This window comes from Hoplias malabaricus, chromosome 2, assembly GCF_029633855.1.
Source record: "Hoplias malabaricus isolate fHopMal1 chromosome 2, fHopMal1.hap1, whole genome shotgun sequence".
NCBI classification, from domain to species: domain Eukaryota; kingdom Metazoa; phylum Chordata; class Actinopteri; order Characiformes; family Erythrinidae; genus Hoplias; species Hoplias malabaricus.
Window position 1 is genome coordinate 74,557,099 of NC_089801.1, and position 60,948 is coordinate 74,618,046.

Consider the following 60,948-nt stretch of genomic DNA (forward strand, 5'->3'; position numbering starts at 1 on the left):
TACCAAGCTGAATATTTAAAACGTTTTAACGTGACAGCGGAGCGTGAGTGGACTACTTCGTCTGAAGGCGGAGTGTCTGAGTGGAATTCTTCGCGTGACGGCGGAATCGTTTGTCAGTTTTTCAGGATGTTTTCACTGAACATTTAAAGCTAAAGTCATAACAGTCCTCCAGAGAGAGTGGGTGGTGGTGGGTCAATACCAAAAAATGTAAAGCTAAAGTTATAACAGTCCTCCAGAGAGAGTGGGTGGTGGCGGGTCAATGCCAAACAGAATGTTTAAAACGTTTTAACGTGACGGCACAGCGTGAGTGGAATACTTCGCGTTATGTAAGTGGAATACTTCGCGTGACGGTGGAATCGTTTGTCAGTTCTTCAGGATGTTTTCACTGAACAGTTAAAGCTAAAGTTATAACAGTCCTCCAGAGGGAGCGGTTGGTGGTGGGTCAATACCGAACAGAATTTTTAAAACGTCTTAACGTGACGGCATAGCGTGAGTGGAATTCTTCGCGTGATGTAGGTGGAATACTTCGTGTGATGGTGGAATCGTTTGTCAGTTTTTCAGGATGTTTTCACTGAACACTTAAAGCTAAATTTGTAACAGTCCTCCAGAGAGAGTGGGTGGTGGTGGGTCAGTGCCAAACAGAATGTTTAAAACGTTTTAACGTGACGGCAGAGCGTGAGTGGAATACTTCTCGTGACGGCGGAGCGTCTGAGTGGAATTCTTAGCGTGACGGCGGAATCGTTTGTCATTTTTTCAGGATGTTTTCACTGAACATTTAAAGCTAAAGTTATAACAGTCCTCCAGAGAGAGTGGGTGGTGGTGGGTCAATACCAAACAATGTTTAAAACGTTTTAACATGACGGCGACGCGTGAGTGGAATACTTCGCATGACGGCAGAGCGTCTGAGTGGAATTGTTCGCGTGACGGCGGAATCGTTTGTCATTTTTTCAGGATGTTTTCACTGAACACTTAAAGCTAAATTTATAACAGTCCTCCAGAGAGAGTGGGTGGTGGTGGGTCAATACCAAAAAAATGTAAAGCTAAAGTTATAACAGTCCTCCAGAGAGTGGTTGGTGGTGGGTCAATACCGAACAGAATTTTTAAAACGTCTTAACGTGACGGCATAGCGTGAGTGGAATTCTTCGCGTGATGTAAGTGGAATACTTCGTGTGACGGTGGAATCGTTTGTCAGTTTTTCAGGATGTTTTCACTGAACACTTAAAGCTAAATTTGTAACAGTCCTCCAGAGAAAGTGGGTGGTGGTGGGTCAATGCCAAACAGAATGTTTAAAACGTTTTAACGTGACGGCACAGCGTGAGTGGAATACTTCGCGTGATGTAAGTGGAATACTTCGCGTGACGGTGGAATCGTTTGTCAGTTTTTCAGGATGTTTTCACTGAACACTTAAGGCTAAAATTATAACAGTCCTCCAGAGAGAGTGGGTGGTGGTGGGTCAATACCAAAAAATGTAAAGCTAAAGTTATAACAGTCCTCCAGAGAGAGTGGATTGTGTTGGGTCAATACCAAGCTGAATATTTAAAACGTTTTAACGTGACAGCGGAGCGTGAGTGGACTACTTCGTCTGAAGGCGGAGTGTCTGAGTGGAATTCTTCGCGTGACGGCGGAATCGTTTGTCAGTTTTTCAGGATGTTTTCACTGAACATTTAAAGCTAAAGTCATAACAGTCCTCCAGAGAGAGTGGGTGGTGGTGGGTCAATACCAAAAAAATGTAAAGCTAAAGTCATAACAGTCCTCCAGAGAGAGTGGGTGGTGGTGGGTCAATACCAAAAAAATGTAAAGCTAAAGTTATAACAGTCCTCCAGAGAGAGTGGCTGGTGGTGGGTCATTACCAAAAAAATGTAAAGCTAAAGTTATAACAGTCCTCCAGAGAGAGTGGCTGGTGGTGGGTCAATACCAAAAAAATGTAAAGCTAAAGATATAACAGTCCTCCAGAGAGAGTGGGTGGTGGTGGTGGGTCAATACCAAAAAATTTATAGCTAAAGTTATAACAGTTTTTCAGGATGTTTTCACTGAACACTTAAAGCTAAATTTGTAACAGTCCTCCAGAGAGAGTGGGTGGTGGTGGGTCAATACCAAAAAAATGTAAAGCTAAAGTTTTAACAGTCCTCCAGAGAGAGTGGGTGGTGGTGGGTCAATACCAAAAAAATGTAAAGCTAAAGATATAACAGTCCTCCAGAGAGAGTGGGTGGTGGTGGGTCAATACCAAAAAAATGTAAAGCTATAGCTATAACAGTCCTCCAGAGAGAGTGGGTGGTGTTGGGTCAATACCGAACAGAATTTTTAAAACGTCTTAATGTGACGGCATAGCGTGAGTGGAATTCTTCGCGTGTTGTAAGTGGAATACTTCGCGTAACGGTGGAATCGTTTGTCAGTTTTTCAGGATGTTGTCACTGAACACTTAAAGCTAAATTTATAACATTCCTCCAGAGAGAGTGGGTGGTGGTGGGTCAATACCAAAAAAATGTAAAGCTAAAGATATAACAGTCCTCCAGAGAGAGTGGGTGGTGGTGGGTCAATACCAAAAAAATGTAAAGCTAAAGATATAACAGTCCTCCAGAGAGAGTGGGTGGTGGTGGTGGGTCAATACCAAAAAATGTATAGCTAAAGTTATAACAGTTTTTCAGGATGTTTTCACTGAACACTTAAAGCTAAATTTGTAACAGTCCTCCAGAGAGAGTGGGTGGTGGTGGGTCAATACCAAAAAAATGTAAAGCTAAAGTTATAACAGTCCTCCAGAGAGAGTGGGTGGTGGTGGGTCCATACCAAAAAAATGTAAAGCTAAACCTATAACAGTCCTCCAGAGAGAGTGGGTGGTGGTGGGTCAATACCAAAAAAATGTAAAGCTAAAGATATAACAGTCCTCCAGAGAGAGTGGGTGGTGGTGGGTCCATACCAAAAAAATGTAAAGCTAAAGCTATAACAGTCCTCCAGAGAGAGTGGGTGGTGGTGGGTCAATACCAAAAAAATGTAAAGCTAAATATATAAAAGTCCTCCAGAGAGAGTGGGTGGTGGTGGGTCAATACCAAAAAAATGTAAAGGTAAAGTTAAAACAGTCCTCCAGAGAGAGTGGGTGGTGGTGGGTCAATGCCAAACAGAATGTTTAAAACGGTTTAACGTGACGGAGGAGCGTGAGTGGACTACTTCGTCTGAAGGCGGAGTGTCTGAGTGGAATTCTTCGTGTGACGGCGGAATCGTTTGTCAGTTTTTCAGGATGTTTTCACTGAACATTTAAAGCTAAAGTCATAACAGTCCTCCAGAGAGAGTGGGTGGTGGTGGGTCAATACCAAAAAAATGTAAAGCTAAATTTGTAACAGTCCTCCAGAGAGAGTGGGTGGTGGTGGGTCAATACCAAAAAAATGTAAAGCTAAAGATATAACAGTCCTCCAGAGAGAGTGGGTGGTGGTGGGTCAATACCAAAAAAATGTAAAGCTAAAGTTATAACAGTCCTCCAGAGAGAGCGGTTGGTGGTGGGTCAATACCGAACAGAATTTTTAAAACGTCTTAACGTGACGGCATAGCGTGAGTGGAATTCTTCGCGTGATGTAAGTGGAATACTTCGTGTGACGGTGGAATCGTTTGTCAGTTTTTCAGGATGTTTTCACTGAACACTTAAAGCTAAAATTATAACAGTCCTCCAGAGAGAGTGGGTGGTGGTGGGTCAATACCAAAAAATGTAAAGCTAAAGTTATAACAGTCCTCCAGAGAGAGTGGATGGTGTTGGGTCAATACCAAGCTGAATATTTAAAACGTTTTAACGTGACGGCGGAGCGTGAGTGGACTACTTCGTCTGAAGTCGGAGTGTCTGAGTGGAATTCTTCGCGTGACGGCGGAATCGTTTGTCAGTTTTTCAGGATGTTTTCACTGAACATTTAAAGCTAAAGTCATAACAGTCCTCCAGAGAGAGTGGGTGGTGGTGGGTCAATACCAAAAAAATGTAAAGCTAAAGTCATAACAGTCCTCCAGAGAGAGTGGGTGGTGGTGGGTCAATACCAAAAAAATGTAAAGCTAAAGTTATAACAGTCCTCCAGAGAGAGTGGCTGGTGGTGGGTCAATACCAAAAAAATGTAAAGCTATAGCTATAACAGTCCTCCAGAGAGAGTGGGTGGTGTTGGGTCAATACCGAACAGAATTTTTAAAACGTCTTAATGTGACGACATAGCGTGAGTGGAATTCTTCGCGTGTTGTAAGTGGAATACTTCGCGTAACGGTGGAATCGTTTGTCAGTTTTTCAGGATGTTGTCACTGAACACTTAAAGCTAAATTTATAACATTCCTCCAGAGAGAGTGGGTGGTGGTGGGTCAATACCAAAAAAATGTAAAGCTAAAGATATAACAGTCCTCCAGAGAGAGTGGGTGGTGGTGGGTCAATAATAAAAAAATGTAAAGCTAAAGATATAACAGTCCTCCAGAGAGAGTGGGTGGTGGTGGTGGGTCAATACCAAAAAATGTATAGCTAAAGTTATAACAGTTTTTCAGGATGTTTTCACTGAACACTTAAAGCTAAATTTGTAACAGTCCTCCAGAGAGAGTGGGTGGTGGTGGGTCAATACCAAAAAAATGTAAAGCTAAAGTTATAACAGTCCTCCAGAGAGAGTGGGTGGTGGTGGGTCCATACCAAAAAAATGTAAAGCTAAACCTATAACAGTCCTCCAGAGAGAGTGGGTGGTGGTGGGTCAATACCAAAAAAATGTAAAGCTAAATATATAAAAGTCCTCCAGAGAGAGTGGGTGGTGGTGGGTCAATACCAAAAAAATGTAAAGCTAAAGTTAAAACAGTCCTCCAGAGAGAGTGGGTGGTGGTGGGTCAATGCCAAACAGAATGTTTAAAACGGTTTAACGTGACGGCGGAGCGTGAGTGGACTACTTCGTCTGAAGGCGGAGTGTCTGAGTGGAATTCTTCGTGTGACGGCGGAATCGTTTGTCAGTTTTTCAGGATGTTTTCACTGAACATTTAAAGCTAAAGTCATAACAGTCCTCCAGAGAGAGTGGGTGGTGGTGGGTCAATACCAAAAAAATGTAAAGCTAAATTTGTAACAGTCCTCCAGAGAGAGTGGGTGGTGGTGGGTCAATACCAAAAAAATGTAAAGCTAAAGATATAACAGTCCTCCAGAGAGAGTGGGTGGTGGTGGGTCAATACCAAAAAAATGTAAAGCTAAAGTTATAACAGTCCTCCAGAGAGAGCGGTTGGTGGTGGGTCAATACCGAACAGAATTTTTAAAACGTCTTAACGTGACGGCATAGCGTGAGTGGAATTCTTCGCGTGATGTAAGTGGAATACTTCGTGTGACGGTGGAATCGTTTGTCAGTTTTTCAGGATGTTTTCACTGAACACTTAAAGCTAAAATTATAACAGTCCTCCAGAGAGAGTGGGTGGTGGTGGGTCAATACCAAAAAATGTAAAGCTAAAGTTATAACAGTCCTCCAGAGAGAGTGGATGGTGTTGGGTCAATACCAAGCTGAATATTTAAAACGTTTTAACGTGACGGCGGAGCGTGAGTGGACTACTTCGTCTGAAGGCGGAGTGTCTGAGTGGAATTCTTCGCGTGACGGCGGAATCGTTTGTCAGTTTTTCAGGATGTTTACACTGAACATTTAAAGCTAAAGTCATAACAGTCCTCCAGAGAGAGTGGGTGGTGGTGGGTCAATACCAAAAAAATGTAAAGCTAAATTTGTAACAGTCCTCCAGAGAGAGTGGATGGTGTTGGGTCAATACCAAGCTGAATATTTAAAATGTTTTAACGTGACGGCGGAGCGTGAGTGGAATTCTTCGCGTGACGGCGGAATTGTTTGTCAGTTTTTCAGGATGTTTTCACTGAACATTTAAAGCTAAAGTTTTTACTGTCCTCCAGAGAGAGTGTGTGGTGGTGGGTCAATACCAAACAGAATGTTTAAAACGTTTTAACATGACGGCGACACGTGAGTGGAATACTCCGCGTGACGGCGAAGCGTCTGAGTGGAATTCTTCGCGTGACGGCGGAATCGTTTGTCATTTTTTCAGGATGTTTTCACTGAACATTTAAAGCTAAAGACATAACAGTCCTCCAGAGAGAATGGATGGTGGTGGGTCAATACCAAAAAAATGTAAAGCTAAAGATATAACAGTCCTCCAGAGAGAGTGGGTGGTGGTGGGTCAATACCGAACAGAATTTTTAAAACGTCTTAACGTGACGGCGTAGCATGAGTGGAATACTTCGCGTGACGGTGGAATCGTTTGTCAGTTTTTCAGGATGTTTTCACTGAACACTTAAAGCTACATTTATAACAGTCCTCCAGAGAGAGTGGGTGGTGGTGGGTCAATGCCAAAAAAATGTAAAGCTAAAGATATAACAGTCCTCCAGAGAGAGTGGGTGGTGGTGGGTCAATACCAAACAGAATGTTTAAAACGTCTTAACATGACGGTGTAGCGTGAGTGGAATTCTTCGAGTGATAGCAGAGCGTGTAAGTGGAATACTTCGCGTGAAAGCGGAATCGTTTGTCAGTTTTTCAGGATGTTTTCACTGAACATTTAAAGCTAAATTTATAACAGTCCTCCAGAGAGAGTGGGTGGTGGTGGGTCAATACCAAAGTTATTAAACCTATGATCAAGAAACCAAACCTTGATGCTAGCACATTGTCTATTTACAGGCCTATTTCTATCCTAGATCTTAGAAAAAGCTGTGGTCCTACTTCTTAGGTCATATCTACATAAGAATCGTATATATGAAAAATTCCAATCTGAATTCAGGCCACATCATAGCACTGAGACAGCTCTACTCAAGATACTTCTTGCCTCTGATCAAGGCAAGCTTTCCCTGTTGGTGATTCTTGACCTCAGCACAGCTTTCGATACAATAGACCACAATATTCTCCTAGAAAGGTTTGTTACATCTAAACAGTAACAAAACAGAGGTCCTGCTCTTGGGTCCAAAGTTGGCAAGAAATAAATTATCAGATTTAATTTTAATCTCGCTGACTTTTTAGTTATACCTGGTTTAGCAGCAAAAAACCTTGGCATCATAAATGACCCGGATTTATTATTTGATTAACACATAGGCAGTATCACTAAGACAACTTTTTATGTCTTCGTAGTATTGCCAAGACTAGAAATGCCTTATACCTGCAGGATGTAGAAACATTAGAACATGCCTTTATTACTTCAAGGCTTAAGTTATTGTAATGCACTGCTGTCAAGATGCACCAGCCAAAATTTAAGTAAACTTCAACTAGTTCAAAATGCTGCAGCCAGGGTTCTCACTAAAACAAGAAAATTTGAACATTTCAGTCCAGTTCTATCATCACTTCATTGGCTGCCTGTTAAATTCTGTATGGATTACAAAATTCTGTTTTTAACATATAAAGCCCTACATGGGCTTACTCCCATTTTATTTCCTACAATGAGCTTCCATGATTACTTCGATCACAGAGTACTGGACTTTTAATAGTTCCCAGAATTCAGAAGGCCTCAGCTGGGGGAACAGCTTTTTTTTTATAAAGCCCCCCACCTCTGGAATGATCTTTCCAGAAGATGTTTGGGACTCAGACACAGTTGCAATCTTCAAATCAAGGCTAAAAATTATTTGTTTAGTTTAGCATGTTCTCTGAGAGTGCAGCATGGTGAGGGACCCGTGGACCCTGCAATTCCTGTGCCTGCCAGCACGAGCCCCTTCTCCACATGAACATGTTCCTGTTGGTTGGGTTTTTTTTTAATGTTGAACCAGAAGTGGAGAGGGGGTGTAACCTGACTCAAGTACTGCGGGTGGCAGGGCTGGTAGACGCCTTCAGGTTGGTCAAGCCGAGAGCCCCTGGTCACACCTGGGCCAATTCCCAGTGGGACTCTTTGCGGCTTGACCTCCTGTTGGTGGGTGAGATCTCCTGGGTCTTGAGTTATGCTTCTAAACTGTTCTGGGGGTCGGATCATTGCTTGGTGTCAGCCGACATCCTAGTTGAGGGAGGGCAGAAGGGGAGAGGTCTGTGTAGAATGAAGAGTTTTTCTCCAGGACCCTCCTTCCTTCAAATGTTTAGAAGGTTATGTGTGGAATAGCGACATTTGAAGGTGTTCTACACCTCGATGGCAGAGTGGTGGGAGGACCTTAACAGGGAATTCACAGCATTTTTGCTCCTGACCCGTTCATATTCAATAATTAATTTCACGTGTGTGTGTTCTGAGCTACTTGGTTTAAATAAAATCATTGTTTGATTTATCATAATGTCCATCTCAGCATTCACTACTGTACTTCTAATTGAATTCACCTTTCTTTCATACAGTATTGGATTACTGAGGTGTTGCTTAAAATGTAGAGATTTTAGAACATTATAGCCCAAGTTGTTTGTAGAAATGTATGAAACGTTCCTTTATATAGATAAAATTATGTAACCAAGAACTCTGGAGAGAATATGATGCTCTTTTGTTGAAATAATACTGCAGTGAGTATTTACTTGTAAGTCTACTTGTAAATACTTGTCCACCCTTGAATCTAAGTCATCCCATAAAATTCATAAAATGCTCTAAAGCTTTTCATAATTTTATATCAAACAAGCATCAATATTCTCTCACAATATGTGTGTGACACATACTGAGGCGTAATTCATTCACATTGATAAATTATATACAACCTCTGCTGGTTACAACATGATGTTATAAGAACAACATTCAGGGGGCATTCAGCAATGTACATATACAACTCACTTACTCGTGATATAGTCACATATATAGGAGACTGCAATTCGTGACATAGTCGCATATTTTCGACATTTTATGCGACAATATCACAATTATAAGTGTATGGGTAATTACCATGCAAACACTGGTCCTCTGCATGATGTTATAAGAACGACATTCTGGGTACATTGAGCAACGTACATATATGGTCCTCTGCTGGTTATAACATGACGTTATAAAATGACACAAATAGATTTACCTAAATAAGTATTGGGGCCTAACCAGGTTTGATGTGCTGAGAGGTGATATCTTTTCACAAAGAGCTACCAGGTAGTGACAGTGCTTGTGACTACCAGGGGACCAAAAGGGGAGGATAACATATGTAAAGGAGAAGGAGAGAAGATAGACTCTTTTTTTTTTTAAAGAGTAAAAGAGGGGACAGTGGGATATAGAGTCCCAACCGGGCAGGGTTCTTCAGACAACTGGAGAACAGAGAAAAGAAGTATTGTGGGAGAATAAAACCCAATAGATGTTTTTAATATGAACACATTAATCCTGCTTTAGCATAATTGAATCATTCCATTTACTATTGTTTTTAAGATTCTTTTTTTTTTTTTTTGTTTATTTACCACGGGAATTCAATGCTGTGTTTCTAGCCGCTGTTTACATCCCCCCGCGGGCTAACTCTATGGCAGTGCTCAGCAAACTCCACGACGTCATCAGCAGGTTAGAGACCGGTCATCCTGATTCCGTCATTATCACAGCGGGTGACTTCAACCAGTGCAGCTTACGGACCATATTCCCCAAATATTGGTAACATGTGGACATTCCTACCCATGACAAGAATACCCTGGATCATGTATACAGCATCTTGCGCGATGCATACAGGGCTGCACCCCGCCCCCACATTGGACACTCAGACCACATCTCCTTATTCCTGTACCCGGCCTACAGACAAAGAATTAAACAAACCCTGTAACCAAAGCAGTTAAACTATGGACGCCAGAGATTGAGGACATCCTGCAGGACTGTTTTGCTACAACAGATTGTTTAAAGCTGCAGCCACTATGGAGGACTATACTGTCAATATACAGGTCTATGCCGAGCACGTGTCTGGTTACATCAGCACTTGTGTGGACAACATTGTGCCCAAGAGGTTCCCCAACCAGAAGCCCTGGATCAACGGTCAGGTACGACACATGCTGCGGGCTCACTCTCTGGCATTTAAATCAGTCAATGAGACTGAGTACAGACTGAGGAAAGCCATCACAGCAGCCAAGAGGCAGTACAGGGAGAAACTGGACAGCTTCTACTCCACTGCTGACTCCAGGCAGATATGGCAAGGCTTGCAGTATATCACAGACTACAGGACCACCAGCCACAGTATCACAGATACTCCACAGACAGCCTACCGGATGACCTCAACATCTTCTACACTTGCTTCGAGACCACCAGCACCGAGAGGCATAGACACACCCAGTCATTACAAGCCCTGTCATCCCCACCTTCAGTATCTTCAGGCCAGGTATGCAGAGCTCTGAGAAGGATTAACATTTGCAAAGTGGCAGGACCAGACAACACTCCGGGGCGAACCCTCAGAGCATGTGCCAACAAGTTAGCTGATGTTCTCACCTCCATTTTCAACCTGTCCCTCAGCCAGAGCATCATTCCAACCTGCTACAAAACCACAACCATCATCCCCCTCCCCAAGAGCCATTTATGAACCTACCTCAGAAATAACTCTGCACTTTACTGTTAACATGTTTACATGCCTCTGTCATTTACTGTCACACAAATGATTGCTTTTACTTATTGCATATTTTTATTGTAGCACTCGTTCACTTTATCGTTCACCTACCGTGTTTCCCCGATAGTAAGACACCCCCGATTGTAAGACGCAGTGTGGGTTTTAGGGGGGTCGGCTAATGTAAGACGTACCCCGAAAGTAAGACATAGTAAACTGTACGTTGGAAAAATATAAGCCATAGTACCGGTACCTTTTGCTGCATTAACTGCGGGATGCGGACGGATCTGGAGCGGAATGAGCGGAGGGATGTGGAGGCCGCGGGAGCAGCAGTAATGTTTTCCGTGGTCCAACACGCAGCCTCAGTGCCCTCATGTGCAGCCGCTGGTGGCCGCTCTGATTGGCATGGCCATGGTTGTCATGGAATAAATCTGTTTTATCTTCCAGTATAACATATTCAAACTGTTCGTTCTTACCGTTTTTCATTGTTTTACATGTTATACATGGAAATACCGTCATGATACGGTTGTAACAAGACATTCTTGGCACTTGCTTTTATAAAACTGTTTTATGGTGAATACCATACTGTTCAGGTTGTTAATAAATGTTAATTTTATGGTTAAAACAAAAATCGACATTTTTTACCAATATAAGACATACCCCGAAAGTAAGACATAGTGGGACTTTCGGGGGTAAAAAGAATGTAAGACACTGTCTTACTTTCGGGGAAACACGGTATGTATATATCTCAGTGAACTTAGCACTTTATTAGTTATCTAGTTATTCATTGTATTTTCTCTTCCAGTTGGCATTCTTGGTGAGGAGCAAAGAAAGAATTTCTTTGTGGACGGAACCTGTTCCTTACTGGGCAAATGACAAACTCTTTGAACTAGAACTTGTTTGTTTTTTTTTAGCAATATTATTGACCCATTTACAGTACTATGCAAAATTTTTAGGCACCAGAGATTGAGACTTAAAAAGTAGTAAGTGTTTATTTGCTAAAAATAAATAAATAAATAACATTATTCCAGTAAGTGTGATACTGTGAGTGTGAATGTGTTGGTTTAACTTTTTCCAAATTTTTACTAGTGACATTGTTTGAGGTTATCATTCAATATCTGGTTTTACTTGTTAAAAAATAATGGTTTTAAATAACGTGTGCTGTTGATTTAACAAGATCATGCGATCAAGGAGAATCTGAACAAAACATTATTTTTCAAACACTCACATCTACTACTTCATAGAAAAAAAAAAGATCTTATATTTCATTTGTTTTATATTATTATTTTTTGTATTTAATGCAATTATACATAACTTATACAAGCTTTAGCTTTATACTGAGAATGCATTAATTTAAATATATATATATCTTAGATGCCTAAAACTTTTTTCAGAGTACTGTATAAATTTACTGCATTAGGCAGATGTTTTGGCTGGCAGAATTAGTTACATGGGCGGCACGGTGGCGCAGCAGGTAGTGTCGCAGTCACACAGCTCCAGGGGCCTGGAGGTTTTGGGTTCGATTCCAGCTCCGGGTGACTGTCTGTGAGGAGTTGGTGTGTTCTCCCCGTGTCCGCGTGGGTTTCCTCCGGGTGCTCCGGTTTCCTCCCACAGTCCAAAAAAAACACACTTTTGGATTGGCGACTCGAAAGTGTCCGTAGATGTGAGTGTGTGAGTGAATGTGTGTGTGTGTGTTGCCCTGTGAAGGACTGGCGTCCCCTCCAGGGTGTATTCCCGCCTTGCGCCCGATGATTCCAGGTAGGCTCTGGACCCCCCGCGACCCTAAATTGGATAAGCGGTTACAGATAATGGATGGAATTAGTTACATAATCATCTCAGGATCTAGCTCCTAATGCTGGTCATTATTAGTTTTGTGTTGGATTGTTTGTTTTGATTATTTTGTTGTATTGATTATTAGTATTTAACACACACAAACGTCCTACAAAGCATTAAAATGTGAAAATAAACTTAAAACATGACATGAATAAATGTTAAACTGTCAGGACCAGGCGGACGAACACATTATAACACAGTATACATTGTATTTAAACAAAAGATAAACTCAAACAGAAGACCTGGACAGAGAGGGAACTGGACAGAGAAACCTAGACAAAGAGAGCTAAACAGACTTAGCCATGGAGAGCTAAACAGAGAAAACTAAAGACAGATACAGAGCTAGACTGAAAGACAGATACATACAGACCTAGACTGGGATAGGGAATTACTAACTGACGAGAGACCGAGGGAAAATACTGACAGACCAGATACAGGGAAATGCTAACAGGCTAGACACAACAAAGGTACAAATAAACAAACCAAATGAGCACACGAAGGAACAGACAGACCAGGCCCACATACAAAGGGACGCAAAGCAAAGTGTGAGGACCAGACTAGTGACAGACAAGCAAAAGTGAAATGTCCAACAAAGGAAGGCTGAGACAAAGGAACTTACACACAAGGACACCTGAGACAGATAACGAGGAGGCAGGATTACAAAGGAGACACAGATGGGGACACTGACGAGGAGGTGGAACTAAGGCGGGACTGGGGCTGAGACAGGAACAATAACAAACAGAACCATGTGCAAGAGGACAGGACCAGGGTGTGACATAAATACAAATATTATTTTTTTTAATGTGTGTTTGTTTTCAATATTAACATTACTGAAGAGATGACTGAACTTTGAGTCTGTATATTTATTAAAATATTCTTTTAAAGAACATGCAAGAAACATTAACATGCAAGTAGACTTACTGTACATTATTTTGTGTGGCTATGTAAATGATATTGTGTTATAAAGTTACCCAACAGACAGCATACACGTCTAAAAATAATTGAGGCTCCAGTGTTGTTAAACGCATTACTTATTTTTTGTAAATTGTACAAATTCCAAAATAGGCCCACATACAACACATCTGTGTCAGAGTAAGTCACTTTGAATGTTAATGTTTCTTTCATGTTCTTTAAAAGGATATTTTAACAAATATACAGACTCAAAGTTCAGTCATCTCTTCAGTAAGGTTAATATTGAAAACAAACACACATTTTTAAAGAGTTAATTGTATTTAACATGTATTCATGTCATGTTTTAAGTGGGAGATTGTACTGAGTATTTTCAGATTTTTTTAATTGAGTTATTATTCCCCTATCATTCCAAACCATTCCTTCATAGTCTGTAACAACTTATCGTGGTTGTGATGGGTTCGGAGCCTACCTGGAATCACAAGGCAGGAACACACCCTGCATCCTGAACACATCCTTCACAGAGCAACACACTCTCAAACATTTATTCCCTCACCCACACCTATGGACACTTAAGTCGTGGAGGAAACCCACCCAGGCATGCGGAGAACACACCAAATTCCTCACGGACAGTCACCCAGAGCGGGACTTGAACTCACAACCCTACGATCCTGGAGCTGTGTGACTGCGACACTACCTGCTGCGCCACTCCAAACCATTCTGTGTTAATTCAAATGAACGCCTATTTTATAGCTTTAGAAACATAAATGTAATGAAGTGATGCTACCTTTAAAAATATCAACCTTAAATCAAATGTCAAATAAAAAATTCCAGAGGTGTGAGTTCAGAATAAGTTTCTGTCATATGTTTTAAGAATTTTACTCTACGGGCTTTGTCCTGTTACTGAAGGCTAATGAAGGTGCATTTAATGGAGAAAAATGGCCACAAATAACTACTTAAATTGTTTACTACAAAATGTTGGTTTGAACTTTCATATTTATATTTTATCTGCTGACCCAGATATGCCCACTCATTATTTTTCACTGGCTGCATATGTTTAAAGCTGTAAGGCAAATGCACAGCATTTTAGATGAGAAAATCTTTGAACTTACAGGCTGTAGGGGGTCACATGCTATTCTAACTTTCAAATAAAATTCATAAAAATTTGGAACTGTTAGATTCTACATTGATTAATAATATAATTTTAAGACATGTACAGTTTAAATCTGGGTGTGAATTATACAATGCAAACTGGGAGGAGGGTCAACATTTTCTTCAGGTCATAATGGGAAACCCATTAACCCATAACTTCATTAAACTTACAATCATTACAGAGTCTTGCTTGTTTACTGTAATGTCTGCAGTATATTAATGATAAATCAATTACACCAGCTAATGTGTCACCTTTGTAGTCCGGTATCACCAACAATATATTATAGCGCAAAATGCATAAAAACAAACCTGGTTTCTTATTTGAATGACCTGTTCTACCTTAAAATCCAACATAATTGTTCAAAGCGCCTAAAAACACATCTTCAGACTGAAACCTGTGTCGCCACTCCAGATTCTCACTCTGGGTGATTGTCTGTGAGTAGTGTGTTCACCCTGTGTCCGTGTGGGTCTCCTCCAGGTGCTCCGGTTTCCTCCCACAGTCCAAAATCTCATGTTGGTAGGTGGATTGGCGACTCAAAAGTGTCCGTAGGTGTGAGTGAATGTGTGTGTCTGTGTTGCCCTGTGAAGGACTGGCGCCCCCTCCAGTGTGTATTCCCGCCAAAGATTCCAGGTAGGCTCTGGACCCACTGTGACCCTGAACTGGATAAGCGGTTAAAGATAATGAATGAATGAATGAAGCCAATAATGTGTTTTTAAAAAACACACGACCAATAATATGCATGAGGCAGGCAGAGAAGAGTGGTATGGTCCGGTGTAGGGGTGTTTTGAAATCTTGTTTCACAATATTTCCAGGCATGAATGTTGTAAATTTATTGTAATATTTTACATTATAGGTAAGGAGGATATACATTTTTCAACCCCCAAACTATTGCTTTTACTCTCTTTTAGGGGACGTTCAAATCTTTATTAAGGGGGTCAGACCCATCCAATCCCCCCTGTAATTTGAACCCTGGTTTAAATGCTGTTAATTTGTATGGAAATTATTGTCTAGAGCACAGGATCTGACTATAAAATAATACTCATTTATGAATATGTAATATTATATAATAATTAGGAATATTTTGCTAGTACGGACCACGCCCGTAGAGGCTGAAATGGGGAGGTGAACTCGGAAGTCTTTGGAGAGGAGTTCAGGGCAGCTTATGAATGTGTATGAAGCAGCACCCCAAACATTCACATGAATGCTGGTCATTAGGTGCTACAGAATGGAAAGGTTCAGGTACTCTGGTCAAGGGTTTGATTGGTGTCCTGGATTGTGTGTAGGTAAATGAAAGGGGTTAGTGAGTCTATGAATGAACTACCTTTAATAAACTGGTGCATGACTGAATGTCATGTGAGACGGTAGAGAAATAGCATTAGGCTGAGTAAGTTGAATGTCCTTTATTGATTATGATGATGACAGAAATTCTAGCATGATTGGCAATTTGAGTATTCAAATGCCGCAGCAGTAAAGGGGTAATAATTGCAAAATGTGATAGAGTAGGAGTTGGTCTTAAGATGGCCAAGATCATTGCGTTGGCAGAAATCAAATTGATCAACTACTAATAGAATATTAAAGTATTACCAGCTAAATGTCATTAAGCTACAGTGTAACAACAATAGTGACATTAATCTGGGACCAGCATGATAGTGCATCAGACTGCATTGGACAGAGTGTTGCTACTTCAGTGTAATTGATGGTGGTTGGGTAATGGTGAAGTCAAGTACTACAGAGGGGCAGCATTAATAAAGTGAGATGTCCTTCGTTGGCAGGTGAGAATGGAAGGGTGATCTAGAGGGATGACAGATTAGGCCAAATAAGAGGCCCAAAAAGGGATCAGCACCGCAGGAATCGTGGGAGAAAACTCTGAAAGAGACAAAATCCAAAGGTGCTGAGGAGCTCAAGCAAGGGGCAAGGTAGAAAGTTGACTCAAATATAGCAAAAATGCCTAGATGGTGTTGAAAAACAGGTGCCAGAGAAGAGGCAGCATGCAAGAAAGTGAATTGAATCTGAGGTGGCGTCAAGTGCCTGAGTGCTGGTCCAAGGTAACACCTAAGTAGAGAGCATAACTGGAACTTAGGGGCTAGGAGCAGCATGGTTGTGAAGATAAGAGGACAGGTTGAAGACCCACAGTGCCTGGAGGAATCAATGCGAACGGCACCATAGGAGGCAGGGTGAGGTGCAGTTGCCAGCAGAGAGATGAAAGATGAAGGTCCTCGGTGGCATGAGCTGGAAAGTTAAAAGTTGACGGCGACAAGGCTGCATGTGAGAGGGTGAATTGAATTTGAGGTGGCGTCAAGGGCCTTAGCGCTGGGTAGAGGGGCTGGGCCAAGGTGACGCCTGAGAAGAGAGCATAAACTGGAACTTAGGGGCTCTGAACAGCATGCTTGCGAAGTTGAGAGGTCAGGTTGAAAGCCGCAGCTGCTGGAGGAATCTGTGCAAACAGTACCATAAGAGGCAGGGTGAGGTGCAGTTGCTAGGAGAAGGTTAGCTACAAACAGAGAGGCAGAATGTAAGATCCAGCAGGAGAGAGTGCCAGCCATACAGTGGACGCAGGGCGCTGTTTGTCTGTGAGGGGAAGGCATAGGGATGAGCATCCACAGCAGTCTCTGAGGAGAGAGTGCAAGCTGTGAAGTTGGAGGCGGGCGGTGCGGCCGCAAAGCTATGGGGTTTGGGATGAAGGTCCGTGTCATAAGAGAGGAGGGCTGTAAAGGAAGAGGCAGGATGCATCGAAACCGCAAGGGGAGGGGGATTAGGATGAAGGTCCACATTAGGCTAGAGGGTGAGCTGTGAAGGAAGAGGCAGGGTGTGGGACAGCTGAAAAGAGAGAGAATTAGGACATGGCCTGTAACAGCACCTGAGAAGACGATGAGCTGGAAAGTCAGAGACCGGGAGTAGTGCAGCAGCAATAAGTAGGGGGTGAAGGTCCACCGAAGCACCTGAAAACAGAGCAGAAGCTAGAAGCTGTAGAGTGTGAGCAGCAAGCATTCGAGCCCTCACATCCAGACTCCATAACAGCTTCTTCCCACATGCTATCAGACTCCTGAACATCTAGAGACTGAGACTGGACTGAAGAAGCACGCACACACACACACTTCACAAAACACTTGTTTGATGGCCTGAGAATGATATACTGAAAATAAGTGTACTGTTTACACTTATACTGTTTACATCATGGTTACATCCAGTTACCGTTTACAGCACAAATACACCTTAAATTGCAGTGTCTGCACATCACTTTAATGCGTGTGCACTGTTTTATGTTTGCAGTAGCTTTGCACTAGTTGCACTTTAATGTTGTGTATAGTTTTATATAGCACCTTGGTCCTGGAGGAACGCTATTTCGTTTCACTGTGTACTGTATAACACTGTATACTGCTGAAATGACAATAAACTTCTTGAACTTGAACTTGAACTTGAAAGGCCTGCTGTAGCATCTATAGAGGGGTGCGGGCTAGAAGGTCTGAGGCATGCAGCTGCGGCTGCAACGGAGGAAGAGGTGGGATGATGAAGAGAGGGGTGGGATGATAAAAGGAGGGATGCGATGATGTATAGAGTAGACTTACATAGCAAGTTTTTTAAAACAGGAGGCTCGGTGAGTTTGATAATGGCCGAACACGGCTCTGAATTTGGGGATCAGCAGGAATGACCCAGCAAGGAGGAGCGAGCTGACGTAATGAAGCAGTCGAACCGAGATCCGTCTCCTGAACTAAGTGAAGCGACTAAATGAAGTTTGTCTGATACGGAAATGATGTGAATTTGCGGGGTATATATAGAGCTGAGAGGAGGAGTTTGGGCGTGGTCCTACTCCCAAAATTATGTTATTACATAACTTCAAATAAAGTAATCTCATTTATGGTGGCTTATGTCCTTTCAAAGTTCAAGTATAGGACGGACTGTACAGTGAACTACAAAGTTATAATTGAGAGACACCTAAAGGCTTATTGAATGGATTTAATGATACATATTTTTAGGCAGATTTATCACACTTTCAGTTTTGGGCCTCATAGTGAAATACTTGGGAATTGTATAATAATATATGGTTTATCATATGTGGCTATGATAATATTATATATCTTGAGGTGTCCTCTTGTAAGTCCTAAGACCCAAGTGAAATAGGAAGCCATGCATGTCTAAGCTGAACATAAAAGAAAAGAAAAGAACATAGTAAATAAACAGCATATAAAAATATTTTTAGTTAACTTTATTCTCAAGAATTAAAAAAATAATCATTTTTAGGGGGAAAGTTCACATTTTCAGAGTTACTCTCCTTTACATTTCTTTCCTGATAATCTAATATTTTTTCATAGCTTTTTAATGGATAAATAGTCCAAATGAATGTTTAAGCAAAGTTCTGATTAATTCCTTTCTCTCTGCTGTTTGTCTCTTTGCTATGAGCTTTGACTGACAAGCTTCCTACACTTAGTCCAAGAAAGAGCATTAGGGGATTAAAGCAGGATCTGACTTCTGTTCAACAACCTGCCCAAGCATAAAGGATTACATGACTTCACTAACAGTCTCTGAACTCTGAAGACACATCACAAACAGTGGGAAATCTACATTTATTAAAAATACACATGACTATTTAAAAAGATATTTGAAGGTATAACAATAAAGTTCACAGATGATGGTCTGTAGCTGAGGAGCTGATACCGTGACTGTACAAGCTTGGCATATGTTAATCAGAATAAAAGATACTGGAATATTCCTTTTAAAGTATTGTATCATTGTAAAATGTATTATTTTTAAAGGACCAAAAGCAGTTCTCCTTTGAAAAAAATCTGAAAAACACTTTTGGCCTTAGTGTGTCCCTCGAGGCTCTTACAAAAGGGTGAGTGAAACCACTCCTTTTGCCCTGGTCAACACTAAGTCTATTAACTGGAGCTGAAGCTGCATCATTAACTTTACTCTTTCAGTTTATATAATGTGAATTACTGTCTAAATAGCCACACCCTAAATAAATAAATACAGTGAAATAAGAATTCTAAAATTTTACTTAAACATTACAACGTAAGGACTGAGAAAAAATTCAGGCTTGGATTGTGTCATAATAATTTCTGGGTGGAAATCACATAGTATGACGCAAGAAATTATATTATTATATTAATATAACTTGCCCAGTCAGACTGGCTGAACAAAAGTGAGCAAATTATTTCAGCCCCTTATCAAAATATCAGTCTTAGAAATATTTTTTGTATTTAAATATTATATTTAGCAAGCATATTTAAAGTTAACAAATTGCTAATCCATTTAAATGCAAATATTTTATCCTGAAATATTCTACGACAACTTTTTGTTCGTAGCTCAGCAATGTTCACCATATGTTCTGAACTAGATACCCTGCAGTATAATTGTTGCCGTTATGTTAAGATTGCCTAATTTGTGACTAGGCATTTAGCCAGTCTTATGCCTTCATGCTCAGATGGGCTTTGCTTCACTGAGGATGGAGCATGAGGGATCAATCCGTATGTAAGCAACTTAAGGCAGAGAGAGAGAGAGAGAGGGAGAGAGAGAGAGAATGAGAATGACAATAGGTGTTTATGTGAGAATGTAATGCTGATTACCCTGTTCCTTTTGCTGTAAAAAGACTTGAAGTTTTGGGATCTACACTGCATGGTAAGTTTTTAACACAGCTTTTGCATTCATAGTGAATTTCATCTGTGGTTTGTGTCTTTTGTCACTAGTCTGGTTGTCACTGTAAATAAGAGCTTGTTATGTCTTCCCTGCTTAAAACAAAGGTTAAATAAATGTTAGATAAATACATCTAAGTATTAGGGGTCTCTTCAAAGCCATCTGGTAAAGTCCTTAATTACAAGAGTGTTTATGTTATTTATTACAAAGCATTCTAAAAGGTATTTACCAAATAAGGTTAAAAGAATAATGTTAATATTTGAAATAATGAAATTATATTTTCATTTATATATTGAGCCCTGTTTTTGAGGGCTATACATTGTTGATAGACATATGTAAATGAGTCATTGATCTTGATCCTTGATGATGCTATAAATGATAGCCATTGTTTTCTGAAGAATAGAAAAGGCGAAATAGTTTTTTAACCTATTGATTTATTTATATATATATATATTTATTTATTTATTGTTCAAATTCTTGGTTAAAATGCCAATAGACAGAGTACTATATGTTAATTAAAAATTTTATGGGTTAATGTGCAGAATAAATATATAAATTATACTGTCTACATTGTAAAATAATTTTGACTCCACAAAGCAAATTTTGCTATTGTGGATATATACTGGAGGTCTGAATTTCTAAATTATAGTTTGCCATTTATTCCTTGATTTTTCCTGTTTTTTTAATAAAAAAAAATCACATTTAAATAATTTAAATGTTCATCATTAAACATTTTCAGGTTTTCTTCAGGTTATACTCTTTATTTCTCAGCCAAAAATGAGAGTTCTATATTTATGCTTCAAGTTTCAGTGTTGCAGTTGCTTGCAAAACTAATTATGCTAAGACTTCGTTAGAAATCCCTTCAGAAATATATGAGAATTACACATAATTCAAAGGAAAACAAAAAAGAATGCAGTTGTTAGCTGATATGGCATACAGTGTATACAGAACAAGCACCAAACGTTTTGATGTCAGGAAGTTCCCAGCACAAAAAAAAAATTGTTACCTTGCATGTTTAAGGTATCTTCAGCAAGGAAGATAGGGCTATAAATACCTGTGGGGTGTGTGACTGGATTCATAGATTGAGTTGAGGTAATACAGTGAAGTGAAGGTCTGGAAAATGTGTGGAAAATAGATTGCATTGCACCAAAGGCCATAGTGTGAAGAAAGTAGCTGAATTTGCAGGTGTAGCAAATGTACAGTTATTTGTGTCTACATTAAGTGGCAGAAAAGATTAAATGAATAAGCAGGAAGTGCCAGTATTGGCTTGTGAAAGAAAAAATCCCTTCTCTTCCAGGCAAGACTTTCCTCTAGAAGTTAATGCAGGTCCTTCACAACCAATGCATAACATATGTACATGTGCCATGGCACGCAAGAAGTCTTTACTTATTTTTTCTCAGTCGCTTGGTTATAGTGGGTGAAGAAACACAAAGCTTGTTCATGACTGAATACATATTACGTGGTCAAATGAAACAGCCTGTGAATAATGCTAGGTATCATGCTCATCAGAACTCAGGAAGCTTTCAATAAGTTGTGGTTCGAACCACAGTGCCTATAATGAGCTGCTGGACAACCAGGTTTTGCCCTTTGTCCATTTTCTTTCTGAGCAAATGCGACTCATTGGCATGATGGATATTCAGAAGTATTCACACACCTGGACTGGCTCACAAAATAGGACTACCTGGAAAATGGAGATGTTAAAGTTAATGTATAGCTTTATATATTTACACAGATAATATATAGCCATATATACTACTATGTGGCTATATATAGACTATGAATAATATATATAAACTTTCGTTGGTTTTTTTGATGATTTTTAAAATGTACACGTTAAAGGGAATGTCTACAGTTGTGGGGAAGCACATTTCCCTGTGGTTTATTTTATTCAGAAGCTTCACATTTTTTAAGGTGGAACAATGTGTTAGAAGTGGGTTTCTCTTGTTTGTATGTGGCGGAAGTTTAACTTGTTTGTAAGTTTTTATTCACTCTTTGAATTACCACAGAAACTAATTTGTAATTTCAGATGTTTATTTTTGTAGCACTTTTGATAATGCAGTTAGCTGTCTCCCAAGTTTGGAGAAATTTCCACCTTAAGTAATCCGACACTAAAATGAAGTCAATGTTACCCACCTATGGAGCAGGAAAGGAGTAATATCATCCTCATATCAGTGCTTCTCAATGTTTGGAGTTTTCTCCTTTGTCTAAAAATACTCCAGATGCCTCTGCCATAAGCAGAGAGAGAGAAAGCCTAGTGTACTAGACCAAGCCAGTTTGTTTTTTTACTCATTTACTGACACTGGGGCTTCATAATATATGCTGAGTAGCTTAAGAGTCTGGGATGGTGCCTTCCCTGCTTCTGTTTACACTCGCATTCTGGTCAGAGCCTAGGCAGCTACCCTCTGTGTCAAACAAAGGTAAGGTAGTAATCAGCAAAAGAGAAGTTGGATGTTATGTCTTTACAGCATTTACAGGTGTTGAGTAAATTTTTCCAGTAACAGACAATGTTTTGCCAGCACACGCTGAACCAGTTTGTTAAATACACGTAACATTAGTTAATTTGCTGTTGCTAATTTTAGTAGCAATTTAAATAAATACAAATGTGCCATTTTGCTAATGTTTGATTAATTGTAGTAATTTTCTTATAACAATGTCTCGAAATGCCCAAATCCCCTCAAAGTCCAGAATGCCTCTTAAACCTGAGGTAGGAGATTTTGTAGAAACCAGTTTTTGAAAAAATATAACCAAATTTCTATACAACAACAAAAAAGTTGGCCTGTGAAATTGGTGGCATTTTCAGTTTATTTCTTAGGAACTAAACCAAAAGAACTTGATGTTGACATGCACATAAGAACCATCATTAAAATATAAATAAACTTAAGAAATGGTTTTCTATTTGGGTTAAGCTTAAGAAGAAAAACACAGGACACTTGTTTTGATACAACATGGGTTTATCAGCTTAAAACCTAGGTTAAAACCATTTAATCATAGCTTGAATAAAGAGGATAGACATGCATTGTTCCTGGAAAAAAGGCTATTGAAGGATCGTATGCTGTCAGAAAAAAAAAGTATTTTAGAGGTACATTATAAAAGGAACTGGAGAATTTGTGCCAATTATTGTAGTATCAAACTTCTTAGTCTCCCTGAGGAAGTTTATGCCAAAGTGCTGGAAAGGAGAATCTGTCCAATATTCTGTCTTAGGATTTTGGAGGAATAATGCAGATATTGTCCTGCTATGTAGATCTGGGAATACACCCTGGAGGGGGCGCCAGTCCTTCACAGGGCAACACAGATACACACACATTCACTCACACCTACGGACACTTTTGAGTCACCAATCCACCTGCAACGTGTGTTTTTGGACTGTGGGAGGAAACCGGAGCACCCGGAGGAAACCCACGCAGACACAGGGAGAACATACCAACTCCTCACAGGAGCATTTTGTAATTTTATAATTACATATTATAGTGGTTCCACTAGTGGTCGGTTTCACTGAAAAATGAGGAATATTTTGTACTGTTGACATTCATGAATAAAGAAATGCTCAGTCCTCTGGCACATCAGGATGAGACTGTTAGTAATTGAATGCTGGTTGTGCAGGAACCTGCATTTATTCAGAAAAGTACTTGTAGTTCAACGGGATACAATATGAATCATAATGAAAATGATAGATCCAGACTGAGTGGAACTCAGACATGCCCAGAATGTGCCAAATGGTACTCCAGTGTGTTATGGCTTATGGATACAAACTATAGCCATATGCATTGCAGTCATTAATCAATGCAGTGGTTGCACTGACATGTTTTGTCATCATCTCGTGTGAATGGAAGTGTCTAATAAGTCATTCTGTTCACTGGCTCCTCACTTTCCTGCCTCTTTTACAACCCACTCTAAATACAGTACTGAGAAAGATCCAATACCCAAATCATACCTGCTCTGTGGGGGTCCTGACCACTTGAGAACAGGGTAAAAGGGGGCAAACCCTGTATACAGAGCAACAGATGGACTGCAGTCTATAAATATAAAACTATAAAGTGCTCATTTTTGGACAGTGGAAATGTTGGAAACTGTGGGGGACAGAGATGTCATGCTGACTGTTTGTCACTGTTGTTTATTTTCAGTATTGTGAAGAAAATGCTGAAAAAGACTTCTACGCCGACACCATTATTTCATTGCAAAATAATCAGGCTTATTACAATGAAAAGAACAGCATCTTAATAAGCACCAATGGACAGCATGTTGAGAAGTTAGCCAATGCCTTCTCACGTGTTAACTTGCATGTTCAGCTTATATAGGTTGGTCAGCGTCATCAAATGGTGAATACTATGGCTTTTGTTTACTTCATTTCTTACTTCATAAGCAATAGTCACTTTTCAAGGGGCAGCCACACCCTAATGGTTAGAGAAGGTGGCTTAGGACTGGAAGGTCCATGTGTGAGTTGACTGCCATGGGTGGGCTAAAGGTGGAAGAAATGTTTCATTGCACATTATGCAATGATAGATACATGTTTTTTTTTCCTCTAAGAGGTTGTTGTTAAAAATGACTTACCACAAGTTATTGGTCAGAGGAGAAATAATTGATCTGCATATATGCCTTCTTTTTAATGTAGTTTTTGTATGCATAAAAAATTAAAATGTCAAAGTAGAACATTAGAGTACAGACTGCCTTTACCTTAATACAGCTTACTTTCCTGGAACAGAGTGCATTGATCCTCTTAACATCTAAGATGTACTGTGTATTTATAGACTGCCAACGTACAGCGTATTTCTCTAAATAGTTTTTGTCCACATGTGTACGGGATCAGTGAAATTGCATATAAATATGTTGCTATTCATTCAGATACTATAATTAAAAAGACATTTAAAAATGTAATTAATTGAAAACCTTAGGTTTGTATATGAATGTGATTTTTTAAATGACAAAACTATAAAAACCCCTAATAAGTGTGTTTGAAATCACAATCCATATGAAATAGGAGTAACAGAGTATTAGTGTCATATGTAAGGCTATTTTTCATGGTAGTTAAAATGTAATGTTAATATTATAATACAATAATTGCAAATTCCAGTATTTACAACTACTATTCAAAATATGTTAATGAAATTAAAATGAAATCTTCAACTGGTGGAATTAAACAAATTGTTTTTATTTATTTATGTATATATTAACTAAAATTCTGCTAGGTCAGCACAGTGGCATAGCAGGTACTGTTGCTGTGTGTTCGAGCCCCGCTCCAGGTGACTGTCTGTGAGGAGTGTGGTGTGTTCTCCCTGTGTCTGCGTGGGTTTTCTCCGGGTGACTGTCTGTGAGGAGTGTGGTGTGTTCTCCCTGTGTCTGCGTGGGTTTCCTCCGGGTGACTGTCTGTGAGGAGTGTGGTGTTTTCTCCCTGTGTCTGCGTGGGTTTCCTCCGGGTGACTGTCTGTGAGGAGTGTGGTGTGTTCTCCCTGTGTCTGCGTGGGTATCCTCTGGGTGCGCCGTTTTTCTCCACAATCAAAAAACACACGTTGGTAGGTGGACTGGTGACCCAAAAGTGTCCATAGAGGTGAGTGTGTCACCCTACAAAGAACTGCCCCCCCCCTCCAGGGTGTGTTCCTGATTTGAGCCCAGTGATTCTGGGTAGGCTCCTGACCTACCTGAACTGGATAAGAGGTTACAGACAATGAATGAATGTATTTTGCTATATATTTATTGAATCCTGTGTCTCCTCCACAGAACTCCTTTGGACTTTGTGGTACAGAAGGAGAGAGTATGGCCAAAATCTGCACAGAAAAATCATACACCACCCACAGATCTGCCTTTACTCCAGATCCAGGCGCTGAATGGACAGAACAAGAAGAAAGGTCAGATCACATATACACACACATATTTATTTTTAATTTCTCAATACCTTAATATTTGAATTGTTTACATTCATTTCTGCTTCATTACATTAAGATATCTCAGTGCACCCTCTGTTTCATTTGGCACCTGTGACTCTTATACTGCAGGGATTATTCTTCTCTTGGAGCTTTCGGCAGGTATTTTTAATTTTCTATGCCTCAAGATAACACTGTGTACATGTGTAAAGCAAGAGATAGACCACATATAAATGTTAATGTCCAATTGCTTTTTACACATTTTTTTTTACATCTAAATTAGCTGATGTCGAATGCCTTTTAAATAAAATATAAACACAATGAACAAACAAAAAAATCTTATAAATGTTTTGTCTGCATACTCCTCTTCTTCAGTGGTCAGGACCCCCACAGGACCACCACAGAGCAGGTATGACTTGGGTGATAGATCAATTTCAGCGCTGCAGTGACTCTGATATGCTGGGGTTGTGTTAGTGTGCGTTGTGCTGATATGAATCTGTTGGCTGAATATTTGTGGTTGGTGGACAAGTCAGAGTCCAGCAGTGACACAGAAGGCCTGAAAAACTTTAGTAGTCCTGTTGTGTCTGATCCACTCATACCAATGCAACACATTAACTCACCACCACTGCGTCAGTGTCACTGCAGCGCTGAAAATGATCCACCACCCAAATCATACATGCACTGTGGTGGTCATGCAGGGGCATTGACCATTGAAGAGTAGGGTAAAGGGGGATAAAAAAGTATGCAGAGAAACAGTTGGACTACAGCCTGTAATTATAGAACTACAAAGTGCTCCTGAATGGTCAATGGAGCTGATAAAATGGACAATGAGCACAGTAGTGCTGACAGGATTTTAGGGGGATTGGATTGAAAAATATATATTATTTGATTTTCAGAATAAAGTCAGAATAATTCTGAGAATAAAGTCAGAATGATTTGGAAAAAAAAATCCAAGATTAAAGTTGTAATAATTTTGAGAATAAAGTTAGAAGAAAATCCACGATTAAAATTAGAATAATTCAGAAAATAAAGTCAGAATGATTCACTGCATTTGTATTGGGGCTGACACAATCATTTCGAGTACAAATTGAGGAATGCTGTATATTGTCGAAGTTATACTATCTTATAGGTTTTATGAATAAAGAAATGCTCAGTCATGTGGAACTTCAGGATGAGACTGTTAGTAATTTATGCTGGTTGTGCAAGAAGCTGCATTTATTCAGAAGAGTGCATGTAATTTCACAAGATTTACAGAGAATCATGATGAAAAGATAGATCTAGAGGGAGTGGAACTCTGGCATCCCCAGAATTGTACTCCAATGAGTTATGGCTCATGGACAAAAACTATAGCCATATGCACTGCAGTCAGTAATCTGTGGTTGCATTGGCATGTTTAGTTGTCATGCCCTATTAATGGAAGTGCCTAATAAATAATTATTTTTGCTGTCTCTTCACTTGCCTGCTTTTTCACCACCCACTCTAAGCTGACAGACTGGGATTGTATCTCTCTAAATATTTAGATAAATCTCTTCATCCAAAGGGTTTTTCTCAGAATATTCAGATTTTATTCTCTGAATGTTTTTGACATTAATCTTTTAATTAGTCCAATTTATTCTCTGATTTTTTTCTGAATTTTCTAATTTGTCCACTGAAGAACAAGATTAAAGGGGGCTACTGTGTATGCAGGCTGTAATTTTGGAACTACAATGTGTAAATATGGTAATTGGAGCTGATAAAATGCACAATGGGTGTTGAAACTAGGAGGTATTTTAAATGTTTTGGCTGTGATTTCTTTGTAAGCATATTTTAATGTGCCTCAGGTTATCCACATTTCTACGGAAACTTGGAGGTTGGGGATCACAAAGCAAAGACTCTGCAATCAGCAATTCAGTTGCAGAGAGCTCTGAAGATGTGGCAGGGCAGGGTGGGGAAAGCAAAAGGGAAGGACACAATCAGCTTCACAGGAGGAAGTGAGTAGAATATAAATACTAGCTGTGTTCCAAAGCCTAGGCTGCGACCGAGGTAGGACTTGATCACACAAATGGAATGGTCTAAGGAGGCTGCGTCATGCACTAACATGACTGTAAGTTAAAATAAGATGTATTTGCTTATTAATATTATCCGGCAAGACAATTGTAAGAGCCAGTTAAGGGTTAATTCATTTGTTTTAATAATTTAGTTAAAAAGGTTAAAATATTTGAAAACTTGCAGGACCATTGACAGTGGACCTGGTTTGCATGGGAACTCTGACTGGTCTGTGGTTACAAAAGCCCATTATACATCTGGGTGCACTGAACTGTTTGTTGTGAACAAAGGTGTGTAGAGTAGCCAAAAATTGTACTCAGCACAAGAAGAAAAAGGCAGTCTGTACATAAGTGAAAGCAACGCTTCTTCTTCACAAATATACACAAGTAACAGTATGCTGCATTAAAACTACTTTTATAAGTACAATTGATCAATAAAGTTACTTAAGTAAATGTAACGGAGTAAATGTAGTGCATTACTACCCAGCTCTGGTTGTGAAACATTTCACCTTTAAACTATATGAAATATTTCTTTAACTTGTACTATAATAACCCTTCTGACTAGACCCACAAGCCTCCTTTTTTTTTTTAAATGGCCCTTTGCCATTAGACCAAATCACTTGCTTAAAAGCTTGCCCTTTTTCCTCACACATGTTAAATACAAGAACCAAACTTTGCATATCTTTGTTATATGCCATGTTACAAGATAACCAACATCAAACACATCACCTGTTAGTGGATGCATTGGTGTAAACTCATGTTCCTTACAAATGTGGCACCATTTATAAGGGAAATTAATAGGCTTTCCATCTGTATAAGAATTTATTGCCAACACGTATTGTTACAACAAAGAAATAATCTACCAAACACAAATTTCCTTACTTTTTGTGCTAAGTTTAGTTCAGACATTATATGTATGCTCAATAAAATCAGCAAGTTAAAATTGTCTAATACTTGTTTTGGTTACATCTTTGCAGCTACAACAGGAATTGTGGTCACTGGCCTCTTGCTACACAAAATGTGAACAACTGCAATAACACAGATAAGTAAGTGTATTGTTGTAAATTCAAATCCTAGAGATTATTTAATATAAAAATCAGTATACCATGATATTAAGCACATAATATAATTTCATGAAGTAAAAAGGATAACAAAGAGGTACAAAAAGATGACAAGAAAGAAGACAAAAAAGATGTGAAAAAGGATGACAAGAAAGATGATAAAGATGCAAAAAAAGATGACAAAAAGGATGACAAAAAGAAAGAAGAACCAGTGTAAGTATATACACTTTGTAAATTTAAGACCATTTTAGCATATTTTGTTATTGTAAAACAGATACTAATACTTTTTTGTCTTTAGAAAAGAATATTGGATAATAGACCCTGCTACAGACCTATATTACCACTGGCTTACTATGGTAGCTGTACCTACCTTTTACAATCTGATGATGCTTATCACCAGGTAATTTAATATATGTTCAGATCAAATCTCATGTATTGTCTTTTCAACACTATGGTTCTTGGCTTACATATTTGGTTAGAGTAATAAATATATAACATTTTTATCCCAAGATGGTCAATTCTGTAGACCAACTTTTGTCCTGTAATAGGCCTTGGAATGACTTTTAAAATAAAAATATTTTATAATCTTCTTCCTGCCTGGAAAGTCAGAGGGACAATCTAACCTAGTCAATATTTCTATTTGTACATCTACATTTTGAAAGGGTTTGTTTAGAGATTTATTCCTATTTCTTGACCTGTATGTGATTTTCCCCATTGGACTTTTTACCTGTCAGCAAATACTGTGCAAAAAGAAACAGGAAACAGCATTATTTTTTTCTTTAACATTAATGCATACAGCTTTTATTACAGGTTCCTTAAATTTTAAGAAACCTGCATTAGAGAAAAACACATTTGTATAACTACATCTTGACACCCACACAACCTTTCAGACTCATGGTGTTGAGTCTCCCTCTTACAGTGGAATGTAGACAGAAACATACGTAACAGAGCTCATTTTTTTGTATTCTAAAAATGTACTGTTTTAAGTACTGTTAATGTTTAAGTGGGCAGTGCATTGGTGTAACATATAGTAATGCTGTCTCACAGCTCCAGGTTCTCTGGGTTGTGATTTCAATATCTACCTAGGGTCACTGTCTGTATGAGTTTAGTGTCTTCTCCTTGTGTCTATGTGAGTTTTCTTCAGGTGCTCTGATTTCCTCCCACACATTTTGGTAGGTAGATTCACTGTGCAAGTCATTTGTATCGTCCTTAGATCATTAAGGTGTCTTACAGTTTATCTAATGTCTTGAAAACTGAACAAGTTTTACTATGGTAATATTTTGACTGGAATTTAAAGTGTTTGCTGACATTTGCAGAGTAATGTGAGTAATTTAGTAAACATTTTGGTTTAGGGCATGCTTCAATGAGCTGCAGGATAATTACACCAATGTGTGGGTTTGCCTGGATTATACATCAGACGTTATCTACTACATTGACACCTTTGTGAGGTCAAGGACAGGTAAAGCTCTTTTTGCATGAAGTTTCAGTCAAGTATCTTTTGATCATAAGTGTATGGAATATGATTTGTTTAGTCTAAATATTCTTCTGGCAGGTTTCCTGGAGCAGGGCTTGTTGGTGAAAGATCGTAAGAAGTTAATGGAGAACTACAAAAAAACTCAGCAATTCAAATACGACCTGATAGCCATGATACCAACAGATATATTAATGCTATATGTGGGCTTTAACAATCCTGAACTCAGATTTAATCGTCTTTTCAAACTGTCTCGACTCTTCGAGTTCTTTGACCGAACTGAAACGAGGACAAATTTTCCAAACATCTTTCGCATTGGAAACCTTGTACTTTACATCTTAATTATCATTCACTGGAATGCCTGCATCTTTTTCGCTATCTCCAAAGCACTTGGCTTTGGATCAGACACCTGGGTCTACCCCAACATCAGTGATCCTCAATATGGCCGTCTTACAAGAAAGTACATCTACTCTTTATACTGGTCTACCCTCACCCTAACAACCATTGGAGAGACTCCACCCCCTGTAAGAGATATTGAGTACTTGTTTGTTGTCATTGACTTTCTCATTGGTGTGCTTATATTTGCCACTATTGTTGGTAATGTTGGTGCCATGATCTCCAACATGAATGCTTCACGTGCTGAATTCCAGGCCCAGATTGATTCCATTAAGCAGTACATGCAATTCCGTAAGGTCACGAAAGATCTAGAGGCCCGAGTTGTGAAGTGGTTTGATTATCTTTGGACAGAGGAGAAGACCTGTGATGAGAAAGAAGTGCTTAAATACCTTCCAGACAAGTTAAAGGCAGAGATTGCAATCAATGTGCATTTGGAAACTCTAAGGAAGGTGCGCATTTTTCAGGACTGTGAGGCAGGGCTACTTATTGAGCTGGTGCTCAAACTTCAACCACAAGTCTTCAGCCCTGGAGACTATATTTGCAAAAAAGGTGACATTGGCCGTGAAATGTATATTATAAAAGAAGGGAAGCTGGCCGTTGTTGCAGATGATGGTGTCACCCAGTTTGTGGTACTCAGTGATGGTGCCTACTTTGGTGAGATCAGTATCTTGGGCATCAAAGGTAGTAAGGCTGGAAATCGACGGACTGCCAACATCCGTAGTGTGGGCTATTCAGACCTCTTTGCCCTATCCAAAGATGACCTTATGGAGGCCCTGACTGAATATCCAGAGGCAAAGCAGGCACTGGAGGAGAAAGGCAGGGCCATCTTGATGAAGGATGGTTTAATTGATGAGACAGCAGCCACAGCAGCCGACTCTAAAGACCTAGAGGACAAGGTGATTATGCTGGAGACAAATCTTGAGGTGATGCAGGCCAAAGTTAAACGCATAACATCAGACTGGGCAGCCAGTCAAAGCAGGATCAAGCAGAGGATCAACAACATGGAAGCCAGAGTGAAAACACTCAGGGTAGAGGACCTGTCTGAGGTAGTGGAAGATAAAAAAGACAAATAGTTCCATGATGTATTAGTATTACTACATTACATTAGATCTGGGGTTTGGAATAGACATGAAAGTATATTTATCCATTCACTAAATTTCTTTTTTTTTTTTTAAATAAAAACTGAAAGGTTATAGATTCAGTTAAAGAACATTATAGAGCTAATTTTTTATAAATAAAAATGGGTTTTTATTGATTTCTTGATCGGATATTAATCTCAGTGTGGACTTCAAATTATAGAACTCTGTACACCTTTTTTTTTAGGGAAAACAGTTCAGAAGGTGTATTTACAACATGTGAAAATTATAGTAGGAATAAAAAAATCCTGAGCTTGGTGGATGCAACCAAAATTGCATGTTGTGTATATATGAAGATTTTCTAAACAATTCATGACTGCTTCCTTAATAACTGAGGACTCATTTTTAGACATACACTATATTTAATTTTAGCGAGGTAATTATTCATTCTTTTGTTTAAAATACACATTATTTCAGTAAAGATATGTACCTGCTCTTGTTCTTTGTTACAGGAACACTTTGTACCTTTTCATAACATAAATGTTTAAATAGAATAATAAAATAAAATGTTCAATGACAAGACAAGTGATATGAAGTAAATGCACCTTTGAAAATATAAGCACAATAGAATAAATTACAAATATACACTGAATGAACACTGGATTAGAAGCACCTACCTTGTATCTACATCTGTTGTTCATTTTATCTGCTCCACTAACAATACAGGAGCACTTTTGTAGTTCTACAGTCACAGACTGTAGTCCACCTGTTTCTCTGCATATTTTCCTCATTTCACATTCTGTTATTCAGTGGTTAGGAGCCCAATAAGACCACCCCAGAGCAGGTATGAATTGGGGTGTGGCTCATTCTGAATGATGCAGTGACACTGATGTGGTGGTGTGTTAGTGTATGTGGCGCTGGTACCAATGGATTAAACACAGCAGTGTTGCTGGAGTTTTTAGACACTGTGTCCACTTACTGTCCACACTTTAAGAAATACCTACCTCATAATTGTAGAACTAAAAGGTTCTCCTGTATGGACAGTGGAGCTGATAAAATGGACAATGATTGTAGATACCATATAGGTGTCCCTAATCCAGTGTATTCACTAACATCTTACTCACCCAGAGAGTGGCCAAAAGTGCTAAATACCACTTTCTGTCTCAGATAATTGAAGTATTATCAGGGATCAAACTGTCAATTGCAGGGTCAGTGGTTAAATTACTGTACATTAGACCTATTAGGAGAGTTAGTTTTTTTTCTGAAAGTGTAGTATGAAAATAAAAAAATTGAGAGTTAAGAAAATCTTTCAAATTACTACTGATTTACTACTTTAAATTCAAGAATCAATGTTTGTTTCATCAGTATACCAAAGGAAGCAAAGGCAGCAGAAAAACTTTAAGATATAGATCTAGTCTCCATATTTACCTCTGCAGGCTTCTGATTTTTTTTTTTTTTACTGCATCTACGGAAGTCCTGTTGTGCATGATTAAAAAATAAAGTATGTTCCTGAGTCCAAGTTCCAGTCACAGGTGAGACAAATTGTTCAGCTGTTTTTTATTATTCATTATGAAGAACAGCTGAAAAATTGTCTCACCTGTGGCTGTATGAGAGTCAACTTGCTCCCTGCAGTGGCTAGCTACTGAATTGGACTGCTATCTTGTGGTCAAACCTGACAACAGCATGCTAATTCTTAGCATCCAGCTCCTCAGAATTCCCTTCCCATCCGTTTCAGTGAAGCCTAAAGGGGTAAAAAAAAAACCTGCTGCTGGTCAAAACTGATGTAACATGCTAAATGTTAGCCATTTTTAATTTTTTTTTAATCTTACCTCAGTAATAGGAAAGACGTGGTGAAAGATGTTTATTCCATCATGCCCTACTGTGACACAAATGTGTAAACAATGATGTGAACTTAAGTTTCATCCTTATTCAGAATCAGAAGATCTGATGAATCACTCTTTGAATTTGAGAAAAAATGCGATCTGTGAGTCAGCCTTGATCTTCATTTCTCTGGAGCAATTTCTTTTCTCAGTATTTAATAAGCAGATGTATTTCTCTCCAAAATGAATACATCACACTAGTGTCTGAGGCCACCTTGTGCATTTCCATTAGTCTAATAATCTTTGGTACACTTCTGATAACAAACCTCTAATTAGTATTACTGCATCACTGTGTTTCCAACATTGTGAAATGGTGAAGAAACATTAACATTTCAATTGCAGATCATTCATTATCTGTAACCCTTATCCAGTTCAGGGTGTTGGTGGGTCCAGAGCCTACCTGGAATCATTGGGCACAAGGCGGGAATACACCCTGGAGGGGGCGCCAGTCCTTCACAGGGCAACACACACACACACACACACACTTTTTAGTCGCCAATCCACCTACCAACGTATTAAACTACAGATACTGGAATCCTGTGCTAGGATTTCTCCTGTGGTGTTGCTATCAGTGTGTGAAGAATGGGAGAAGAGGGTTGCATTGACAATCCAACACAATGGGCAGCACTTTTAACGTGTATCCATATAAATGGCCCACCCTGTATATGCTTTATCTTTTACTTTCTTACTTACTTTATCTTTGTAAATGTAAGTGGTTTTGGGACCATTAATTAGCAAAAAAAAAAAAAAACTATAAGGTAAATTAAACAAAAAGAGCTAAAAGAAAACATCTTTATTTAAGTTAACAAAAAGTTAAATTATCATTTTGCTTATTTTAATCTAACATTTATTCCCTGTGGATAAAAAAGTGTCTAAAGGTTGGTAGTCAAAAATCAGTCACTTTCAATAATCAGAATTATTACACCTCATTGAACTGAGACATTTCATTCTGGACAAAACTTTGGAGGCCAGTTTGTTGTTTTGTGATTTTGACATTGATTCCAATAGCTGTTCTTGTGTTTCTCTAGGAAGAAAAATCACAAGACAAATCATCTTAAAAACAAAAATACAGCATGCACTGGAAACTTATGTTATAAAATGCATACATTAATAGATTCTATGTCTAATTATACTGAATTGCTACTGTTCATCTTTAAAACAGGCAATTTTAACATGCCTATTAACTACTTGAAAAAATGTGAATGTCATGTGTGTTGCAGTATTTTTACCTGTCATCCTTAGCACTGTCTACTTTGTGTAATTTAGAAGATGACTTTTCAGAAGATGCAAATTCTGCTAGGACCATTTCAGGAGAAATTCTAACTCCTGAATATTCAGTCCTGTTGAAATAACATTTTTGCAGATTTAGCACAAAATAATGTGATACACTGCAACTGAATATAATTTAAAAATAATAGAATGTTCATCATACAGTAGTGTCTCTTATGTAACAGAATGATTGATTGCCAGAACTGCAAACTAATACAGTGCAATTAATAAATTATAAAGATGGACAAAAAAAAATAATTCCAGTATGCATCATTACATGCTTTACCCTTACAGGCTTGTCTGAGGATATTATTACAAGAAACATTTCCTGAAGTGACACATTGAAAATACCTTATTTTTCTCAAAGAAATCCCAGTCTAATTTATCAGCATTGAAACTTGTAAAGTACATATGGACCATATAGCAAAATTATCACGAAATATGCTGTGACCAAAAGAGTTCCATACTCATGTTGTAGTAAGCGAAATAGTGCCTATCGTACAAAATTTTATTTTTCTAAGGTTCAGTATATTTTAATTACTGAATAAATATAAAGATATTTTCCAGTGTACCATGACATGACATTATCTTACATGATAATGTAATTACATTGTTTCAACTAGGCTACTTGGAGCCTGTGACTTACATTCCAGATGAAATCTCATCTTCGATACTATCAGGAAGTTTGTGCAGAACTGGTGGTCCTTCCATAGGAATGAGAGAATTGTTAAAAGGATCAGACCTGCAGAAAATAACAATAATCAGTACAATGTTCAGCTTTGTGATTCAGCACAAATTTCATGAATGCGTATGTGATTTCTTACATGAATGGGGTCTGGTTACTGCTGGTTATAGACAAAGTGTATGGAAAATTTGTCAGTGCCGGGGAAGGAAACTTCTTCCACTGCATGATCCCTTTTATAATGCCCTGTTTAAAATGTCAGAAAATAGTGAAGAATAACCATGTTGCACCACAGTGTATGAAGGGAAAGTTAGGTGAAAATTAAAAACTGTATGTTCTCATTTGTATACAATCAATAAATACATATTTTTCCAAACACTTGGGCAAGCTTAACATATAACTGCAAATTAGAAAATGTTTGGATGATATGGAGACAGCAAATTAAACAAAAAAGCATGCAGTGAATTATAAATTATCTTTGGCGAGTATTACACTGACAATAGTACAACACATTGTTTGGTGTTTTTTTCTCATGACTTGAATAGTTTTTTAAATACATACATGTGTTTTCTGTTGTAATGTTGCCATTCCTTTTCAAAACTGTTAAAATATATTAAAGGACAGGAGACCAGTGGTGAAACATTTTAGGGATTGTTCCATTTTTCCTACAAATGAGTTTAAAGGTGGGCTACAGAAAGGGTTCGTTGTTGTCATATTTTGTGATTTTAAATGTGTCATACATTCTCTTTTTGGGATAGGTGAGGACTTCAAACAGGCCAGTCCAATACCTGCACCCTCTACTTACACAGCCATAGCTTTTAATGCAAGCAGCCTATGTTGTATTATTTACAGTTTACAGATGTGCAAGTCACAGTGTAAATTCCCTTTGACAGCGTTGCATACTGTGACAAATCCTTGCTTTTGAAATTGTTGCTGATAAGGCTAGGTGGTCCTCTTCTTTCGCGCTGAGCATACAGCATACTTTTCCTCCAATAAAGACTTAAAGTATTTGATAAGCCTGGCCACAAGTCATCGTGGATTTAAATACATATTGTTACATGCTTTATTGTTCATTTAAAACAACAAAAAACACCCTAGAGTCCCTTTCAGCACGGTGTCCAAGTTGACTGGTAGTAATAAAGTAACCAACTCAATGATTCCTTCTGATTTTAATAGCAAAGATTTTATGACATTTTAATGATAAATCTCATTACATTCAATGTTAGTCCTAAGCCACATATATTCTTACACATGAATGCCCCACTAATCCTGAGGTACACATTAAGTACTTTAACCTAGTCAAAGGAAATCACTTGCTTAGTTTAATAATAAGCTCCTCAAAGTTCATGTATAATGTATACTGTCCCAGCACAGTTATTTTAAAAAAAATCTTGCCCACTGCTTCCTACTAGATAGGGTCTGTATCTATGTTATAGTGCTGCTTGATAGTATAATATTTGATCATGGATTTCTGTTATTGTCTGTTTAACCTCTTGCTAATTACCATACACCAGACACTCTATAACCGTACACTCCTTACCCATCTTCATTTTTCTTGTTCCTCTCTCTCCCATTTTCTGAGCTGATCAGTGCTGCTTTTTTGCCCTGGTGATTCCCTGACTCAGCTTCCTCCATTTTTCACTGCCTGCTTGCATGAGAGTGTTTAGCCCAAATGGATCTCCCACCTGAGCATGTGTCCTGCACTCATTCGCATATTCACAACTCACGTCTGCTTTTCACATTACCATAGCTGTTCATTATTTCTATCAGATCAATTCTATTTTATTACAATCTGTTGTTTGTTGTGCTCCATGGTGTCAACCAGAGGGCAAATGGTTACTCCTTTTGAGTCTTGGATTTTCTTCTGATTGCTTTAAGGGAGATCTTCCTTGCCACTGTCCAAAAAAGGCTTGGACCTGGATCTTTGTAAAGATGCTTTGTGACAACATTCATTGTGAAAAGCGCTATATAAATAAAATTGAATTTAACTGAAATGTTTACAAAGTGGTGATTGCCCCCATAATTTTTGTTCCTAAAAATATAGGCCTTTTACAATCAGCTATGGATATGTTTCAAATCGCATCTTTCATTAAATATTTTACCTCATTATTCCTGAATTGCCATGTCCCAAAGTTTTGGGAATGTGTTACATGTCTCAATGGCCTCAATAATTGCAAAAGAAAAAGCTCATTAGAAAACATGACTTTCTTTCATAAGGGCTGCAATGGAATACGGGTAAATTTAGAAATAGCTGCTTTCTTTTTTTATTTTGCATGGTCCATATGTTTCCAACCTTTTACTAAATTTGGGTTGTACACAAATGCTGTAAATACTAACTAGTTACTTGTTATTGTCACGCTTGTCAAGTCAGTTTTTCCGGCCATGTGCTCTTTTAGCACATGGCTATGTTTGTTGTTATTCTAGTCCCGCCTTTGTTCCTCCTCGTCGTCTGTGTCATTTGTTACCCTGCCCCCTCGTTATCTGTCCAGGTGCATCTTGTCTGTGTCTTGTATTTAAGTTCCCTTGTGTCTCTCCTGTTTGTTGGACATTTCACCTTTGTTTGTTCCCAAGTCATGTGAGTCTTGTTTATCTCCCGTTTCTAGTCAGGTCATGTTTGTTTCCTAGTTTTGTCGTTTTGTGTATTTCCTATCATCATTTAGTCTCACGTCTGTTTGTTTCTACTTTCCCTTGTTTTGGTTTTTGCCCCAGTTCTAGTCTGTTTTGTTATTCCTTTTTGTAAATAAAGTACTGTGTTTTAGCGAGTGTGTCCGCCTCAGTCAGTCCGCCCCTCGTGCCTGACAGTTATACTGATTATTGTTATAATAACATATTATTTTAAATGGATTTTACTTTATAAAACATGTTTATTTATAAAAATTCATATTAATTACTAATAACGACATTATATCATAATAATTAATAACTTTATACATGACAATTTCCTGTTAATCTTAAGACACACATTCTTGAATTCACTTGGTTTTAGTTTTTAAACTTCAGATGATAAGAGTGAAAACATTTTCAAAGACTTACCTTTCTGTCTAGAAACTTCTTCTGAAGGCTAGGAGCACAGATGCCTATAGTGTTGTCCTTTGACACTCTGTGTTTTGGCAGTGGACAAAGGTGGTACTCTAGGTCACTCTCTAAGTAATATGGAGTTGGCTTGAATGCTTGCACACCAGGTGCAGGGTTCTAAAATAATGATAAATTAAAGAGAGTCACTTGCTTACAAAACACATGTGCAAACAATGTAAGATCTGCATTATAGTACATTCTTATAAGACTTCTGTGTAATGCCCTTTATAAAAAGAGGTTTAAAAAAACAATACTGTGCAAAATTGGAAACTACTTTTCATTTGTTAAATTAACAGTCAAGAAGTTTGCCATTCATTTTCAGAAAATATTTCTGAGGTATATTTTGCATGTAAAGCTAAAAAAAAATCTTTTCTTTGTACTGAAAGTATTTTGTACTGTCTTTTAAAGATATAAGAGATGTAACAAATGCCAAATACTTGTGTTTATTGCATTTTGCAAAGCATGTAATGGTATTTTATGATGACGTGCTTTAGACTGACACTCAAAACATCAAACTGACCTTCAAAAATAAAACTTAAAAATCCCACTGAATTTGAAAATATGTGTAAATTGAAAATTGAAAAAAGTATTTACAAAGATTCTGAGAGGGTGAGCATTCAGTGGATTCATCAGATTTTTAGGTGCACTGAAACTTAAAGTGGTTTCTTGTGCCTGCTTTGATTTACACCAATCCTGCAACTCATTATCCGCCAAAAATTCAGGTGTATGACACATCACTGCGGACAATAGCTCGTCCTGTCAAAACAAATCAGAAACACCATACTGACTCACAATGAAAAGCTTCCAAAAATATTTAACCATAACTTACTAGTGCAGATGAGAAATTACATTGTCAAAAAGCAGTACATTACCTGTGCTCCAGTGCGTAATGGCCTACGTAGTTCAGAACTGACAAAAGATGACCCAGTATCATAGGCAGACATTTTCTGGTAGCCCTTTAGCTTATAGTTTTGAGGAACCTAGAGGAATAACCATTCATCAACTAATCCAGGCTGATAAATTAATTTGATATTAAACATTACATTACATTTAAATAATCAATACATTATACTGTATACATATATAGTAATACGTAATTGCCAGAAAACAACCTTCATTTACTGACTTTCCCGGAAAAAGACCCATTAAATATAAGCAATTATTTTCAGGATAAATTTCGGAAGATTAGATACTGAAACAAGAAAAAAGAAAATTTGGCAAGCCTAGTTTGCCAGACCGCCATTAGCCATATAGACATTGTCACAGAGATGTTCCTGGCAATCCAAAAACAGGAAAGCCCAAAATATATACCCTTACCATTGGAAGGTCTGGAGAAGCTTTGGTGCTTCATATCAATGTCTTTGTTCACATGTCTCCCCAACACTTTACTCCCTTTACAATATTTCAGGTAAAGACACACACACGTGAAATAAGACATATTCGGCAGTCCCCCTCTCTCTGAGAGATATAATATGTGTGTAAATGTTGCCGAGTTCTGTGGAAAAGCACTATGTGAAATATGGCTAAACTAACAACAGATGGTATATTAGCACCACTTTGTGAAATATGGCTGCACTTACAGCAGAAGGTAGAAGGTGAAATAATGTTCCTACTCGCACATGCGCGTTTCAACATTAGGAGTCAGTCAGTCACTAAGTCAGTAAGGGAAAATGCCTCTTCTAGGCTGGCCCGGTAGGTGTTCTGGCAAAAATAATTAGGTAAATAAGGGCCAATTTAACTGGAATCATAAATGAGACGCCTGAACAAATTTAACTGGCTCCTTTCAATGCAAAGGAGCAGCAGTTCTACTCTGAGCTCCTCCCAAATTGCTGAGCTCCTCAGCCAATCACAGAGAGTATACCCAGCCACCTGCCAGAGCAAATTGATTTTGGCCGCCCGTATGTGTGATCTCGTTCTTTCGGTCATTACCCAAAGCTCATGACCTTGGGTGTTGGTGGGGACATAGACCTATCGATACATTCTGACCTTTACTTCACAGCTTAGCTCCCTCTTTATAAAGACAGTTCAGTACAGTGACTGCATTACTGTAGATGCTCCACCTAAACCACAGTCACACTATGCGTCTTCCCATCTCTCATTAACTCCTTAACTTGGGGTAGGTTCTCATCTCCTACTTGCATGCATTATTATACATGAATGGAGCATGCTATCTGTTTCCAGGAGATAACTATGGCATCAGACTTGGAGGTGCAGATCCTCATACCATACAAATGTAGAATAAAGTAGCAAACTGCCATGCCCCCTAAACTATCTGTTCCAGAGTGAAGAGTTGATTTGCAGCTTCCCAGCCATGTCAAAATCTGCATTATTCCTACAAAATCCTAGGTTTGAACATTGGAAGGATTCTCCTTTCCGGATCCTTAGCATAGCATTTTTCCAGGGAGGGTGAGAAGTGTGTGTGTGTGTGTAAAATTGGCATACAATCACCCAGGTTTGCCAATCCAAAGGCACTGTTCTGAATGTTGATGCAATACTATAGAGGCTTGTCTACCAAGAGAGGCAGCCAATACCTTGTGCCTTCAGAAATTGTGTGTGAATCTCGTTCACTTTAAGGGCCTTGCCAACTACCTCAGTGACTTTAGCCAAGGAAATGGAATCTGATATCCCAAACACATCTGACCCTACCTCCTGCTTAAAAGACATGTCTCGTGGGGTTTAGGAGTTCCTTAAAGCAAAATCATACTGCCATCTATAGAATGGAATAAGTCTTTAGTTTACCTTTAGAATGAAGAAAGGAATGCAGGTAGTCAAACTTGCTCTGAATGGCCTCACATGAACATAACCAAGTTGGTCCACAGCCTTAGAAAAGAATAATAAAAAAGCCATTTTCAGAAATGTAATTCAGAAAAGACATATTCGCATTCAGCTATGTTATTTTATAAATGGCTTCTTATTTTTGCAAAGGCTAAAGGGATAAATCATCTGAGACTGAATAATTTTTTTGGGCGTTGTGTCCTATTTATGATTACTTTAAAGTGCAACATTTAAAATGACAGCAAAATCTATTGTTTCTGGGGTATCTGATGTAAGTTCTAGCAAGTTGTCCCTATACTAACACACCTGACAAATTGCAAACAAATTTTTTTTACTCTTTTTTTTTTTTAATTTATGTTAATTAATTAAGTATGTTAACACAAACACTTGGCAGAGCAGGGGTGTGATTTCTATTATTGGTGGCATCATGGCAATGTGTATAGATCTAGGGTGTAAATAGAGGACAAAAGCATCTATAAACCATACAACTATGTTACTGAAAGTTAATACATAAACATTCATTCATTATCTGTAACCGCTTATCCAATTCAGGGTCGCGGTGGGTCCAGAGCCTACCTGGAATCATTGGGCACAAGGCAGGAATACACCCTGGAGGGGTCGCCAGTCCTTCACAGGGCAACACAGACACACACACACATTCACTCATACACTCATACACTCACATCTACGGACACTTTTGAGTCGCCAATCCACCTACCAACGTGTGTTTTTGGACTGTGGGAGGAAACCGGAGCACCCGGAGGAAACCCACGTGGACACAGGGAGAACACACCAACTCCTCACAGACAGTCACCCGGAGCGGGAATCGACCCACAACCTCCAGGTCCCTGGAGCTGTGTGACTGCGACACTACCTGCTGCACCACCGTGCCGCCCAATACATAAACAGTTACTCTTTAAAACTGTTTTTGTAAAACAGTTTTGTAAAAGCCAATTAACACATGCCCTTATGGCCAGATAATTTTATTCCTTTTTATTGAATGTTTGGCTGTAAAAAATGATAACAAATAAAAAATAGTTTAGCTTGTGAATTCCTGACAGTTTATAATCCTGGTAAATCTGTTATTTATTATTTATACCAAATTACAAAACTAAATCACTGCATTGAGATGACATTGATATGACATTCAAGGAACCAACTTTTACATTTTAATGGTGTAACATTATGTTAATATTTCTAAAAGCAAGCACCCTTGCATTTTATCAACCAGAAGTAATATAAACTTAGACGGACAGGGCATTGCTGGGAACCAGTCATATATCTACATTTCTGTATAAATATCTGATTGATAAAACAGTGCTGTATATAATGTATGAAAGGCACAGTTGTTCTGGCTTTAATAAGTCCAGATTTCACCTGTTTTCATGTAATGTTAAACAAAAAAGCTGTGCATGTGTACTTGTAGAAGTCAGTAACACTTAGATTTGTCCAGTGTATGTTATGCATGTTATATATGGACAGAAGAGATGACTGTCATCTGTGTAAAATGCAGAGCAGAAAATGAAAGCCCATGGGTCACAGAATCACCATCACATATGAATATGAGATTACAATTAATTATCTCAATAACTGTCAAGCTGAACTGCCCATCCTTTCTGACATGATTCTGAAGAAATATTGTCAGTATTCAGCTGTCCCTGCCTGCCTGACATCCATCCTGTTCTGACCAAGAGTTAACGAGTACATGCCCCACCCACCCTCCAGAGCAAGCCTAATGAATTGGGGGTCCTTGCTCTTGTCTCATGGATACATCTCCATATGTCAGAATATGTCAATGTCACACACATCACATTAAAAATGACTGAACACTAGGGGCGGGCGATATGGCCCTAAAGCAATATCATGATATTTCAGGGTATTTTCACGATAATGATATCATTGGCGATATGACAAAACAATGAAAAATGCTTTTATTAATTTCAAGAACAGACTGTTGCAACAACAAAAAAATCCATTAATATGGATTATATTAAATATATATAATATATATTATGTATTAAATTGTTTTATTTATTAAAATTTTATTTTACTACAAATGTAATTTCAAACATACAGAGCCACTTTCTACCGTACTTCACTGTGCCTAAACGACTCACTAATTGCATGACGTTAAGTAAACGTTAGAATATCACGATATTGACTTTTTAAAATAATTTTTAAAATTACGATGATATTATTGCGAACAATACTATATGGCACAGCCCCACTAAACACTCATTATAATGCCACAATTTTTCATTTACATGCTAATATTTAATACAGTGATTTTATACTGCTTACACTTTTACTGCTTATAATTTGTTTATATACTGATCTTTGATGACAAATGGAGGATGGACTCTCATTTTCACGTTTGATACATCTCAAGGTTTCTTCCTCAGGTTCTGAAATAATTTTTCAATGCCACTGTCGCCTCCACTTGCTCACTTGGGACTATAACCCAGAATTCTGTACACCACTAGTTGTAAAATAAATATTAAATGAAGTTAACTTTCTGCTTTGTTACACTTTGATTCTCTCAAAGTTTATTCCTCTTGTTCCGATTTAATTTTTCCTACCTCTAGTCCCATTTGGTCTGCTCAATTGTGGGAAGGACCAGGATTTCTATAAAGTTGCTTTATAACAACACTAGTAGTAAAAACAAGTATTTTAAAATATGTTTCACTGAAAACTATATTTTAATATAATAATAATACATATTTTTAAATTTCATAGATTATTCTCGTTGGTTTAAATGGGATTTTAGGCAACAAGCTGTAAAACCTGTCCATCTCAGTAACCTAAAGTAATGCTAAAGCATTAGTGGACGGAGTAATAGATTTTTCATAAATCATTAGCTACTTGCAGTAGAAGTACTCACAAGTTCATCTGGCTGATTTTCAGGACCAAAAATGGGCAATGTAAAAGGCACCAGCATTTCAGATGACATCATCAAAAGTGGCTTTTCGCTTACTCCTAAAGCAAGAGAAATTGAAACAAATATTAAAACTTGATCTCACATAGTACTGTGCCAAACTCTTCTTGAGTATATAAGAATGTACATAAACAGTAAAAATTTAATGTATTGTAAATAAGACAGTGGTTCTCAACCCTGGTCTTGGTGGGCCTTCTTTTTCTGCCTAATATATACCAACCCCTGCCATGTTAATAAGATAAAGTGTTATTCCCTACACTTGTCAATGGTTTGATTTTGTGGCTGATTAGTGTATTTAGGTATATTGTCAAAATCTCATTACTTATATACTGTGTAAAATGAGTAAAACCTGGATAAAGTCAATTACTCACCCCTATCTATCTCTCCTCTCACTTGTCTCTTCATTTCAGAAGCCAGTTTTTGCAACAGAGAGAGCCTGTTTTTCATTCGACGTTGCAAAATAACCTAAGAAACAAGAACATCCGTAGTTATAACAATATGACTCATACTGTACATATTTTCATTTTATGTGCCCATATTTTACAAATGCTTATTTGTCTTGGGACACAAGTTCACTTCAATTTTTCACATTGTAAAACAGTTACATTGTGGCTTGAAAAGCAAAGACATATAAAATATCCTCACTTTGTAATTAAGTGTTTAAACAAATGTTATAAATAAATAATACGTTCATTGATTCATTCATTCATTCACTGATTGTCTGTAAGCGCTTATCCAGTTCTGGGTCGCAGTGGGTCCAGTGGAGCCTACCTGGAATCACTGGGCGCACAGGGTGACACATTCACTCACACTCACACCTATGGACACTTGAGTTGCCAATCCACTAACCAATGTGTGTTTTTGAACCATGGGAAGAAACCGGAGCACCCAGAGGAAACCCACGCAACACAACCTTGGTCAGAGGAGGAAAAGATAATACTTCTAGAGGATTACTATAAAAGCAGACAGGCGAGGGCATTTGAAACTTGGTGAATGATGCGGCACACTGTTGACTTATTGACATGTAATACCTTGCCTATTGACTGGAAGAATCCCGTAGCATAAATTCAGAGAGCAATCATTAACTGTATCGCAGCAGGAAGAGCACAGTTGCGGAAAGTAGCGTGATCCCACTCAAGACGATTAAACAAATCATGGATAGACTGCCGATCAAATTTATAATTTAAAATCAACTGCTCTTCATTAAACATATCCAGTGGGTTCCCCCGGTTGTGAAACACTCTCCTCAGGATACATTCATTTATTGCCATATAGTCAGTCATGTTACAGTTAGGACAGTACCAGAGGTACCTTAATTGGTTTTCCTTAATTTGGTTGCTAATGTGTTGATGCCAGAAAAAAATTGATGGTGCATGCAAAAAAAAGCTTAAATCTAAGCTTAAATAATCAACGCTTAAACCAAAGAACACTTCAAATCCTCTGACAAATAGTAAATTGAGCAAAGTTTTACAATGGCCGGTCCAATCCCTTGAACATATCCCATTAAAAAACATGAAGCATGAGCTAAAGAGGAGATTCTACATGTGGAGGTATTGAAATATAAAGCACCAGGAGTGATTGTGTATGGAGGGAAAGTAAGTGGAGAAGGATAACTTGCTATGTGCTAAATCTACTTAAACACCAGAGAACACAGAGTATAATCTTTGCAAGGAGGTGTGGCAGAAATTATTAAAAAAGGGGCCAACAATTTTGGAACACATATCATGTGGACAAACATACTGTGACACACCTCTTGATTATGGAATTCATGTGTTTTATTCAGTCCCATTGCCACAGACAGTATTTGAGGGTGGTACTATAATTTGATGCCAACAATGCAACAAATGAGCAAAAATTCCACACATTTCAAAATCTTGTAGAATGCCTTCCTAGGAGAATGGAAGCTGTTTTAACTGTTTTACACAATGGTAAAAAATGGCCTTGTCCCAACTTTTTTGGGATTTGTTGACACCATGAAATTTTGAAACAACATATTTTTCCCTTAAAATGATACATTCTCTCAGTTTAAACTTTTGATCTGTGATTTGTGTTCTATTCTGAATAAAATATTAGATGTTGGCACCTCCACATCATTGCATTTAGTTTTTATTCACAATTTGTTTAGTGTCCCAACTTTTTTGGAATCCAGTTTGTAACTAAATGATAATTAAAATAATCACAATATGAGCTACCTTACGAACAGCTTGTTGGAAGAGTCTAAGCATCCTCTGTCTAACCTCCAGTGAGCTGTTCCCATATACACAGAATGCAGGAATACAGTCAGGCAACTGCAACATAAGTACAGTATTGCAGTTAGTTGAATAAATTTCAAAGAGAATAAAATATTCAGCGTTAATTATAAATCACTTTGTTTAATGATTAAATGTAAATTATGTAAATCATTTGTGAATAATTTTTTTAATACACCGGCCATGAATCTGGGCTACGTGGAACAGAATATGTGATAAAATGAGATTTCAATAAACCACTACCTGCCCTGCATTTCGCTGAACCCGTTGTGATGACAGTTTTGGCAAGGTTCCAGCAAAGTTCATCTCTCTACAACTTGTGTTCTTCTTTGTCTAGAACAATAAATATGCATTTAAATATATACAATCCACCGATGTCCAAGTGTATATATTTGGCTTAAGCACATGCATTATGGCTCTCTGAGCAATATTTATACAGTAAAAGCTCTCATATATACATAATGTAGGTGTCAGGTAAGTCAATTACCATCTAATCACCTTAATTTAAACCTGCAGTTAACTTAATATTTATCAATAAGAACAAGTCATGCCTAACAAGAGAAATTCATTCATTCATCCATTCCTTCATTAATTCATTCATTCATTTTCTGTAACAGATTATCTGGTTCAGGGTTGCGGTGGAGGGGGCGCCAGTCCTTCGCCAGGTGACAAACACTCACACACTCACACCTATGGACACTTTTGGGTAGCCAATCCACCAACCAATGTGTGTTTTTGGAACGTGGGAGGAAACCAGAGCACCCAGAGAAAACACATTCAGACACAGGGAGAACACACCAAACTCCTCACAGACAATCACCCAGAGCGGGGGCACGAACGCACAACCCCAGGACCATTGAGCTGTGTGAAAGCAACACTACTCTTTGATGCATGCAAACAAATCACCAAAGCCCAGTTATAAAAAGCACTATACAAATAAACTCAAAACCATTTTTAAAACAGATTAGAACATTTCTAATGATGCTACCTTATACTCAACAGCTTCAAACTCTTGTTTCTTCAAAATTTTCATTTTCTGTTCTGTGGAGGTCAATTCATCACCTAGATTTACTTGCCTAGAGAAGAGACAAAATTGCTACAACTTCAAAGAACATTTTTGCTGGTCATATAATACTATATAATATATAGTATACATTTGCCACATTCTAACTGCTGTGATTTATGCATATGTACATATAAAAAATTATACCATCGAAGATGCTTGGCTTTCTCCTTCTGGGCATTTACTCTAACTTGATTTTCAAAGGAAGCTGCTCTTGTTTGCCTCATCTGGTGTTCCATCTTTGTCTGAGACATGGCTTTTATGAATTAAACAAAGAATAGAAAAACATTCAACAGTAACTTAGTAAATGTATAGTTGATTGAAACAAATTTTGTATTAGATAATTGGTAGACCTTAGACGAATTGTAGATTAAATATCTATTATTGATTTAATTTGATATATTATTATTTAGTCTAGTCCTGGTTACCAGACAGTCATCAGTCAACTGAAATGATCTTTATCCTTGTGTTTTTTCCCCACTGTTTAATGAGGTCCATGTTTAATTTCATTTGTGTTGGTTTATGTACCAAACAATGTTACAATTACATTTCATGACTAGAGTAATCTCTCTTTATTCCTCAAAATTAAACGGTATATTTGTCGCAATGACTTTAAGACTGATCTAATATGTGATATGTTAATCTAATTTACTGCTTGGTATAAAAATAAAAAGGCGTCTGGACTAGCCATAATGCTGGAAAAGGCAGCATTTTATTTTACTGGAATTTGTAAGTAACAACATTTTCCTACTCACTCTCATGGAGGTCCTTGTAGCTAATATTGTCTTGGTGTTGAATGAGCATCTTAGCAAATCCAGCATGACTGGATACGTTCAAGACAGGGGACTGGAGATATTGGTCATCTTTATTCTTATTATTTTGCTGTTGAAATTACATGAACATTTGGTGAATTTTATGATTAACTTAAATACTATACTATGTGATAGATAATGCAAATAAATGCATTTCTTATGGCGATCATATAGAGAAGGTAAAACATGCATTATCATCATGCATACTACCTAATGGCTTATTCCTATTTATATAGGAAATCACCGATATCTGCAATGAGCAGTTTTTTTTAAAAGCATGACTGTTCAGATTAAACCAACTGATATTAAATTAACTCAAACTGCACTGTAGTTGTAACTACTTTTACCTTAAGTCTGAATGCAGCAGGCAGGGTCACACGCACATCAGTGTTTTGACCTTTGACAAACACGTCTTCACTCTCTTCATATTTTTCAGATTGCCTAATGGAGAGTGTGTACCACTGTATTTACAGTATGTTTTTAATAAGATGCACAGAAGCATTATAAGAAATACAGGACTATATAAAAAATTAGGGCCCTGATATTAAAAAAATGAAATGCAAAAATTTTAACAACAAACTACTGGTTAGAACAAACTGGTATTAGGTATATTCTTTCATTCATTCATATGTGAACCTTATGGACTTTGCTCAATGATTTATAGCAATGATAGAACCAGATGATTATACTTTAGAGTCAGGTGAGGTAAACAAGATGCTGTCAATGTGCAGATGAAGGGTTTGGAGTTGAACTGAGAGATGACCAGCTGTAGGGTGATTTCAGCAGTGCCATATTGATGAGGTGTAAATGTCACTGTAAAGTCTGTCTTTCCATTTGCAGGAATGACTCCTAGTAACAAAAAACAAACAGAATTTTCATATCAATTTTCAATTTTCTTTTACGATTATCTATATGTTTTATCACAAAGGTTTTTCTGCACAGAGATTTTTTAAATGATATTTTTCTGCAGATGTACTTTGGATTAAATTTGGCGTACGTGATATTAATTCCTGTTCATTGGCAGTATTCCTCAGCACCACTACTGATGCCAGATTTTAAATATGGCCATAATAACTAACCAGACTTTACACTTATGAGAGGCAGCAGATTAGCATTAAGGAAGCATTTAGTAAATATATATATATATATATATATTTATATATATATATAATGTTATTTAAAACTGAATGGACAGGTCTTTTTAAATTACTGTAGGAGATGACATAATAATAAACCTTGAGTATTGGCTGATACTATAAACAGTAATATTTCCATTTTGTTGAACTAGGCAAATATTACAGTATAAAAATATTTACAAAAATATTTAAAGAATGTAAAACATCAAGCATCATAGTCTACACCTACACACCATGTACTGTCAGGGAAAAATTCTAGTATAAGACCAAGCAAATAATTATTCTAATATTTATGCCAGCGTACATTTAGTTACTCTTCTAATGCTCTTACTATTACTACTACCACTAAAACATGTATCTTTATTTATATAGCAATTTTTATTTTGGTAACAAGCTTTAAAATGCTTTGAGCAGTGTCAGTAAGATATTACAAAAATGTATATATTATGCTCCAGATGATGTTTCATGGCTACATTATCCCGATACTTACAAAAATGTTGCAGAAAACTAAAAATTATATCATTTTGAAACATTCAGAATTAGCAGGTGAATTACAAATAAAACAGTAACATAAAACACTGTAGTGTAGGCCATGGACTTTGGGGTTCCTGGGTGCCAATTTTAAACACAGAGATGTATTTGCATGGCTAAGACCCCTTCACTGTTCCGGTTTGTTTGGGACTGTCTATAGAGTGTTTAAATGCATGCTATATAGAGGAATATGAGTGTACTTAGTTTAACAAAACACACTGTTAGTTCAGCTTGTCAGTTGTAAACAGCATGTGTATTTGTGATGTGTGTGATAATGAGTGAGTTATGCCCATTCTGACCTCTTCTTTGAAGCTCACTAAAATTCAGACTGAAAACTAAAATTTTTAAATAAACTTTAGTTTTAAAACTAAAAGTTTTACATTTGTCACCCATTTTCCTGGTGATTTTTGGTTATCTGAAAAATGATCACATTTGTGATTTAAAATCCATGGTCCGATCCAACCCGTGAGTTGGGAAATGCTCCAGTCCATCTTTGACATGGGGAATGGTAACAGACTGCTTCATCCACCTCTTCCACCATGCTGGGGCTCCACTTAAAAGGCTGCTATATCCTGGAGCCCTGGTCATAGCACGAAAACAGAGGCTTCTGAGGATTCAATGGCAACAGGTAGATTTATTGAGGCTGCTTGTGAGGCTAAATTTGATATCCCTGTTGAAACCCTCAGCTACTCCCTTTTAGTTATGGCCGTCGATGGCCAATGAATTTATGTATATGGGCTCACCATGAGCAAATCATCCTATATGTCATCAGGATGCCTCATCCCCATTTAGAATTGAGGTTATCTTGGCTAGAGTAGCAAAAACAACTAATGGAGGGGTATAGTATATCAATTAGTGTTTGCTTGGGGCCCTTGGTATAAGGAGCCATTTCCTGATGTCACCTGAATACACAGGGCATGTCAGTGCATTCTATTTTTTTTTTTGATTACCCCATCATGTAACTAAGATATCAGGATGGACTTGGATGCTAGCAAAGGTCAAACTGTCTCTTGAGGAATGGAGGCACTGGCAAACCTGCAGGAGTTTGTTCTTCATTCACTTCAATTTCCTGCTCTCTCATATACAAGGTTTAAAAAATGGTATGGAGAAAGACTTCTGCACCTTTATTGTCTCCTGCGAGATGTGTATGAGGAACAAGCTCATGCCCCATGGGCCTCCTCTACAAGCTGCCAATTCCATTTTACCCATTGTCCCATGTTTTGCTGGATTTTTTATGGGCTTGTCTCTGTTTAAAAGCAGTAATTTTGAATGAGTAGCGATGGACTACTTAAAATCATAAACAAACTTTCCTCTGCCAAGCAGACAACAGAGTTGCTCCTCAATCATGCAGTCAAAGTAAATGGCATGCCCAGTAACCCGGTGTCCAATAGGGGACCCAAATTTTCAAGCTTGTTCAGGAAGGCTTCTTTTAGGTACATGGATACCTTTGCTAGCCTATCCTTCTGTAAACCTGTCCTGGGGTACAGTACACCAATAACATCCCCCATCAAATGACAGGTGCCCTCTGCCCATGTTTGTCAAGCAGGAAAAGGACCTGGGGGTCCCAAAAACTTAGTAGCTGTATCCTCCCTCAAACAACACTCAGTGTTCCACGTTTGTAAAGACTGACAACAATGGTATTGGATGTCTGTTTGTCTCTACTGAGAAAACAAAGGACAGTATTATAACATTCATCAGTTTCCCTTTCCTGTTTGTGTTGGTCTCATTATTATAAACGTTTGAATCTGGTTTTCCCACATTTATCCCATGCATACTATCATTGTAGTCTGATGACCCTCTGGCTCTGCTTACCAGTGGCTGACCATTACAAGTTTTAATCCTGTCCTGTCTAAAAGTGACTGTAAAAATATATACAGAAACTTTATCTCGTCTCTACTCCCAGTTTACACCCTCAGTCACAAATGGTTATCTGCATCTGGGTCCACCACCACATCTTGTAACAAATACAAAATGCCAAAAACAAAATAACATGCTGATGCATCCGGGTCCCTGCATGAGTGACATGCGCTTGTGTAATGCACATATTGGGATCGTACAAATATATATGCTGCCACAAAGGTGGTGAAAGATGTGTGTGTGTGACCACAGACAGTTAAGCAACTTGTATGAAAAACTGAACAAAACTTCCACTTGCAAAACTGTAATAATCTGCATTCCCAGTTCTCAAACTATTACAAACTGTAATTAAAAGAAAAGGTAACATATCACAATGGTAAACATGCCTCTTAGGTAACTTTTTGCAGCCATCAAATTCTATGGATTTATGAAATACAATTAAGTTTGTCAGTGAAAATATTGTAATTTGTATTTGTACTTTTGTCTGATAATGTTTTGAGGGGTCTTACAAATCACAGAATCTTGTTTTTTCTGCATTTTACAAAATGCTGTAAATGAGGTTTGTAAAGTTTAAGAAATAATGTTAAATTTCAGATTTCTAGATTTAAAATGACTAAAAATCTTGCTTTTCTCCTGTACAGAGATCAGAATGCAATATGGAATTTCTGGGATATTGAAGTCCCTGAAATTCAAATATGGTATGCTACATATTTTCATTACACTTTATACAACAGTTAGTTCCAACTGCACACTCTGATTGGTTGAGAAGCGTTCTAAAGTGTGCTTTATTTCGCGATAACAGCACAGGTTTTTCACAACCACTGTATCAGTCCGCTGAACACCGCTGCTTAAAACGCTATGCTGCAGCTCAGCTGTCGTCATCACATTTTCACCGCTAAATTAGCTTCAGTTCAGATTTCATACCAAATACACTTCAATCTTCAATGTACTTCGAGAATACTAATACCGATTAACATCAAGTAGTTTACTCGACAGGTTAGTGATATTGTAGTGGTGAGCTGAGGCTGATCCATTGTGGGTAGCAAGTGCAGCGCAGCAGAGTTTGCTACTGTGACGTAGCAACATGCTACTTGTTGGGGAACTATAATTTGGTGGAAGGATGTAGTAATTTTATAAATATTTCTGACACCACTTTCACAACTCCGTTTATGAGTTGTGTATTGTGTAAAATGTATTACCAGAACTGTGGTATATAAGCAATAAAACACTTGAGGGAAGAAAAAACGCTACACAACTTTCTTGACGTCATGCTTGTTATGTCAAAAAATGATATTTACCTGATAAAGGCTGGATGATGAAAGCCTCATGAGGCTTCAAGCAGTGAACTTGGAACTCAAAGTCTATTGGACAACTGCAGCTCAATGGAATCTCATGACTCATGCTTCAAAAACAGACAAATAATGCAGAATTTCAGTTATGAAGACAAATTAGTTAATTAAAATTAAGAAGGCCCCGAACATCAAGGCTTGAATGTTTGAATGGCACAGTGTTATAAAGTTTATAGTGTACGTATGTGTTTTTATAGCATACTGTAGTGGTGGGCAACTTACAAAGCTTTACATCTCAAACACTTGGCTCAACTAATCAGTTAATGGCTAGGTTTAGTTAGTATGGTAAAGGAGGCAAATCATTTCCTTAACAAAAATGTACTAAATTAAACGGCTCTCATTAAAAGCATTTGAAAATTATTGTAAATGTTTCATCTGAATGTACGTTTAGCCTTGGAATAAATAACATATGAATGACTGACGACTGATGAATAAATTACAGATATAGCTATTATAGAATGTACCTCTGTCCAAGTGCCACAGCAGGTAGGGAAATGTGAGATGGAATATGCAGATCCTCAATAATGGGATAAGCATGAACAGGAATCAGCAGTTTTTCCTCTCCCTAAACGCACAAAAGCAACAAAAGAAGTAGTTCTTACATTGCTACTTCAAGCCAGACCAACAAGATAAATTTGTTTAATATAGCTGACTGGTGAAGTCTAGCAGCACTGCTGTGTCTGATCAACCCCATTCAGCACAGCATAAACTAATATCTCGCCACCATGTTAAAGCCACTGCAGTGCTCAGAATGATACACCTGTAAAATAATACCTGACCATAATACCTGAACCTGACTACTGAAGAAGAGGATGAAAGAAGCCTAATAAAGCATGCAGAGCATCAGATGTATTGCATTCTGTAACTGTAGAACTAGAAAGTGCACATATCAGAATCAGAATCAGAATCAGAAATACTTTATTGATCCCAGGGGGAAATTGCAGTTATTACAGTAGCAGCCAGTTGTAAAAGAATAAACACTCTAATAAAAATTTAACACAAAAGGAATTTTTTACAAATATGTACACATCTATAATAATAAATACGGATATACTGTATACAGCAGTATGAGTATTGCACATTTGAGTTGTTACACTCATAATTAAAAAATTTGTTCTATTGTAATTACTGTACATGTGAAAGGTGTCGTGCTTTAAGTGTGAAATATGGAGAAAGTAGAGCTGATGAAAAGGACAGTGAGTGTAGAAACTGATTTGGTGTGCATATAACTATATCCTTCAACCTGTCACAATGTCATATTAATGCCACCAACATTAATCTGTTTATTGCAGTATATATAAACAAAGAATGACCTACCTTGCAATGAACTTGAATGCTGTCAAAAAAATATCTCCACTCATTAGGACTAAAGTGCACTGTAACAGTGTAGGAGAGTCCTGGAACCATTCGACTCTGCACAGAAAACAAATATACACACAGAATTATTTATAGTTTAATACACAGTAATGTGCATGCCTAATTCCTCTGAGAAAATGGAATGTAAAATCTACCTTCACAGTAAACATGATGAGAATAAATCAACAAATCAAACAAATAAACAATTCATTGTGATGAAATCTGGTGTGCAGCTGACAGATTTTAACAAATCCATACAAAACCATGAGTATGTGAGAAATTGAGAAACAAAATTGTGTTCTTGTAACCAGTATATTCATAAATAAACTACATTTTCTTGCTGTATTCTACAATATTTATATTTATATGCATTTAGTGTATTTTTCCAAAGCTTTTTGCACATTTATGTTTAGGTTTTATGCATTTTATTCTTAATTAAAAGTATATGCATAAACACAATTTTATAAAATTATATATAAATAAATATCCACACTTCTTGATGTCCTTTTATAATTGTTTACTTACAGTTGTTTTCACACAGAATGATTACTGGTTCATATTTTCAACCAAAAATTAACAAGGGAACAGATAGCATAGATAACTATGAATATGAGTGATCTATCAATAATTTGACTTCATTCATCTACAGTGAAACTGCATTTTATAAAACTAGGTTGAACTAAATTTAACATTAGGAACAGCACTATCAATCATCACAATGCAAATGTGATCATATAATAATCACATTTAATCACATTTTATATAATAATAATAATATAGTAATCATATAAATGTTAGTAGTAATAATAATAATAATATTTCTAATAACTCAAGCAAATATTATTTTATTTGCCACTGTCTATTGTGATTGCCCGGTAGTGTACATTGGACCATAATAATGCAATACTTAACAAGATGAATACCTATGCGTATTTGCATACCTTTTTTATATACTCTGTTCGAAAAAACTTTGTTTGGGTGGGAAGAATGTGAATGTTGATCACCTCAGATGAAATGTTGATGAGTTTCTATTAAGATAAAAATATAAACAATATTTATTTCTATATTTAATGCTTATTCAGACTTGATATATTCATGTTAATTCACTTAATTTACCTTTCTAGTAATATAACTACCAAGAAAAATAATTATAGATTATATTGATTAATTAATAAACTTACTGAGAGCATATTCACTATTTCTGCATACATATAATTTTTTGGATGCATAGATATAACAATAAGTTACAACTGACTGGTATTTCCATACATATGAAACGTGCAGTGTTTGTTGAATGTTCAGAAAACATTCACATACCACAAACTTTTTGTAGTCCTTTCCAACTTCAAACCCATTAAAATGAATCTCAGACGGTTCAGCTTCAACAACATTGTTATTCTTGAGCTTGGTATAAACCCCTAAGGGAAGAAAACACACACACACACACACACACACACACACATACATATATATATATATATATATATATATATATATATATATATATATATAAACAAGTGAATTGGGTGAAAAGAATGTTGCAAATTATGCAAAGGGGCAAAAACAAAATCAACTTAATTGTTCTATGTACATTTTTTGTTTCTCAGGACCCAAGAAATCAGGGGCAAAAAAAAAAAGATTTAGTCTCTAAGCCTCACGTGGTAGGAGACATAGGAAAAAGCGTTTTGCTTTGCTTTAGCGCCCCCTTGAGGCTGATCAGGCGTACTGACTAAGTCTCAAGTCTGTAGGCCTTACGCTTTTGGCTGTGATATTAATTTTAAGGCAGAAAAATAACAACCGTATTTTTAAACAAATCCTAACAAAAACAAGAGGGTTCTCAGTTCTGCACTATAGGGAAAAAAAGCGTTTTGCTTTGCTGTAGCACCCACTTGAGGCCGATCAGGTGTACTGACCAAGTCTCAAATTTATAGGCCTCACGGTTTTGCCTGTGCTATTAATTTTATGTCAGAAAAAGAAGAAATGTAATTTAAAAAATCCTAACAAAACTATGGGGTTTCATGTACTGCATGCTCAAACCCATAATAATAATAATAAGTTACAAAAATACAAGATCAGATACAAAGTCAAATAACAAGATAGATCAACAGATACTATCTGATACTATAGACTTTATAATTCTATAAATATTAGGGTTGTAATGATGTGTTGACACATACGTATTGTGAATGGAATAGTTAGCTTAAGCTTTATAGTATAAAACTTAAAAAAACTATACAACTCTGACCCAGTTGTTTAGCCATCACAATATTTCCTTGTCAAAGTGGGTCAGAACCAAAGGCTTGCCCATTAGTGCTGCTTCCAACATGCCTAATATGTCCCATCTCTTACCACTGTAATGAGAAAATGTATGCTGTTTACCTGTCAGTGGTTTAAATGTTGTGATTTTTCAGTGTATATTTGGATGAAGCTTATTTAGGCCACTCATTCTGGGTCGTGGATCATTACCTAATATACCTAATAGTATATTAAGCTTTGATAATCCATGTGCAAATGTAGTCTTATAACATTAATCATTGTCATACTTGTTTCAAAAAGATGATTAGGAACACTGCTCGCCCTCCTCGTTGTCTCTAGTAGTTGATTAAGAGGAAGAACATTCTTTTTCTTCCTACTGCTGGTGGAATGCTTGGAGTTTTGGAGCATGACTTCCATCCTTAATTGTTAGATAAATTAACTTAATCATTCCAAACACGTTGTGGCATCTAGGGAAAAACATGTTGATATTTTACAAATTACTCATATGTTCATATACTCATCTACTACTTTTCTGTTATTATGGTTATGAAATATACATAGTGTAACAGCTATAAATATAGACAGATAAATTGTTGCAAGGAAAATCAGACCTCATACAAGAAACATCAACCTCTCATACAATGAGAACTACTTAATTGTGAGTCACATCAGACTGTGGTTTAGCCAGCCGCAGGGCTTTTGCTGAAATGTGGTTAAACTAGCTGCCCCTAGTTTCAAAGTAAAATTAATTGCTTTATAAATTTGTCATTTCTGCTAAGTAGTCCATAAAACTAACAGATATCAGTTCAGTGTTTATCATGCTATGTAGATCTGATCTATGAAGTGATTTAACTGCAGAATCTTTAAGTTGTAGCAGGTAAATCCCCACAGATGTAGAGTGTTTTTTATGATATGTCAAATTCAACCCATTCTAAAATGGTCATTCAAAGTGCTCATTAACTACAGAGAATCAATTCTAGGAGTCAATAGAACCAACAGATATCTGTTCAGTGTTTGTCTTTCTATGTAAATATTTCTATGTATTTATCTACTTATTTATTTAATTTAACATTCTTATGTAGTTGAAAATCAATGTTTTTACATTGCTTAGTCTAACATAATCATACTTGAACCTCAACACATCATTTCTTTCATCTCTTTGATACATGGACACAGGAACAATGAGTGTCCATGTATATCACTGCCAAGACTTGCTACACCTCCAAACAAATAACAACATAGATGACGACCTGCTGGAGATTGCACTGCAAATCCCAGTAAGGCAACCAGCATTGTGGACAATTACATACACCCCTCACACTATCTGGGAATAGATACTGAAGAATTTGGGTCCTCACATACAGACTATGCAACAGCTTCTTCCACCAAGCTGTTAGACTGGACAGACACTTACCAAAAGCAACTTACAAGGTATCTTCAGAAAGACTTGAGTGACTAAGCATAACTAGACAGATATGTGGAATTTTAAACTTACAAAAACAGCAAGAGTACTGAAATAAATTTCTGTCTATAGCGGTCATTATGACATTTTATAACTGAGTTTTAATATTATGTTGTCCTGGGTGAACATTTAATATGATCTAGAAAGTAGATATTTTCAGGTTAATTGCTTATACAAAGAGAAATTCGTTCACAATTTTTAATTGTATGGCCTACTTATCTGAAATTAAGTCAGCCAATTTTACTTTGAAACTAAGGGTGGCTAGTTTAACAGTGTTTTGAGAAAGACCGTGTGGTTTCACCTGCTTGTGACTTTGAACTGGATCTAAGGCTTTACATTTACCACAGCTGCCACTTAAGATGTTTTCATTTGAGAGAGCTGAGGCAACATCCAAGCAACCATCTGGGATATGAAATGCCTACCATCAGACATACCTAGCAACATGCTAGCAACTGCCTGACGAATCATAGCCACAGCTTACCAATACCACAGCACCTGCAAATACCTTAAAAACCAAATGGAAGTTGCTCAGTACCACACACTAATTGCATTTAATATAATAAATTTGTTTTTATAGTTGTTACTTACTTTACACATATACAGCTAACATATAAAATAAGTATTTTAAAACCTTTTAAGCTGAGGGAGCCTTTAATGGCATATTTGATAAACAAAATTACACATTATTAAGATTAATTATTCAGACTTCTACCGTTCTATTTTGTGTAACGTTACGTCTCACATGCACCTGCGCAGTTGGAAATATTTTGAACAAGGATTCGCCTAACCCAGCACTATGTATATGGTTCTGACATTACCATGTCACTTTTTACAAAGCTTTTCTCTTTCTATCTCAATCTAGTTTTAAGATCAGCGGGTGCAGCGTTTTATATACAATCTGCAGAACGTTACGCATGCCTAACAGCATCATTCAGACAGTACACTTGACCGGAAGCATTTGGATTTATGTCTCTCTAGTAGTTAATTCAGGTTATTTCCTTCCTTCCCTCTTTCATTTATGTTCTAGTTACACCTACCTCGCTACTCAGAATGCTTTCCACTTCTGTCACAGTCCGCGTGTTTCACCAAAATGTTCACTAATTAGATGGTGTTAACTATTCAGCTTTACACAGAATATTTACTTATTCGGAAATATTTGAGACAATGTAGAACAAGCGATGTAGCCTAAAGTTGTCGATCCGAGGCACGCAAACGCAATGTTTACGCATACGGTCGATCACCATAGCGACAAAAGCACTGCCCAGCGTTCACATTAAAGGCCACAAAGTAATAAATAAAATAAAAAAATAAACAACAATATAAATCAAACTGTGTTCCTTCGAATTAGTTTTAAATTAAATCAGGAGACGTTTTTGCATTCCCTTGCGAAATATCTTTTCTCTCCGGTAAATGTTAAATATTTACAGAATGTAGTTTAAAGGTGATGGTGAATATGAACATCACACATTTTTGTAAAGTGTTCCAAACTCAGAAATGGGCATGTATTTAAAAAAAATGCAAATTTTAGTGTTAACTAATACTTTCAGTTGAGTAAATAATGCAATTAATTGCACAATTTCCAGACATGAATGGATATTATACACATTGTACCTTCTTAAGACTTAGATTTTTAATAATGGGTATTTATATATGGAATAAAGAAATCAATGTAAGAACAACACAATGGAATTATGTCATTATGCCCCCCATAATATCTCAGTTTAGTTTTGAATTAGAATCTCCTAATTTGCTGAGCAATAGTTTTAAGAACAGTTTTTAAAAAACAACAACAACAACAAAAAAAAAAAAACTACAGCACAAATATGGAAGAATTAAGTGAGGTGAAGAGAGTCAATCATGGAAGGAAATTGTGGCAAAAAAAGTAAAATAAATAAATAAATAACTTTAATTAAAAAAATTGAGTTAATTAGCATTAAAAAGTATATATTTTTTAAAAAAATCAGTGCATTAAGTTCATTAACAGCTTCATTTTGACAGCACTATTTTCAACATTTAAAAATAGCCTCTGTACTATTTTTAATAAGATTTTAAATGATTTGCCAAAAATTGCATTGCAATTGGAAATAATACAAAGACTTTATTTCAACTGTTAAAACTAAAACATTATTAATTTGGCATGTCAAAGCAAAATTACTGTTCTTTGAAATCGTATTATTCTCTTTTATTCTTTATTATTATTATTATTCTACACTCAAAATGTAAAAAAAATGTGGAAGACTAATTTAAATTTAAGGTGGAACTACAAATATAATTTTTTGTAAGGTTTGTTTAAAGTGGTAATTTATTTAATGTGGGAATTTAAATGAAAGGCCTTTTCTTAATGTGGTGATCAAAATTACATTGTGCTTTAAGTTTTTTTTTTTTAAGGTGGAAGTCCAAATAAAATGATCTTTTTTTTAAATGTTATTTAAAGTGGACATATATTTAAG

General features: G+C 37.3%; 2 protein-coding genes across 4 annotated transcripts; one reads left to right on the forward strand and one right to left on the reverse strand.

Annotated features, from left to right (window-relative positions):
* Nucleotides 1-25,676: 25,676 nt before the first annotated feature.
* On the forward strand, nucleotides 25,677-32,210 carry LOC136687079 (cyclic nucleotide-gated channel cone photoreceptor subunit alpha). Its single transcript, XM_066661308.1, has 7 exons — nucleotides 25,677-25,768; nucleotides 27,604-27,753; nucleotides 28,785-28,853; nucleotides 28,947-29,081; nucleotides 29,167-29,268; nucleotides 30,221-30,327; nucleotides 30,421-32,210. Exons 1-7 carry the CDS (start codon nucleotides 25,677-25,679, stop codon nucleotides 31,806-31,808), a joined length of 2,043 nt encoding a protein of 680 aa, XP_066517405.1. The 3' UTR covers nucleotides 31,809-32,210.
* A 2,314-nt stretch (nucleotides 32,211-34,524) lies between these two features.
* On the reverse strand, nucleotides 34,525-59,718 carry cfap221 (cilia and flagella associated protein 221). Of its 3 annotated transcripts, none has more exons than XM_066661051.1 (25): nucleotides 59,536-59,718; nucleotides 58,933-59,003; nucleotides 57,324-57,503; nucleotides 56,098-56,198; nucleotides 55,722-55,808; nucleotides 54,742-54,837; nucleotides 53,889-53,989; nucleotides 53,374-53,477; nucleotides 49,241-49,400; nucleotides 48,899-48,992; nucleotides 48,495-48,621; nucleotides 47,887-47,995; nucleotides 47,665-47,752; nucleotides 46,920-47,009; nucleotides 46,620-46,715; nucleotides 44,799-44,892; nucleotides 44,374-44,468; nucleotides 41,457-41,537; nucleotides 39,590-39,697; nucleotides 39,312-39,473; nucleotides 38,676-38,834; nucleotides 35,785-35,888; nucleotides 35,607-35,702; nucleotides 34,921-35,031; nucleotides 34,525-34,715 (listed from the first exon to the last, which is right to left on the reverse strand). In XM_066661051.1, exons 3-25 carry the CDS (start codon nucleotides 57,451-57,453, stop codon nucleotides 34,595-34,597), a joined length of 2,514 nt encoding a protein of 837 aa, XP_066517148.1. In that variant the 5' UTR covers nucleotides 57,454-57,503; nucleotides 58,933-59,003; nucleotides 59,536-59,718; the 3' UTR covers nucleotides 34,525-34,594. The 3 variants fall into 3 exon arrangements, with proteins under 3 accessions (XP_066517148.1, XP_066517149.1, XP_066517150.1); XM_066661052.1 differs by lacking the exon at nucleotides 59,536-59,718 and adding an exon at nucleotides 59,211-59,261; XM_066661053.1 differs by lacking the exon at nucleotides 58,933-59,003.
* Between the last annotated feature and the right edge of the window lie 1,230 nt (nucleotides 59,719-60,948).

Excerpts from the sequence above, each read along its gene's own strand:
- LOC136687079 (XM_066661308.1), top strand. The coding sequence starts at position 25,677 with ATGGCCAAAATCTGCACAGAAAAATCATACACCACCCACAGATCTGCC. Across the intron at positions 29,082-29,166 it reads AAAAAGAAAGAAGAACCAGT|AAAAGAATATTGGATAATAG; the intron begins GTAAGTATATAC and ends TTTTGTCTTTAG. Across the intron at positions 29,269-30,220 it reads CTGATGATGCTTATCACCAG|GGCATGCTTCAATGAGCTGC; the intron begins GTAATTTAATAT and ends ATTTTGGTTTAG.
- cfap221 (XM_066661053.1), bottom strand. The coding sequence starts at position 57,453 with ATGGAAGTCATGCTCCAAAACTCCAAGCATTCCACCAGCAGTAGGAAG. Across the intron at positions 49,401-53,373 it reads CATCATCCAGCCTTTATCAG|GAGTCATTCCTGCAAATGGA; the intron begins GTAAATATCATT and ends TTTTGTTACTAG. Across the intron at positions 47,010-47,664 it reads TTGAAGCTGTTGAGTATAAG|ACAAAGAAGAACACAAGTTG; the intron begins GTAGCATCATTA and ends TTATTGTTCTAG.